General features: G+C 36.6%; 3 protein-coding genes and 1 long non-coding RNA gene across 4 annotated transcripts; all 4 read right to left on the bottom strand.

Moving 5' to 3' along the window:
- Nucleotides 1–29312: 29312 nt before the first annotated feature.
- Nucleotides 29313–49058, bottom strand: LOC131026939 (uncharacterized). Its single transcript, XM_057956934.2, has 4 exons — nucleotides 48878–49058; nucleotides 29953–30029; nucleotides 29765–29833; nucleotides 29313–29686 (listed from the first exon to the last, which is right to left on the bottom strand). Exons 1-4 carry the CDS (start codon nucleotides 48909–48911, stop codon nucleotides 29582–29584), a joined length of 285 nt encoding a protein of 94 aa, XP_057812917.2. The 5' UTR covers nucleotides 48912–49058; the 3' UTR covers nucleotides 29313–29581.
- On the bottom strand, nucleotides 34657–45211 carry LOC131026940 (uncharacterized). Its single transcript, XR_009102414.2, has 2 exons — nucleotides 43315–45211; nucleotides 34657–37217 (listed from the first exon to the last, which is right to left on the bottom strand). It is a non-coding gene; the product is annotated as an uncharacterized LOC131026940 (long non-coding RNA).
- A 9542-nt stretch (nucleotides 49059–58600) lies between the features above and the next one.
- LOC131026941 (disease resistance protein RUN1) lies at nucleotides 58601–62771 on the bottom strand. The gene is made up of 2 exons (XM_057956937.2): nucleotides 61894–62771; nucleotides 58601–60918 (listed from the first exon to the last, which is right to left on the bottom strand). Exons 1-2 carry the CDS (start codon nucleotides 62106–62108, stop codon nucleotides 59940–59942), a joined length of 1194 nt encoding a protein of 397 aa, XP_057812920.2. The 5' UTR covers nucleotides 62109–62771; the 3' UTR covers nucleotides 58601–59939.
- Nucleotides 58747–59934, bottom strand: LOC131855911 (disease resistance protein TAO1-like). The gene has a single exon (XM_059208636.1). It carries the CDS (start codon nucleotides 59932–59934, stop codon nucleotides 58747–58749), a length of 1188 nt encoding a protein of 395 aa, XP_059064619.1.
- Nucleotides 62772–72089: the final 9318 nt, after the last annotated feature.

The raw sequence follows: 72089 nt of genomic DNA, 5'->3' as shown, positions 1-72089 counted from the left end.
AAAGAGAGAGAGAAGATTTTGAATTTTAGAGGTAGCAAATTTCAATAAAATCAGCCAATCTCCTAGATTTAAGCTGTTAAATACAATCAGGACAATCTCCCGAAATTTCGGAAAAAATGTCTGGGACCGTGGCGAACGGAGTGCACACGGTCCTCGTAAATTTTTTTGAAATTTTCAGGGATGAAAGTTATGATGATTTTAAAGCTAATCTGAAAAAATTGAGTGATTTTATGATCTGTAGATAGGCCAAATTAAAGTTGCAATCTCGAAATTGAACCCTACAAGATTGTTGAAAAATGTAAAATTTGAATTTTGAAAAAGAGAGGGAAACTGAAATTTTGAATTTTATGATTTTAGAGGGAATACTGAAAGCAATGCAGGCTTTGAAATTTAAAAGTTGACTCGATTTCATGCAAAATTCAAATTTGAAAGTGGAAATCAAGGTTGTTGCAATTAAACACTTAATTTCAAAAGTCACAAACTGCAAAAATTTGAATAAAGCACTGAAATTTCGGATGAATGCTAACACACTTTTCAGATTTAGGACTGTAAGAAACACAATTTTGACATGAATTTTAATTTCAATGATTTTTGAATGATTATAAGCCTTAATCCAAACAATCACTAGACCAACTTTGACTTTAGTTTTGAAAGTGTTAGAATTGATAAAATCAGCCAAAATTCTGGATTTTAGCAGAAAAATACAGTAAGATCTAGCTCCCGAAATTTCAGAAAAAATGTCGGGGACGATGGCGCTCGGGGTGCACACGGTCCTCGCAACTTTTTTCCAAATTTTCAGGGATGAAAGATATTGTGATTTTATTGCGGAATCCAAAGTTATAGCCGATTTGGAGGTGTTTTGATCAGTGAAATTATCAGTCAAAGGTTGAATCAAGAAGGTTTTTTAAAAATTAGGGTTTTGACATTTAACCACTTAATTTTCAGAATTAAAGCACAAATATGAATTGACAATTTACAATAGAAGGGTAGATCTGAAACAAGCATTAACAATTAAACATTTCACAAGCTCAATTACTAAAAAGAAAATTTTAGGGTTTTTATGCAATTAGCCTCTAAAATTTGCAAAAGATCAAACATGGAAATGTAATTAAGGAAGCAAATTTTTTAGATCTAACCATGAATAATCAGAATGAGGATGTTCACGTCGGGTTCACCAAAATGTAAAGCGGAAAAATCGAACCCTAGTTTTTCTCCCCTCCCCAACTCCAAGGAGAGAGAAGGGAGAGTCACTAGGGTTGATGGTTTTCACTTGGGAGGGACTTTACATTCAAAAGAGGGGTCGAAACCCACAAGATCCAATCCCACACAATGCAAGATTGGATTCTAAATGAGTTTCAAGGGTTGTGATAGCAAGGATACCCTCTTTTGTAAAGAATGTGTAGATAGAAATATTGAACTAGGAATGCATGTAAAGTGGGAAATATTCGCTTATAAACAGAGATAGGGATATGGTATGAAGCTACGGACCTGGAATTAGCAGTAAAATGTCAAAACGGTGTTGTTCTGCAAATTTGAGCGAAAGTTGATGGGACGATGGCGCCCGGCGTGCACACGGTCCTTCGAAAAATCTGCGAAACGAAGGGGGATCTGTTCGTCTCTGCACAAGGATTCCAGATCTTCAATTACAGCCGCGTACCTGCAACCTTGTTGTAAGAATGTTTGTATTCTTACATGCGAAGGTGTAATGTATGTAGTATGTTGTATGTTGTATGTGATCTCCTCTTCAATGGTTGAATCCTTGTCTTGAATGCAACACCTAGCCTTGAATGGAGACTTAGAATACTCAATTGCTTGAAGGAATGCTTGAATGCTTGAATGCTTGAATGTTTGAATATCACTTTCGTGCCTTTGCACACATATGTCCTCCTCCCTTTTTGAGAGAGGAAATGTAGTTTATATACTTGTCAATTAGGGTTGATAGACTGATTTTCCCGACCTTAGGCCGACCAGGAAACAATATTTTCCAATTTGCAAACTTAAAGACCCGAAGCCCCATAAGAGACTGGGCCTAAAATAGGGCCAGGGACCAGGGCGCTGGGCACCATGGTCCTGGGGGACCAGGGCGCTGGGCGCCCTAGTCCTGAAGGACTAGGGCACTGGGCGCCATGGTCCCACCTCCCGGGACAATAGGGTGCAAGGAGGATCAAGCCAGGGTGCTGAGAAATGCAGTTTTTGGTGTCATGAACAAGTTTCGGGGTCTCCATTCAGGTTCTGTGTTGCATCGCCATCGTGAAGACCCAAATGCAGTCGAAATTGCAAGTGTCACAATTTTAGGATGCTACAGGTGTCATTAGGGTTCATATGGTGTCCTAAACAATCATATGGTGTTCTATGACCCCTTAGGACACCATATGACCCCTTAGGTTTCCTAGGGGGTCATATGGTGTTCTATGACCCCTTAGGATACCATACAACCCGTTATGACACCTTTTGACCCCTTTTAATAGCCTAGTTCATGACATCACCCCTTGTGACACCATACAACCCCTTAGGACACCATATGGCATCCTTAGGTGTCTGATGGTGTCCTAAGGTGTCATATGGTGTCCTATGACCCCTTTGGACACCATATGACCCGTTTTAACATCCTAGTGCATGACATGACCCCTGATGACACCATATGACCCCTTAGGACAATATGATGTCTGAAGCAAGGGAAAACCAATGTAAGGTTAGATGGTTATTTTAAACCCAAATAAACGTAAAAAACCAAATAAAGCATAAACCAAACTTCTTATACCTTTCAAGAGAGAATTCTCTCTTGTTCCTTTGATTGAGCTGTTGGTGAAGCTAAGGATGCACCCCTCCTTAATTTATTTGGATTATCTCCTTGATTGGGATGTGAATTTCTCTCCACACACAATAAGATTGGTTGGATTTGGATTGGATTTGAATGATGATGGATATGGATTAGATGAGAGAAGATTTTGGCATTTATGATGGTGTGATGGATGATTTTAGATTTCAAATTAACAACATAAGATTAGATGAGAGGTGGATGATTTGTGAGGAGAGGAGACTCCAATTTATAGATTGGAGGAGGCCAAAATGAAGGGCCAAAATTGATTTTGGGATGAAGGGTTGAGATCAATTTTAGAGGGAACACATGGATTGAGATATCAAGGTATGGGATTCAAGAGATATGCCATAAAGGCATTTCTTATCTCCACACCTCCCAAGGTTCATGGGGAAGATATCCCAAGTACATTGGGAAGAGAAAAAGGAATATAAAATTCCTTGGTGGGAGGGAGGAGGAATTAAAAATTCCAAAATAAGAGGATGTGGGAAGACTAAATGGATAAAGGAATTAAAAATTCCTTTGGAAGAGGATGCATGGGGAGATTAAAAGAATTTGAATTTCTTTGAAAGGATCAAGGTGATTAGGTATGTGCAAATGATTATGAAGATTGATTAGGTGGGTTAATGAGGGATTAGAGTGCAAGTGGGAAATTCAAGAGGATGTGACATGAGGAGAGAGAATGAGTAGATGAATATGCAATTGGAGAATAATGATAAGTATGATTAAGGAATAATTAATTAGGCTAAGTGGAGATTAGGGAAAGTGATTTCTAGGAATCACTTTAGTTTGGTTAATTAATTAAAATTAATTAACTAAGTGGGTTTTAGAAGAAATAATGGTTGAGGTGACTTTAGAAGAATGGGGAAATAATTAATTTATTAATAAATTAATTATTAGACTATATTGATAAGATTGATTAGATTTGATTTAATTAATCTTAAGAAGAAGGGAATTAACAAAATTAAACTGGTTAATTACATTGACAAGCTTAAATTAATTAAATATTAATTAAATTAATTTTAGGTGTCTACATTTTGCCCCTCTTTGATATAGCGTCATGAAGTGATGTTATATCACAGCAGAATAAAACATAGTTGATGGAAAGAATAAGGACTACTAGCATGATGCCCTAGTCATAGGTGAAATGAGGTGGGATGACAAGGAGGTAGTAGTATGCCTCCTTGAGAGGACATGCAGGTTCTAAGAACACGGGTATGCTCTCAAAATGGATAGGAGGACTAGATAATGAAAAGATGAAGATGATGAAGGGGGAGTGAATGAATAAATTGGAGTCTCCAAGATGAATGAGTGAAATGGGATGAATGAATGAAATGGAGTGGATGCGATTTCTTGTTGTGTAGATGTGAAGAACAAACCTAGTTTTGATATTGCCACAGATTATCCACACCGTTGATTATAGGAATCAAGATGTTTTGAATAGCTGAGGCATGGACTAGACTCTCAAACAATAGGTATCTCTATGTACACATGTTCGCAAACATTGATGATGATGTAAATGCGAGACTATAGGATCATACAAGAGAAACCATCAAACATGCCATACCATAGAAATAATGCCCTATTATACACCAACCAAGACATGTCGAGATATAGGATGATCAGGGCAGCCCTGAACAGGTATAGTCCTGGGACACAAGATAAAAAATTTAGAGCGTAAAACTCAATCATGACATCTCTTTCCAAGAGTGGGACATGGATTTGGTTAGGCTGCCAGACATGGGAAGGATACATCTTGATGGGAAGGAAGATGGATTTGGATAAACTACTAGACATGGGAAGGATGCATCCTGATCGGCAGGGTATGGATAGATTGATAGATGAAAGAGATAAGATGGTGCGAGATCTCTAGGTGAGAGGATTTCTACTTGTATTTGATTAATATAGTATGGATGGGTGTTTGGATTACGTGTGAGTCAATATAAGCTTAGATAGATGGGAAAAGATCAATGTGATGGGGGTCATAAATGGATTGGATAAAATGGGAGGGGGATTGAATAGGATTGGATGGGATGGGGAATATGATATGATACGATGGGATTGGTTTATGAATATAGGATAAATGGAGGGGGACCAATGACAAGGGAGAACCAAGGCTTGGTAAGAGGATGGATGGATGGGGAGATTGCTTGGATAGGAGATGGAGGGATTGAGGAGATGGATGGTGATAGGATATGAAGGACTAAAGGATGGAGGATAGGTGGAATGGGGATCCAAGAACTATGTTGCAAAGGAGGAAAATGCCCCACTAAAGGTAGTGCAATTTAGGATAGATGGATGGTGGATACAGATGTATGATATGGAAGAATATTGTGCAAGGGATATGGATGGCAGAGGAATTTACGCTTGCATTTTCCCAAAGCATGCATGGATATTATTTTTCCTCTAGCATGATCAAGACCAAAGATAGGAATGAGGGATTAATTTGGATAAGATGAGGGATATGAGATGAAGGATATGGATAGGATAGTCAAGATCAAAGATAGGGAAGGAGGATGGGCTTAGATAGGATGTGGGTAGAGGATAATGGATATGGATAATGCAGATGGTAGGGTAGCATGGATGAAGCTTTCCCCCAAGTGTAGAGTGAAAGAAGATGGGGGAACTACACATGATGCTTGTTTCAGGCATCTAGTTCCATGGATAGTATATATGCTATAATAGAGTGAGAAGGATAAGAGATGCAAGATGAACTGGGATTGAGTTGGTAAATGGGATGTGATGGGAGACATGGATAGGGTGATCCATGAACTTCCATGAGCATTTTCTCATACCAAGACTTGAAGTTTGGATGTGGATTTTGGGTAGCCATGTGACCTCAAAATGCTAAGAATGGGGGGATAAGTTAGGATTGGATAGACTTGATCAAAAAAAAGTAATGAGATGATGTTAAATAAAGATGAGGATTAGGAATTAGGAACTTTGGATTGGATTGATGGATTGATCTGATTTGATTTTCTTGGATCGGGTTGAATTTGATTAGATTTTATTTGTCCTTGGGTTAGGACAAAATTGATTTGGATTAAAATAAAACCTTAGCCCTTGAATTAGGAATTAAGTGAGGCATGAAAGGATCCAGATGATTAAACCTTCTTCTACTTAGGGTGGACTTATGTGCCTAAGAAAAATAGGGTAAAGGATCCAAATTATTAAGCCTTGTTCTACCTTGGGTGGACTTGCGTACCTAAGAAAAATACGGAAAAGGATCTAAATGATTAAGCCTTCTTCTACTTAGGGTGGACTTGTGTGCCTAAGAAAAATAGGGCAAATGATCCAAATGATTAAGCCTTCTTCTACTTAGGGTGGACTTTTGTGCCTAAGAAAAATAGGGCAAAATGATCCAAATGATTAAGCCTTCTTCTACTTAGGGTGGACTTACGTGCCTAAGAAAAATAGGGCAAAAGGATTAAGGGTTTTGATCAACCCCAATGATTAAGAAAAGGTACTTGGGGGATATTCTTTCCCAAGCACAAAAAGCCAATTGATGATTGATTAAAGATAAAGGTCTAAATCAAACTTTCACAAAGTGTTGACTTTGGACTAGGATTGATGATTGATGATTGGATTAAAGGAATTTTTGATTGATTGATTGGGATTTTTGGAGATTTGATTAGGTTGATGTGCTAAGTCCTTAAAGGTGAGATGAAAATGATTATGGATTGACGAAAGGAAGAAGTTCAAGGAAAGTATACCTGGGAATGGAATGATGATGGGATAAAGATATTGGTTAGGGATTGATGATCATTTGGATGGATGAAAATTGATCAGGGGTTTAGTGCAAATGAAGATGAAATAGAGGTTTGATAGTGACAAAGTGGAGATTGAAGGGTTTGGTCAAATTTTGGAATGTTTTGGATGTTATCTACTCTTGGCAAGAAAAATCAAACAATAACAAGCACATTGGCCAAAGAAATGCTTTATGACAAGCGTGAAAGTAAAGAGGGCCTAGATTAACCCAAACAAAGTTTCATTGGTTTTTTACAAGATGAAGACACACATTAGACATACAACTTAGGTTCGAAGATGAAAACCATTCAATAGGCCTCTTGCACAAGCGATACCTCAAACAAGTGGACAAATAGAGATTCTGGTAGCATTGGCTCCCCTTAAAACACACTCACTTCTTAGGCATACCACATTCTCTTACCCCATAGATCCCAAAACTATTATATGGGGAATTCCTATCTCATCTTGAGTGGGTGCATGAGAGGTAACTTCAAGGTACGATCTGCATCCCCTGCACTATGAATGTGAGATTTTGGGCTACTAAAATAAGGTTCTTAGTGAAAGTTTTGAGGGATCACCAATCCAACAATGGATTCTTGAAGAAAGCCACTTAAGGCTCTATTTGAGCTTATCGGTGTAGGGAAGGTCCCCACATACGTTGAATTCACTCAGCACCTCAGCCGTCTGACCAACATATTTATATAGAGACTCAAAAAACCTGCTCGAGATTGCATCGAGAGAGTTGATATCCCCGACATGTCCCAATTCGAGATACCCTTGTGAGGTGATGAAATCCCTATCAAGAATACCCCTGACTACAAAAAGAAAAAGACGAGTGTTGTTAATCGCTTTTGTCTTACACCCAAGATCCACAAAGGCAAAGGGAGAAGATATTAAGCATAACGGTGGGTCCACCCTACACACGTCCAAGTGCACAAGACACAAAAAACAAAAGTTCTTTTTAATCCCAAAAACATGTTTGCTAAACTAAGACATGAAATAGAAATCTAATTTAGTGGAAAAACATGATTTTCTTCGACAAAACGTCTTGCAACAATGATTAATAGTTTATGATAATTGATCTTGGACATTCGAAAAAAAAGAAGTTGCAAACATAATATGATTATCCCAAAAAAGATTGCAAAATCAATTTCCTTATGATTTTCTATGTAATTTTAAAAAAAGGTTTGATAAAAAATGATTTCATATGCTTAAATTATGTGCATTTAATGTTCAAAAATAAGGGTTGACTTTGAACGTGTTAAGATAATTTTTGAAAAATGATGTGCAAAATATAACAACAACCCATTTTAGATCTCTGAGCCCTCTTTTCGACGTATTTTTAATTCCAAAAATCTGACACTCGAGGGAAAAGTTATGCTTGTTTTACGAAAACTATTTTTCATTAAGCGTATGAGTTGATTCCTAGGCGCGCACGCATTGATTCACATGCATAGGCGTTGATTCACAGTTTTTAATGAAAAATTCAAGAAAAATCTAAGTGCGAAGATTTTTTCATTAAGAGAATGCATTTGACACTTGCACAAGCATTGATTTATAGATTTTTAATGAAAATTTTGAAAAGAAAGTTAGGTGGGAATATTTTTCAAATGAAGGCGTGAAAACAGTGAGGCAGATGCACTGATTCATAGGAGGACGTGTTGATTGACAAAAAAAACTGCAAAATGGCGGTCAAAAAATTTAAATTTCAAATTTCTCTTGCTATTTGATAGCAGACGCATTGAACCAGTGAGGCGAACATGCTAAAGCGGAAAATTGTGAGCTAAAAACACCAAAAACTCACACAAATGTCAGAAATTAGGATGTGGGTCCCACCGGGCATGCCAAAATGAAGCAAGGGAAAACCGGTGCAAGCAAAAACCAATGCAAAGTTAGATGGTTAGTTTAAACCCAAATAAATGTAAAAAACCAAATAAAGATAAACCAAGCTTCTTATATCTTGCAAGAGAGAGTTCTCTCTTGTTCCTCTAATTGAGCTATTGGTGAAGCTAAGGATGCACCCCTCTTTAACTTTTTTGGATTATCTCTTTGATTGAGATGTAGATTTCTCTCCACACACAACAAGATTGGTTGGATTTAGATTGGATTTGAATGATGATGGCTATTGATTAGTTGAGAGAAGATTTGGACATTATAATAGTGTGGTGGATGATTTTGAATTTAAAATTAATAGCATAAGATTATATGAGAGGTGGATGATTTGTGAGGAGAGGAGGCTCCAATTTATAGATTGGAGGAGGCCAAAATGAAGGGCCAAGATTGATTTTGGGATGAAGGGTTGAGATTGATTTTAGAGGGAGCACATGAATTGAGAGGACAAGGTGTGGGATTCAAGAGATATGCCATAAAGACATTTCTTGTCTCCACACCTCCCAAGGTTCATGGGGAAGATCTCCCAAGTACATTGGGAAGAGAAAAAGGAATATAAAATTCCTTGGGGGAGGGAGGAGGAATTAAAAATTCTAAAATAAGAGGATGTGGGAAGACTAAATGGATAAAAGAATTAAAAATTCCTTAGGAAGAGGATGCATGGGGAGATTCAAAGAATTTGAATTTCTTTGAAAGGGTCAAGGTGATTAGTGATGTACATATGATTATGGGGATTGATTAGGTGGGTTAATGAGGGATTAGAGTGCAAGTGGGAAAGTTAGGAGGATGTGACATGAGGAGAGAGAATGAGTGGATGCATATGAAATTAGAGAATAATGATAAGTATGATTAAAGAAGAATTTATTAGGCTAAGTGGAGATTAGGAAAAGTGATTTGTAGGAATCACTTTAGTTTGGTTAAATAATTAAAGTGGGTTTTAGAAGAAATAATGGTTGAGGTGACTTTAGAAGAATGAGGAAATAATTAATTATTGGACTATAGTGATAAGAAATTGATTTAATTTGATTTAATTAACCTTAAGAAGAAGATAATTAACACAATTAAACTAGTTAATTACGTTGACAGGCTTAAATTAATTAAATATTAGTTTAATTAATTTTAGGTGTCTACAATGTCCTAATTACCCCTTAGGACACCATATGACCCCTTTTAACATCCTAGTACACGACATGACCACTTATGACACCATATGACCCCTTAGGACAATATGATGTCCTAATGGGTCATATGGTGTCCAAGGGGTCAAATGGTGTTCTAAGGGGTCATATGTTTCTCTAACACATGTGTGGGCCCTTAGGACCCCATATGACCCCTAATGACCCCTTAGGACACCATATGACCACTTTTAATATCCTAGTACATGACATGACCCCTTATGACAACTTATGACCCCTTAGGACAATATGATGTCCTAATGGGTCATATGGTGTCTTAACACATGTGTGGGCCCTTAGGACACCATATGACCCCTTTTAACATCCTACTACACAAGATGACCCCAATCATATGGTGTGCTAAGGCGTCATATGAATTGTTCTAACATATGTGTAGGCCCTTAGGACATCATATGATTCATAACGACACCATATGACCCCTCGGGATACCATATGACTCTTTAGGACCACATGATGTCCATATGGTACATCCTAAGGGGTCATATGCTATTATAACACATGTGTTGCCCCATACAACCCCATATGACACCTAACAACACCATGTGACCCCTTAGAATACCATATGACCCTTGGAACACCATATGACCCCTAATGACACCATATGACCCCTAACTAATATATTAATAATATATTTTAATAAATAGATTATATATTATAGTATTAATATATAACATGTTTATTATATATTAATATATTGAATATTATTATATTAATATATTGTATATTAATATATAAATATAATGTATATTAATATATTAATATAATATATATTAATATATCATATATTATATTGATATATAATATATCATATATTATATTGATATATAATATATAATTTATTAATATATTCATAATAAAAACTTATTAGAATCAGATATCTAATTATTACCGGATATCCAATTTCTCTGACAAAAAATTGAAAATTTGAAATTTGGCTCGGGATTGCTTTGGGATTTGACTTGGAAATGCCAAGCTTGGAAAGACAACATAAAAAATGTTTTTTTCAGTGTTCCTTGTTTTTCTAGACTTCGCCCCGGTGGTTGACGACTTTTTTTTAGCCGAAGTTGATAAAATGAAAAGGGTTTTTTAAGGGCATTCTCAACTTTCCAATAATATAAGGTTTTCCTTATTTTGACTTTAATAAATAATTATTATGTATTTTCTAATTGAATTTTGACTAAAGTCCTAATTGATAGGTTGATTAAAAACACCCATAACTTTCAAACAACATCACATTTTTTGAATCTGAAACATGTGTCACATTCTATGCTTCATCTACTATAGGATAATTTTTTTTTTGAATTTCATAAGGTTTAGACCAAGTTAAGGTGATCAGACGTACAAGTTTTTGAATTTATGAAAAGTTGTAGTAAAAAATTCATAATTAATTATTTACTTAAAAAAAATACAAAAAAGCATGTCACATTCAGACATGAGTCTACTACTTATATTATAAATCTTAGAAAAAAATATTAAGATTTGATTGTGGTTAGGGTGGTCAGACATACACCTACTTCCTATCTTTTTCTTGAAATTTTTAGTACTACTATATTGAAATTTTAAATTTTCATCAAATAGATTTTTTTTTCAAAAAACAACTAGTAGCTTAGAAACTACATTCAATTTTCTACAGATTCTCTTCTTACATATTTTTAAAATAATGTTCATAACTTATTCAAATTTTCATGTCAAGTTGCATAACTCTGATTTTCTGAAATTTCATTGCCACTTAAGGCCCTATTTTGGACCACCATGATCCTGCACATACCCTTCAATTAATATTATCTATACCCTTTGATTGAAGGACTAAGGAGCTTCAAAAACCAACAACTCAGCCTTAACTAAATTCTAATCCCCATCCCTGAATGCCTGAGTATTAAGGACAACTCCATCCCTAGGATGCCTACATACCTATTTCGACATGAGATCAAGGCGTAAAATTTGAAGTTTTGGTTTCTATATATGTTTAAAGTAAACTATTTGGTGGGTACACAACCCTTTCTAGGGTCAATGTCCCTAACATATTCTCTATGGTTGTTACCCACGATGGTACCTCTATAGCAAAAAGGCTCAAGGTTTCCATCTTCTTGTGGCCTAAAATAACTAAGCCCTATTTCCTATGATTTACGTCACCCTTGACCCATTATCATCTATGAAATTTCATCACGATAAATAATTTTTTAAAATGATCACACACAACCAAAACCCATTGGGGTTTTCTAACGTTTAACTAAATGGATTTTAAATTTTTTTTTAAGTTATCAATCCAAGGGGGATTACCTGCCCCTTGGATTTTAACTTCCAAATGACCCTTATTCCTCCCCAACAATTTATAGGGACGATGCCACAGATGCTGTTGTTGCAACTTTATTAGGGGTTAAGTGTAATAGTTCAACACGATGACATTACTCGTAAGCGTGACCCAAAGGCACCATAGATATCGAACGCTGAGTTAAGGATTTTGGTTTCAACTCCTTTAGTTTAGTTGTCTAACTAAGAATTCATATATAAATTCATGAAAGCTTAAGTAAAGCATTATTCTAAAACATCTATAAAAATGACTTATTATTTGAATATAAAACTGTAAAATAATTCTAATTACTTGTAAGTACTAATTTCTTTGAAAAAGGAAACCATAAATCTTGTAAAAGAATTAAAATATTTAATTTTTTGAAGGGAAGACTATCTAATGATCAGCTTGAAAATGAATCTAGTCATTTCCAACACTTAATTTCCTTGATAGTAACACTAATTATTTGTAAGTACTATTTTCTTAAACTAAAAAAAAAATTAATAATAGAACTTGAAAATGAATCTAATTATAGGTATACTAAACAAATTACTTGCAATGAAATCAATTAATTAAATAAAAAAACTTGAAAGTAAAACCCATAGTACTATTTGCTTCAAAAGGAATTGAGTCTATTTACTTGAGCGACACTAATTGCACCAAGAATGAATCTCTAGTAGTAAATCTAATACTTATAAAATACTGAATATTTTGAAGTAAAAATTATAGTGGTAGAGTACTAATTCTTTGAAATAAGATCTATTTAATATTAAAGTTGAAATGAATCTAATTTCTATAAAGAACACTACTTATTTGAGATAAGACTTTAAAACAAGTCTAACAAGGAATTGTGTTGATACAATTAGTACCATTGTTTAAAAGGGAAACCAACTATTAATAAGCTACCACCCATGAAAAGTATTACTAAAAGCTTGAAGGTTTATCAAGAGAATTAGTTAATTTCAATTATATCTTATTTTCTTAGAGAGATAAATATTATTTGATCTAATAGAATATCCTAGTCCTTTAAAGTAGATTAACTAGTCTTATAATAATTAAACTACTATGAACATTGTAGGACTAATAATAATTTAACCATAAAAAAAACTTATGAAAATAAATGATCTCTTTCCTTCTATTTATTAGACATTCTTAGAATACTTTTGAATATAATGAATAGATCAATATTATTTGTTTGAAGAATAAAACCCATTTCCAAAGTAATTACCTATATAATCCTGGCCATTTTGGTATTGGTGGGATTGGTCATAATAGCTCTGGAGATATTCAATTTATTTTTTCTATTTTCAAGGGTTACCATACCAATAATCTCTTGGAGGCCCTTGTCATTTTGCATGTGGTGGAGTGTAGAACTTGTGTTCTTGGTTGGAATCGATTATTTGTGATTCAGATTCTCAAGTGTCGGTGACTTTGGTAAATGAGCGTCGATTAGATGAGGTTAGTTGGCATTTAGCTATGGTGATTAGGAAAATTATTTGGTTGTGCAATTCCATGAAATATGTTACTTTTTGTCATATTCCTAGGGAGTGGAATGGGGTTGTTGATTGTTTGGCCAAATGGGCTTCTGATCATAGGCAGGTTGTGGTGAGAAATCTAAAAATAATATCATATAAAAACTCTAAATAAAATATCTAAGTTATCGGGTTCTTCATAATTGTGTTATAATTGGGGACAGGTATGGTTTTGGGCCCGCTACGAGTTGGGTTCGTCTCAAGCGAAGTTGTAACCATAGAGAACCTGGCCATTTAAGGCACACCTAGCATGAACCCAAGGGCAAACTTGAATGTACTTGGGGGACCCTAGGTCCATGGGTGCCCAAAAATGGGGCCCATGGATTAAAAAGCATGTTTTTAACCTTAAAAATATTTTTTTTAACATTTTAGTTTTTTCAAAACCCTCATTTTTCCCTAAAGATGCCTCTAAAGATGCCTCTATTTGCTCTGTTCACTCATTAATCTCATTATACCTGCATTTTTCATATTTTTATCTCTCCAATAAGGTTTTGAAGGTGATTTATTTTTTCTTCAAAGGTGAAAGCTATGGAGGTGTGAGACATAGATCAAAGGTGTAGGAATTGTTGGAGAAGAAAGATTTATCCAAGAAAAGTGAGTGAAACTTCATTTTTTTCAAGTTTTCAAGATTTTTTCAAGTTATTTTAATTCTTTTAAAAAGAAGTTTCGAATATTTTTTTACACTTTGTATGCATAATAGGGGGTTATAATGCCAATTTTTTTTTAATTTTTTTCAATAATGTTGAGTTTTCCAATTTTGATTTTAGGTTCATTATTCATACATAATGTCTAGAAGTGGAAGAGCAAGTGCAAGCTCTAGTTTAGTTGCCTCGACCCACACTCAACAATCCTTTTAAAATTGACGTCGGTTCATCACTTTGGTATTATACAACAATGATCAAGCACATGATTGGTGGTGGGATTTTTTTGGTGGTGTAACCATTGTGGCATAGACTAGGTCATACTATTGAGTGAAAAGTCATTTTTGCACCATCCTTGGAGGTGGAATAAAATTTTGTAAGGGGTTAGATGGAAAAGGGATGCTAAACCCTATAATTATATAATATATTAGAGAACAAGAGGAAGCCGACAAGAGAAGTAACAAACCAAAGACTGATCATCCTCTTGCTTAGGGAAGCTCGAAGAGGCCTCCTAGTAGTAGTGGCTCTACAAGACCGATTGACCCACATCATTTCATGCCAACCACCACCTTTTGAACTAGAGAATGTTGTGCTTACACAAAAAAGAGGCCCATTAGATACCGCCTTCAAAACTGAAATTAGAGAGGTTGCAGATGATAGCATTGCTTGTTGCATTTATGGCAATGGGCTTCCTTTCAAAATTATTGCATCACCTTATTTTTGGGACATGGTGCATACCCTTTGCAATACACCTCCTATTTACATTTGTCTCGGGTATGAAAGGGTGAAAACCACTTGATTGGAAAAGGAGAAAGCCTTCGTAGAGACACAATTGAGACTCATCAAAGATACATTGCCAAAAATAGGTGTGTCCATCATTTTCAATGGATGGAAAGATTGCAAAATTTGACCATTGATCAATGTTATAGCAGTGTCATTTAAAGGTATGGTGTTTTAAAAAGTAATGGATAGTGAGGGGAAAGTGAAAGATGCAAGTTTCATTGCCAATATCCTCATAGAATCCATTATCCAAGTCATAACGAACAATGCTAAAAGTTGTAGGGTAGCTGGGTCTATAGTGGAGGTTACATGTGGTCACATTTTTTGGACATGTGTAGTCCACTCAATTTAATCATGCAAAAGATTGGCACACAAATTTATTGGGTGAAACAAGTTTACATGGAAGGTGATGAGATTCAAATGTTTGTGACTAATTATCACATGTTACAAGCCATATTCAAGACCTTCTCCAAGTTGGGGTTGTTGAAATTAATTTAAATTTTATTTTTTATTTTTTATAGTTGATATATGACGTGCAATTTTGTATGCCATGTTAGGTTGTCAAAACATGATTTGCATCTCATACACTCATCTTAAGATGAATTTTGAAGGTGCGAGAGGCCTTGAGTTCTACAGTCACCAACACCTTGTAGAGTGTATGGAATCAATCAAACATAGAAAGAGCCCAAAAAGTAAGTATTGATCCTTGATGATGATTGGTTGGATAATTTGGAATATGTTTTGAGTTTCATCGAGCCCATCATGAGCATGATTAGGTATGTCGATATTGATTGCCCATGTTTGGGTGAAATTTATGATGGCATGGACTGCATGGTGGAGAAAATAAGAGCAATAATAGAGGCCAAGGAACATGACCCAACATAAACATTTTCCAAATTGGTGCAAAAAATGACGTTGACCGTTAGAACAAGATGAACACCCCCTTACATCTCGTAGCCTTTGACACCAAAATTTTATAGTATAGTGCCACCATATAGAGATGGTGAGGTTGCTATTGGATATAGGGCTACATTTAAAAAGATATATTCAGATGAGGAGACTAGAAATACTATCTTGAGGAATTTTAATGGCTGGAATTTGTATCTACAAAATAACATGATGTTGTACCTCTTCAAGACAAATATGGGATGAACGTTGATGAGTGGTGGTATGCACACAACCAAGGCTCCATATTCTCTTAGCCTCTCAATTAAAATTCTCTCCTAGGTATGCATATTTTTATTTTTAATTTTTATTATTTTGCAATTTCATTCATGTTGCTATAATTATTAAAATATTTTTATTTTATAATTATGTTTTAATAGGTTGCAAGTTCTTCTTTAGTTGAGCAGAATTGGAGTACGTACTCTATTCAAGCGTAGCCGTTTGGGTGCAAAAAAAGCAGAGGATTTGGTATACATACACTCCAACCTTCATCTATTGTCACATAAGAAACCTAAATATAATGTGAGTGCGACTAGGAATTGGGATCTAGCCTTTGAGTCTACTAATTTAGATGCTACAGTTTCATAGCTTCCCAAGTCTTTATAGATGAGGCATTTGTGGAACTTGATAGAGGCGTAGCTAGTGGGAGTGGCAATCCAATGGATTGTGGTTCAAATGATGTTGAATTTGAACAAAATGATGACCTTGGGCTCGAGTTTGGTGCTTTAGATGAAGATGAATATTAAATCCCATATGGCTTGTAATTTGAACTTTCATTGTGTCTATGACATTTTGAAACTTGAATATTATCATTTTTGCAAATTCTGAATATGATATTAAATTTATGATATTATGAATATTATTGGCAATTATGGATTTATGCATGGAATGTTACATTGTAAGGATCGTATCATTTTAATAATGGGAGTGACAATTTATATTTATAATTTTTTATGTTTGAACATAAATAATATATGTATGTACGTACTTGTAACCATACCTAAGGAATTTTTTGTTGTACCCACAAAAATGTACCCATACCCAAACACGAACCAGTAACTTAGTAAAATATTATTGCCAAATAGCCACACTAAATTATATATAGATTTAAAAATATCATTGAATCACATATACATTTCCTTGTGTAGTATTATTAGAATCTTCTTGTACAATAGTAAGCATACTATTATGTCATATTTAAACAAACTCTTGATTCACAAGGTTAGGAGAAATTAAACTACAAATTGGACACCCCTGTCGTAAATCATGAGAAGAAGAAGCCCCTTGAGGATCATCTATGAAAGCGCTTTCATCCAAAATTATCTAAGGGTTAAGGTAGATATCTTCACCACAAAGGAAATCATCATTTGTGGTCTCCAAACATCAACTCAAAATATAAACATCATGGGAGAGAAAATCATTTCCAACTTTATTAGATTTAACTCTTTGTTGGTGTAAATAATTATTTATTACACTTTACTTAAGTTTACTTAGGTACATGCATTTCATAGTAGTTTAGGTATGAGACACTTGGGTGTTTGTGCCACATTGGGATAGTGTGTGTAGGAGAATTTCCACATTTAATGGTGTTGATCTTGTTGTTTCATTCCACATTCAGTGGGTGATCCACCTCATGTGGAATATTTTATTGTTTCTCATACCTAGCCACATCTATTTCCTACCTACCCTTGTTTGTTATTGAGCCACATGTCATGTTTGTGTGCTCACATATCCATATTGCCTTGCCTATATAAGCAGGCTCATGTACATTGTTTGTACGAACAATCACAGGCAATCATTGAACATCTTGTAATGATCTAGTTGATCATATTTTGCATCTTGATAGAATACAGTTTATTCCTATCATATATTTTGTCTCTCTTATTTGTGCTTTCCATTGCCTCTTGATCTTGGCAAAATCTCACACTCTTAGGTATCCAATTTTCATTTCTTCCATTATTATTACATATTGCACATAATTTATCAATGTTATAGGAAGAAAGAGGTTGAATTGAAGGAATTTGAGATTGCACAATGAAATTGCCAAAATGAAAAGATTCAAGTGTGTAATGTGTTGTGATGTTTTTCACACATCACCTGATTGTAAATGGGGACCCCACTTTTTTTTTCTTTCTTGGTTAGTTGTATTGTCTTTGGCTATTAACCTTTCACTTGTAGGAGGTGTGATGCCCTAGGTTACCAGGAATGGATTAGGTTATGTTTGCCTCTTTAGGATGAATTAGGGTTAGATAGCTCTCAAGGCTTGGCAATGAATGATTTTGTGATGCTCTTTCCATTTGATCATCATCATCTTAAGCCTTTTGAGTGAAGAGTCTAAGTGTTGAGTCACGAGGATTGAGATTATTGATGCAAGATGAAGGCTTAAATTGTATGAGAACACTTAAATAGTTACTAAGGACCCTTTGAGTTGGCAAGGTGAGTGCTTCTGTTAAAAAAATTGACTAAGCTAAGTCACAGTCAACTACCCCTTGAATCCCCTATTGTGCCTTGGTTGACAGTTAGTGACCCCTTGAATCCCTTAATGTGCCTTGGCTAATAGTTAGTGACCCCTTGAACTCCCCGATGTGCCTTGGCTAATAGTCAATGACCCCTTGCCATGCCTTAGTTGACAATCAGTGACCTCTCCAAGGTCTGATCCAAGATGAAGATGCTTTTGTTGAGCAAGATGAACGTTTTGAAGATGAATGTTTGATATTTGATGAAGTAAAATTGATTGACGAAGCAAGACAAGCAACTTTTGAGCACAATCAATGCCCTACCAAAAACCTAACATGCTCAGGCTAATTGTCAATGGGTGTTGAAAAGTCTAAACTTCCTGAGAGGTTAACTCCCATACCAATGCAAATAAGGTATGTCTTAGACCTAAAACCTATCAAATCGAACATGAAAACAATGAAAATTAGACTTGCAAAATCAAAATCAGACTTTAATAATGAGAATTAGAGATCAAACAAAGGGAAACCATTTACAAATTTAAAGAATGAAGTTGTTCTCTTCTATATCTTGATCAAGGTTTGTTTGGTTTTCAAGTTATGAAGGTTAGATAAGGAGGGATTCAAACTATGGAAAACTTAGAAACAAGTGATGAGGATCAACTCTAAGATGAAGGCTCATCATCTCACCTACAACATCAAGATCACACCATTTGAAACTTCTGCATATGGAGGAAGGTCTAAGCCATTGCAACACTCTAAGTCTCAAGCTTATACAAGGTAGCAGATAAAATGACTTCCATCACAAAGGCTAGAAACTATAAACTTGTTTCATGGAGAGATAAAGACTTCCCATCTTAAAGAAAAATATATCAACATCTCCAAAGCACATGTAGAGATCAACATTAAAAGGAAGAATATTTTCACAATCTTGAATTCATTTGCAAATGCAAGAATCATTGCCAGTATAGAAAGAAAGTAATCTAAGATGGAAGCTTCAAGGAGAAGGTGACCAAGTAAAAAAGATGATGCGATTTAGGAATATCTCTCACTATCATCTCATTCCCTCCATCTTCACTGTAGGTGCTTGCAAATGTTGAGTATCTATAAATATGCCTCAATCACCTACAACTTGCGATGAGTTACAAGGAGCAAGTAGTTGAGGTGGAACTTAATCATCACCAACTCACCTTTCACACATCATTTCAAGTCAAGACATCTAGTTTCAATGCACTTGATTCATCCAATGAGGCAGATAACTACCATATGTAAGCACAAAATTTGATGTACCTACCATCATCGTCTATTGGTCAAACATTCAAGGAAGGACATGTGTCCTATTTTTGTAATTTTTTCACTAGTCGAGCATTAAATGCTATGTAATGGATGTAACAAATCCTAATCAGGGTTTTCATCTTGTAATCCCAGCCATTGATTGTGAATCCATCCAAGCCATTCATTTTAAAGAGATATCTATATAAGGCGCAGTTTCTCATTTGTAAGGGCTAATAGTTCACCAATAGCTAATAGTCAATAGTTAAATAACAACTAGAGTAGGATAAAAGGAGATTGTTGCCAAGAATTTGTTGCAAGAAGCACGCTAATTTCATTGAAGATATGGTGAACTTTATATGTTGATTCAACAATTTGCATGGTCTCTACTTCTCATTCAATTTTCATGTTGTTTAGATGAATGGAAGAACTTTATGCATGATCAATGGTGAAATTCGTACATCCATACTAATAACACCTTGTTGATTGTAAAGTGTCTTGCATAGTCAATTGGATATGTCCTAGCCAAGCTTAACTTCAATTATCACTCCTTCATTGATATGCTTCACCTTGAGGGTGTCTACGCTTGTAGTGGTGATTTGAAAATCATTAGCTATCCCTAGAAGATTGCACTAGCCTTGTGGAGATGTTCGTTGCATGTCAAAGAAAAGCTTAGTTGAGTTTCACCAAAGATTGTCGATCGCTCTTACATTCCTAGGATTAGAGTAGCTTCTTAAACCCTATCATTTTTTCCTTTTTTCAAATCAAGTTAAATTTCACATTCCAACGACATTCGAGCATTGAAGATTCAACGTAAGTCCCCTTGTGATTCCAACAATATCACATCAAACACACTGAGTCTATCCAAGAGCACATCAAGACTTGACATTTGGAACATTGGAGTCATCCCATTTGATCACATAGTTTAGAACTTGGGAGGATTTTGTTCAAGAGAGGATATAATACTTAGTATTTTATTCTATGTTGCATTGTGCATGAAAAACACATCAACATGATGATGTATTACCTCTTTATGAGAAATTCCCTTTTCATAATATTTGTCAATAAATTTGAATGCTTAATATTTTGTTTTCATCCATGAAAAAGTATTGTTGGTTGATGGTTCATGTTAGAGCATTCTACCTTCAATCTGTTCTCTAATGTCTTTACAACTTTCCATGTGCTTTTGTTGCAATAATTCTTCTTCATTATGTTCTTCAATAAATTTGAAAGATGTGTACTTAGTTTGTGTACAATTTAAGGAAGACTAATTGATGATTCATTTTTATGTTCTCTCTGTCCAAGTTGACCTCCAACCTTTGTTTTCACAAAATTATTCATCAAATATGTATCAATACTTTCTAAGATGAAGGCTTCTATCTTTGGAGAAGAAAAAGGCATTGATGAGTAATCATTTTTATTTGCCTCCTGATTGTTCACATTAGCAAAAGACCCAATAGTCATTATAGCTAAAGTAGAACTAAACACTATATCCCTTGGTTGAACACAATGCTTGTCTACATTTTCCCAGGGAATAGAATAGTTATTATCATTTTAATCTTCAAGGGAAACTTTCTGAGTCATCATCACCACCCTCAATATATAAATGGTACATTGTAATAATATTTGAAGAAATTGAATTACCTTTGAGCAATTCCTCTTCACCTAGAATTGTGAGGTTCAAACAATTATATGTGAGAGGCATCAACTTTACTCTTTTTGCATTGGGCTTAAGCTATGTATAAGCTTGCTCTTCAGATTGATAACTCTGATTTTATATTGAAGATTCCTTTATCAATTCAAACTTTGAAACCTCTGAAATACATCTTTTAATGCATTTTTCTTTTAGTATTCCGGATAAAATTAAGTCATCTTAAATTTCAATAGCTTCTTTTTAGGTAGTTTCCAAGGGTATATGTACCAAGTTGTGGTACCAAAAGAGGGTCTTAAGATGCCACTTTTTTTTTTTTTTTTGAAATTAGCAAAGTCTGAACTTCAACGACAAATTGAAGATAGTTACACTCCAAATTTGAAGATGAAACAAGAACAAGAGTCAGAGTGCTTCGAGTCTACTTTCTAAACTACTATTTTTTTTGAAAATGGTGGAGATTAAGGGCTTCAAAAAGGGGGCCCACAAAAAGTGGTCCTATTTTTATGCAAAAAACATAACATAGCATTTGTTGTGGCCCCCCTAAGATGTTAACTTTTTTTTTGAATTTTTAAAATTACTTCGGTGAGAAATTAGCTAACACCTCGTAGTTTATGCCATAATTTTCAGCTAATTTTTTATTGAGTATATGATTTTTTACTAATTTTCGAAGTGGACACAACCTAAAAAATGGAAATTTGAGTGTGCTCCCCCTTAAAATCATTGAAAACAAATAAAAAATCAATTTTTTTTAAAAAATTGTGTAGAATGGAGTCTATTTTCTAAAAATGTAATTTTTTTCAAAATTTGATGAATGTGTAAAAATCTATATACAAAATAGTGCATGCTAGTTTTTGACAAAAAACAGACAGACTAACAAAAGAAATTATAGATGAAAGACTTAACGAAATCAAAATCTGAAATAAATTACATTTTTGGATAGCTAAGAGGGAGCTAAAGTTTACCACAGTATTTTTTTTAACTTCATTGAGACACGTGCAAACCTAACGGAGAGCACGACCAAAAATATGTCAAAATTTTCAATGTTCTAATAAAAACATGTCTCTAGCCTAAAATGGTCGTCCAAACCTTTGGGTTGGATGCCCAAGGCAAATCCAAACCATAGGTTTGGTGTTTCCCAAAGCGGGCCATTTGGCGCACACCAAATATGGCGCTCCTCCTATTTGGCATGCGCCAAATATGATGCTCGCCCTATTTGGCATGCACCAAATGTGATGAATGGATATTCCATTTGGTGCGTGCCAAATGTGGTCCATATTCCACATTTGGCGCGCGCCAAATAAGGACGAAGAGGGAGATTGCTCGAGGAATAGGAGAATAAGGGAATTGTGAGAGCTAGAGAGGGGAGGGACAAAGAAGAGTATGTATTTATAAGAATGAAGAGCCCGAGAAGAGGTAAGGGGAGAGAGAGAATATGAGATCTAGTTCATAGAGAGAGATGGAACTACGAGGGAAGGGAGATAAAGAAGGGAGAGGTGAGATTGATGTTTCTATGTACACATTTGACACTCTCCCTATTTGGTACACGCCAAATGTGGAATAGAAACATACTCTTCTTTGTCCCTCCCCTCTCTAGCTCTCACAATTTCCTTATTCTCCTATCCCTCAAGCTATCTCCCTCTTCATCCTTACACCCATCTAACTCCCTCTCTCACCTCTTTCCCTCAGTTTCTTCCTCACTCCCTCCTCTCTCTAGGTCCTAAGGGGTCATAGGACACCATATGACCTCTTAGGACACAATATGACCCCTAACGACACCTAAGGGGTCATATGGTGTCCTAAGGGTTCATAAGACACCAGATGACCTCTTAGGTTACCATAGGACCCATAACGACACCATATTTTGTTCTAAGTGGTCATAGGACACCATATGACCCCTTAGGACACCATACAACCAATAATGACACCATATGGTGTCTTAATAGGTCATAGGTCACCATATGATCCCTTAGGTGTGGTTAGGGGTCATATTGTGTCCTAAGGGGTTATATGGTGTCTTATGACCCCTTAGGACACCATATGACCCCTTAGTACACCATATGGTGTCAGTATGGTTATTATAGTGTCCTATGACCCCTTAGGACACCATATGAGCCCTTAGTACACCATATGGGGTCAGTATGGTCTTATGGTGTGCGATGATCTCTTAGGACACCATATGACCCCTTAGGACACCATACGACCCATAATAACAACATAAGGTGTCCTAAGGGGTCATATGGTGTCTTAAGGGGTCATAACACACCATATGACTTGTTAAGACACAATATGATCCCTAACGTCACCTAAGGGGTCATATGGTGTCCTAAGGGGTCATAGGACACCATCTGACCCCTTAGGTATCCATACGACCCATAACGACACCATATTGTGTCCTAAGGGGTCATATGGTGTCCTAAGGGGTCATAGGACACCATATGACCCCTTAGGACACCATACGACCCATAACGACACCATATTGTGTCTTAAGGGGTCATATGGTGTCCTAAGGGGTCATAGGATACCATATGGCCCCTTACGACACCATACGACCCATAACAACTCCTAAGGGGTCATATGGTGTCTTAAGGGTTCATAACACACCATATGACCCGTTAAGACACAATATGATCCCTAACGACACCTAAGGGGTCATATGGTGTCCTTTGGCCCCATAGGACAACATATGACCCCTTAGGTGTCTATACGACCCATAATGACACCATATTGTCTCGTTATGGGTCATATGGTGTCCTACAGGGTCATAGGATACCATATGACCCCTTAGGACACCATACAACCCATAACAACACCATATTGTGTCCTAAGGGGTCATATGGTGTCATAAGGGGTCATATGGTGTCATAGGGGTCCATATGACCCCTTAGGACACCATATGACCCATAACAACACCATATTGTGTCCTAAGGGGTCATAGGACACCATATGACCCCTTACGACACCAAAGGACCCATAACGACATCATATTGTGTCCTAAGGGGTCATAGGATACCATATGACCCCTTACGACACCATACGACCCATAACAACACCATATTGTGTCCTCAGGGGTCATATGGTGTTTTAAGGGATCATAACACACCATATGACCCGTTAAGACAAAATATGATTCCTAACAACACCTAAGGGGTCATATGGTGTCCTATGGCCCCATAGGACACCATATGACCCCTTAAGTGTCCATACAACCCATAACAACACCATATTGTGTCCTAAGGGGTCATATGGTGTCCTAAGGGGTCATAGGACACCATATGACCCATTAGGACACCATACGACCCATAACGACACCATATTGTGTCCTAAGGGGTCATATGGTGTCTTAAGAGGTCATAACACACCATATGACCCGTTAAGACACAATATGATCCCTAACGACACCTAAGGGTTCATATGGTGTCCTATGGCCCCATAGGACACCATATGACCCCTTAGGCATCCATACAACCCATAACGACACCATATTGTGTCCTAAGGGGTCATATGGTGTCCTAAGGGGTTATAGGACACCATACGACCCATAACGACACCATATTGTGTCCTAAGGGGTCATATGGTATCCTAAGGTCATAGGACACCATATGACCCCTTAGGACACCATACGACCCATAAAAACACCATATTGTGTCTTAAGGGGTCATATGGTGTCCTAAGGGGTCATAGGATACCATGTGACCCCTTACGACACCATACAACCCATAACGACACCATATTGTGTCCTAAGAGGTCATATGGTGTCTTAAAGGGTCATAACACACCATATGACCCATTAAGACATAATATGATCCCTAATGACACCTAAGGGGTCATATGGTGTCCTATGGCCCCATAGTACACCATATGACCACTTAGGTGTCCATACAACCCATAATGACACCATATTATGTCCGAAGGGGTCATATGGTGTCTTAAGGGGTCATAGGACACCATACGACCCATAATGACACAATATTGTGTCCTAAGGGGTCATAGAACACCATACAACCCATAATGACACCATATTGTGTCCTAAGGGGTCATATGGTGTCTTAAGGGGTCATAACAAACCATATGACCAGTTAAGACACAATATGATCCCTAACGACACCTAAGGGGTCATATGGTGTCGTATGGCCCCATAGGACACCATATGACCCCTTAGGTGTCCATACAACCCATAACCACACCATATTGTGTTGTAAGGGGTCATATGGTGTCCTAAGTGGTCATAGGACACCATATGACCCTTTAGGACACCATACAACCCATAATGACACCATATTGTGTCCTAAGGGGTCATAGGATACCATATGATCCCTTATGACACCATACGACCCATAACGACACCATATTGTGTCCTAAGGGGTCATATGGTGTCTTAAGGGGTCATAACACACCATATGACCTGTTAAGATACAATATGATCCCTAACGACACCTAAGGGGTTATATGGTGTCCTATGGTCCCATAGGACACCATATGACCCCTTAGGTGTCCATACGACCCATAACCACACCATATTGTGTCCTAAGGAGTCATATGGTGTCCTAAGGGGTCATAGGACACCATATGACCCCTTAGGACACCATATGACCCATAACGACATATGACCCCTTAGGACACCATACGACCCATAATGACACCATATTGTGTCCTAAGGGGTCATATGGTGTCCTAAGGGGTCATAGGACACCATATGACCCCTTAGAACACCATATTATGTCCTAAGGGGTCATATGGTGTCTTAAGGGGTCATAACAAACCATATGACCCGTTAAGACACAATATGTTCCCTCACGACACCTAAGGGGTCATATGCTATCCTATGGCCCCATAGGACACCATATGACCCCTCAGGTGTCCATACGACCCATAATCACACCATATTGTGTTCTAAGGGGTCATATGGTGTCTTAAGGGGTCATAGGACACCATATGATCCCTTAGGACACCATACAACCCATAACAACACCATATTGTGTCCGAAGGGGTCATATGGTGTCTTAAGGGGTCATAACACACCATATGACTTGTTAAGACACAATATGATCCCTAACGACACCTAAGGGGTCATATGGTGTCCTATGGCCCCATAGGACACCATATGACCCCTTAGGTGTCCATACGACCCATAACGACACCATATTGTGTCCTAAGGGGTCATATGGTGTCCTAAGGGGTCATAAGACACCATATGACCCCTTAGGACACCATACGACCCATAACGACACCATATTGTGTCCTAAGGGGTCATATGGTGTCCTAAGTGGTTATAGGACCCCTTAGGACACCATACAACCCATAACGACACCATATTGTATCCTAAGGGGTCATATGGTGTCTTAAGGGGTCATAACTAGCCATATGACTCGTTAAGACACAATATGATCCCTAACAACACCTAAGGGGTCATATGGTGTCCTATGGCCCCATAGGACACCATATGACCCCTTAGGTGTCCATACAACCCATAACCACACCATATTGTGTCCTAAGGGGTCATATGGTATCCTAAGGGGTCATAGGACACCATATGACCCCTTAGGACACCATACGACCCATAACGACACCATAATGTGTCCTAAGGGGTCATATGGTGTCTTAAGGGCTCATAACAAACCATATGACCTGTTAAGACACAATATGATCCCTAATGACACCTAAGGGGTTATATGGTGCCCTATGGCCCCATAGGACACCATATGCCCCTTAGGTGTCCATACGACCCATAACCACACCATATGATGCCCTAAGGGGTCATAGGACACCATATGACCCCTTAGGACACCATACGACCCATAACGACACCATATTGTGTCCTAACAACACCATATTGTGTCCTAATGTGTCATATGGTTTAATTTTTATGGTTGTGGCTATCAAACTATAGGGTATATAGTATAGATTATAGGGTATAGAGTAGAAATTTATAAAAGGTTAAAAAATTTCAATAGCGCCAAATGAGTTGCACTAAAAAACGGTTATAGGGTATAGAGTAGAAATTTATCAAAGGTTAAAAATTTCAATGGAAGTCATTTGGCTAGCGCCATATTTGGTGCTAGGCAAATGAGCTGCAATAAAAAATGGTTATATGGGACCCTTGACCCATGATCCAAGCCCACATTCTCTCATTTTGTCTTCTTTGTGCGCATGATCAAACAAAAAAATGCTTTTTGCATGGTGTTGACATTTTATGCAAGGTTATTTTATACATTCCATTAGCTCTCCACCACCTTTTTTTTCATTTGGCAACGCCAAAGAGGAAGAACATAGTTTTTTTTATCAAATTTGAATAATTGAGGTAATATTTTCTTGTTTTTAGAATTCAAATACTTATTAATTGTTATTTTGTTTAAATGTTAGAATAAAAGTGTGAGTCAAAATTGATTATAATCCTATTAGATTTACATTAGATTTAACAATGCATTTGAAGGAAGTTGCATAAGAAAATTATTTGTTTAGTAGTTTAAAACAAAATTTGCAATTTCACACATACTTTTTAAGATCTTATGAATGCCTTCTTTTTGCTCTCCAACTCGCCCGATCATTGCGGGCCACACCCTACCAGCAAAATCGCCTAAGTGCTTAAGTTGCTCAAAGTTGTCAATATTCGACATCACGTTTCTTGACACCCGTTAATCATAAGAACAAGCCATCTGATCCTGCGGGGTCATGTTATGGCACTCTAAAAAAGCCTCTCTCAGTTTCAGTAGACTCGGATCCAGTTGCTCGTGGCAACACTTTCTCGGTTGTGACAAAAAGTGTCAGATGAGTTCAATGAAAAGTTGCACAATGCCTTATCTTTCAATCCGCTCATCATGACACCGAACCATCAGCTCGTATGCATTGAGGTGGTTGGGTTTATGCTAGGAATACCTTCTTTTTTCTCTCCAACTCGCCCGATCATTGTGGGCCACACCCTACCAGCGAAATCGCCTGAGTGCTCAAGTTGCTCAAAGTTGTCAATATTCGGCATCGCTTTTCTCGACACTCGTTAATCATAAGAACGAGCCATCTGATCTTGCGGGGTCATGTTATGATGCTCTAAAAAAGCCTCTCTCAGTTTCGGTAGACTCGGATCCAGTTGCTCGTGGTGACACTTTCTCGGTTGTGACAAAAAGTGTCAGATGAGTTCAATGAAAAGTTGCACAATGCCCCATCTTTCAATCTGCTCATCATGACACCGAACCGTCAGATCGTATGCATTGAGGTGGCCGGGTTTATGCTAGGAATACCTTCTTTTTGCTCTCCAACTCGCCCAATCGTTGCGGGCCACACCCTACCAGCGAAATCGCCTAAGTGCTCAAGTTGCTCAAAATTGTCAATATTCGGCATCGCGTTTCTCGGTGCCCGTTAATCATAAGAACGAGTTGTCTAATCCTACGGGGTCATGTTATGGCACTCTAAAAAATCCTCTCTCGATTTTGGTAGACTCAGATCCAGTTGCTCGTGGCGACACTTTCTCAGTTGCGACAAAAAACGTTAGATGAGTTCAATGAAAAGTTGCATAATGCCCCATCTTTCACTCCACTCATCGCGACACCAAACCGTCAGCTTGTACGCATCGGGGTGGCCAGGTTTATGCTAGGAATGCCTTCTTTTTGCTCTCCAACTCGCCCGATCGTTGCGGGCCACACCCTACCAGTGAAATCGCCTAAGTGCATGCATTAGATGAATATAAGTTTATGGGCTATGCAATTTTTTGTCAAATGGGTATTGGTACAATGGTGTCTTACATTGTCTAATTTTGGTTCTTTCTATGTTTCCTTTATATATAGTCTTATTTCGACTATAACTATTGAATTTGTGTTGATCTCCATAAGCTTGTGTCTTGGATTACAAACACATATTTAGGTTCAAAGCTTAAGTAACAATAAATTTTGTGCAATTATTCATTTAATCATTTGTATTGCAATTATGGATAACCATGACAAATGATTTGCATTAACCAAAAAGCTACAAATCCATGCAACATTGTATACCGTTAAAACTATCAAATATATCCAATACAAACAAATAGGCTTGCCAAAAGCCATATGGACTTAGAGTTTCACATATTCATAAAACAAAACATATGTTCAAAATTGCTATAAAGGCATACAACATGATATCCAATAAAGTCAAATAGGGGCTTGCCAAAAGCCATATGGACATAGAATGTCACATATTCGTAATACAAAACATATGTTCAAATTTGCCATATAGGCATACAACATGGTATCCAACAAAGTCAACTAGGAGCTTGCCAAAAGCCATATGGAGATAGAATGTCACATATTCGTAATACAAAACATATGTTCAAAATTGCCATATAGGCATACAACATAGGACCCTATTCTATTCATTTCCCTCTAGGGGAAGGAAACAGTTCACGAGATATCTTTGCCTGCCGAGGGGATGGAGATGTATATGATGCAGGTGTCTTTCGAGTACGTCCACTCGACCTCCTCTCCAGACTTTTTTTGTAACTCCACCTAATACAATGAAAATAATGATGTTAGCATATACAAAACTTGAATTTTAGAATGACATATAATAGAATAGTCACTTACCGCATACAAATAATCATGATGTTCATCCACAACAAGTGCACATTCATGATTTGGAGTGACAAGCCCCTCCTGTAAGCATCACAATATAAATTAAACTAAATACAAGTGTCGTTAAAATTTTCAATAACATATTATTAAGATAACAAATGTAATGCTAAATTTACTAAATTTACAAATATGTCTCATACTTCTGTTAAAGCAGTTGAATTTGCTACTGCTGCAGCAACACCTCGCTCCATTGATGCACAGACAACAGGAGGAATCTCTGATGTCAACATTTGAAAATTAAACAAAGTATATTGATTAATCGCCAAAACCATCTATATTATTTAATAACAACATTAAAGATAAATTGTTTACTTGAGTGAAAGATTGTCGATGAAATACACTACGAGGTGTTGATGTTGAAGCTCTAGCATCAAACTATTTGACATCCAAAATGAGTATTTAGAAAATCATTCACATAAGGTTCAATTATCTACATATAATAATTATATTTCTTCACTCGTTGTATACCTGTGGAGTCGTGAAAAAGGGTGCTGCAGGAATGTTGCTAGTATTGTGAACACTTTGACCCTAATTTTTTATCATAATAATTTACTAATTTAGATATATTCTCAAATTTACATATAAGATTTAATAAAAATAATGAAATGAACTTGTAATGAAATTCACCTAGGTATCAATGCCAAATGTTTCATTCAACAAAGATTCTGTCATGACAATGTTCTCTGTAGCAAACTTCGCTCGTGCATGTGCATTCTTAGAACTATTACAATCATAAGTGCAAAGAGAACCACAAGATCGACAAAAATGAGCTGGAACTCAATGCCTAGAAGAATCAACATCATCACTTGCATCACCCTCTACTAGAGGCCTAACATATTGTATAAGGGTCTGAGTGAGTGAGCTAATCGAGTCTCGAGTTTCGACCTCAATACTCTCCTTCACAATGGAAGGAATAATAACATGCTCCGCCATAGGTCTGGCCAAGGGTCTTGGTGGGAGATTTGGATCACGCTGTGCACCCTCTCTATCATGCGAGGAACCCCCACCTCTACCTTGGAAATCTAGAAAATCAAAATAGTTTGGGATCTCATTAAGGACAAACTCATAGTACAGTTTTCTCAAAAAGTATTGGGGTATCTCATGATTATTGCATGGGGGCTGATCAAATACCATCCACCACCTATCCCAAAAATTGTTCTTAATCCCTTCATCATGACACCAATGAATAGGGAATCTCCTACATCCAGGGTGTAAAGGTTGATTCGTTTGGGGGTCAGTAAAAAGAGCACACAAGTCAAATTTATTAATTTTCTTTTTCTTCGCTGCCACATATGATAATTTGTCAGCATAAAATTGCTTTTGTTCTTCCTTGTTACTGGACCAAAAATTTATTTGCCCACTCACAAATTGTATGTGAGATACAATAGATTGCAAAGAATTGGCAAGGTTTGTCCTATGGGAGTTTGTTCCAGTGGGATCTTTTAGCCTTGTGATTAAACCATCAAGCTCTTTTTGGCTATTTTCTATTTGACCTAATAGGTTTTCTTGTGTACCTATGGGATGTCTAGGAATTGTAGGAGGTTCTTGATGTGCTTCTTCTTCAATATGGTCTTCATGAGGAGGTGATTGAGTGTTTTCAACATTTTCTTGTCTAATCTCATTTCCTGATAATGAAAATAAATTTAAATCAATAAACCTAGTTTAATCTTCAAACTAATAAAAAAATGACAATAAGAAAATAAAAATACACACCTCTTCGAGCTCTTCGATGGCGTGGCGGCATTTTGATGAGAGATGGACAACTTAGTGCCCAATATCAAGCTTTTACAAAGGGCGAGTGCAAGAAAATGGCACCCGAAATCGCCAAAACGCGGGTTTGGGAATGCAGAATGCATCAAAAATGTAGAGCAGGGTTTTTTTAAAGTTTTAAATGCGCATAAGGCGTGCGCTTTATGAGAATTTTTCATTTTTTTGAAGTGTTGCACCTTTTTGGTACCACAACTTCGTGCATATATCCCCAAGGAAAGTACCTTATTTTGTTGCAAGAGGAATCTGACTCTAAAGTGTAATGTGATAATGAAGGTACATTACTGACTGTCTTTAGTTGGTTGATTTACTTGAGGAATGTTCTTCAAAGAGAGATTGAACCATTGAGCAAACTCTCTTATAGGTTCATTGTCCTTCTATATTTGAAAAAAATGAGATAATAGTGCACATATATCAATCGTAGATTTAAATCTTGCAAGAAAGTTTCCTATCAAATTGTTTATGATTGTTTTGCAAGCTTTGAAATCATTTTGCAGCATGTCCAAATAGGCCTTTCGACAAACAATCACACACACACATCTTCTTCATGGACTCCTAGAATTCCATAAGCGATAGTGAATGCTTCAATATGACTATCGAGATAGATTGTGAGTTTTCCATAGTGAAGTTTGAGAAAAATTCCTTGATCCTAAAGGTAGGGTTGTGTATTAAGCCAATGCAAATACTCCAAAGTGAATTGTTTGTGGCTAAGATGAAACTAATTTCATGATGCAATTTTGAAAATAGTGACAGTAGATATATTACTTTTATAGACTCACCAACCTCAATCTAAGGGGAGGTGCCTTCAAATTTCTAAAGGATAAGGATGTATTCGTATTTTGTATCCCCAACAAAGTCCTTAAAAATCTATTTTTAACATATTTGTCATTGTAGTTTGCCTTGAAAAATGACCCTAAGGTGCTCAATGAGCAGCAACAAATGCTCCAATATAGTTGGAAAGATCACTATTGGATTAGCGATCTTCCTCTGAATTTTTGAGGTACAACTCCCTCATTTGATAAGATTTTCATTTTGAATAGTATGCTTTTAACTAGAAAGCAAGAAAAGCAACTGATCTAAAACAAGAAAGATATTACAAAGAAAGAAGAATGAACACAAAGATTCATTCTATAAGAAAAAGATTATTGAAACAAAAAAGTATACAACTAGGTTTTAAAAATGGAATGCAATCTAACACCAAAACGATACATACACATAAGCTCAAGCAACTCACAAATCAAATGACAACCAGCAATTCCATCCCAAGTGGATGAAGAAAACATATACATGAAAGAGGAAAGCAATTGTAGTTCATCACATGACAAAAATATTCAAAGAAATGGCTGTGAATTGAACACTATAAAGAAATATATTCTTACTCACAAAAGAAATATATTCTTACTCACAAACCAGCCATATCATTCTTCATTTCTTTCTCCAAACTTGACAAGTTCACAAACTCTTTCTTTCCTGTTAAGATCAGAAACTTCCTTCTTTTGGTCCCCCTAGAGCACCCTTATTGTCTTACATTTCAAAGCATTTATAGCTTTTCAGTCGTGTAACCAATTCTTTAAAATGCAATTATTAATAATAAATTATAATTGGTTAGACTGCTTCTAACTTTTTCTTGAAAACAAAGTAACTTTCTAAACTCAATTATAGTTTTTCACCTATCAACACAACTATCTCTCTCTGCTGAATTATTAACCATATATTCTCAAACGCTCATACCAGTGGTTTTGACATATCAATCTCCATGAAATTGATTAAACTCTTTCTTTTGGTTTGCTTTTTCCCCAAGATCAAATTCCTCTCTTCTGCATGAAGATGGAGTATAACCATTTCACTATCTTTATGTGACCCAAACTTTTAAATCAATTATTTCAACACCTTATAAATGATGGCTCTTTACAACCATTCCAAGTAATTCTTCCTTTTGTTTGTCAACAAGCATCTCATTATACGCAAAATGGTTCTCACCATTATCAGTGATATTAGCTTCAATGTAAATGGCTGGCAAACTTTGTAGAACTTGGCTCTATTTCCTTTCATTACATTTCCTTCAAAATTCTTAAAACCTTTCCAACAAAACCGTTGTGTGTAACCTGCAAAAAATTCATGTTTTGTGCCTGTGCTTCCACATTTTGCATATCTATTAGCATCTAAACACTGTTCTATAGCGACTGCCTACCCCACTCCCCCCTTTATTTGTTGTCAATGGTAAGAAAGGGTTTCAAAACATTCTTCGGCCCCGACAGGTGGTTTCAAAACTTCTAGAAAGTGCCGACGACCTTTTAAAGCTTCTGCTTTCAACAACCTTCTTTTATAATACACAAAATTTTTAAAATTTGGCACAATCAAATATGTGGCTAGCAATTTTATACATAAGTTAACCCTAAACCAACATCAATCAATCTGAACATCATTACTTTTCATCATACAATATCAAATATACAAATTCCAAACTTTTCCACCTTCCTAGACCAGACTGCAAGTGTGTATCTGTCCCTTGTACTGATTTGCACTGTTGTCCTGTCACCCTAATTCAAATTCCATTATCCCATTCTCAGGGCCAACACCTGGAGAAATTGATAATTGCTCGTCAACTTGTGCACCAAAACATTTTGGATTGAACATCTATAATTTATTGTATTAAGGATAGTCCTAGCACATTAATTTTCATCATAGATATCATTTAACACATATAAGTTTACTGGCTAGCTTTTGTTCTGCCGTATGCCTAACAGAAATTGCTGGCATAATTTTGTGTTAAATGAGAATAAATCAATCAGCCACAAATTCATAGTAGTGGCTGGTAAGAGAAACTAACCTTGCCTAAAAATAGTAAGGTACTTACCTTTCCTCTGCATTGTATTTGTTGCGCAGGAAGAAAGGTAAAACTAATATGCAAAATGGTCTTTACTTCAGTCATACACAAAACGTTCACACGTTTTGCTCCATGAATACAAAACGCTAGCTAATGTCACCCAATGTATAATTCAACTCTTAGTAAAGATCCTGTTAAAACAAATAGAGTAATCAAAGTAGTATATCCAAATTTATATATACCAGTTCCATGGATGAAGACTTCCAATTGTGTTAAAACTAATGCTGTATGCAGCATTGGATGTTTACATAATTTACATAATTTACATCTATGCAGTATGCAGCATTGGATGTTTACATGATTTACATCTATGATTGAATGATGCTTTTATATAAACTTAAATTTGTGACTTCTAAAAAGAGTTGTGTTCTAAATTAAATTCTGTCATTGACTACAGAATAAAACACAAAAGTAAGAGCTCAAACATGGTACAGAGTAGATACCATCTATAAGTTATCCCTCCCTAGCTGCACACAGCTTTTGTGCAATTCCTTTGGCCCTAAAGACCTGGGACTTCATTGAAGGTGATAGAGAAGGATCGGCTAAATATGCATCATAAGCATCCAAGCCTTCTGCTTGCTTGGTCAAATATCCATTTAGGCTGGTTTCAATGTTTGAAGTCTTCCTTACACCTTCCAAGAGATGCTCTGAGAATTCATCAGAACTTATGTGAGGCAAACTCGATAACTGACTCAAATGTTTTTCAAACTTCAAATTGCCATCCTTAGTGTTTTTGTTTAGCCTTGTCAAATGTTTGCAGTAGGGCAGTTTGTCTGTTTAGCTGCTCCCCTAAATCTGCACCTTTGTGAGGATCATCGTGCTCATTGGTTGCAAAGTTTGAACAGTTGACCGTGTCTTGAGAATCATTAGTAGACAGTGTATCACATTCCATCCCACCTGAACTTGATGAATGAGTTCCAAATGAATCAGATTTTGAGTTTTCTAAACCATTATTAATATTGTCCATACTGCCAACTTCAGGCTGTTGTGTGACTTGCACTACCAACCTCTTGCCATCCTCCAACACATCACTCGTGCATTTGTTCATATCCTTATCACTAGCACGAAAGACTTCATCAACAGGGGTCTGAAAGCTCGGATTTTCAATATTCTGATTCATGATGGAAAGATCAGCATCAAGTTTTAAAGATGCTTCTTTACTTTTGTGATGCCCTGATTCTGAAGGCTGTTGGTGAAGATGGTGAGCCAAACCCGGATAAACTTGAAGACTCAGTATTAGCATTAGACATCTTGTCAAATCCACCCGCCGGGCTATTCTGACCTTGTAGGTCCTCCAACAGATAATTAGTGTGCGGAGTGATAGTATCATTTAAAGAGGAAATCCCTCCTCCTGATAAATGTTCATCCACTTCATTACAAGCGACATGTTCAACGTTGGATGTTTCTGTCAGAGAGCCTCCTGAGCTCGGAATATGAATGTTGCTAAGGAAAACTTGTTCCTCCACGGCTTGAAAGACTCTGCAGATATTCCATAATCAGGTTCCTCGATCCCAATGGCACAAGAAGTCTTCAATGACTCATCTAAGGGATTTAGTGTCTCTAGCTCAAGTCTCTCGCTTGGTGCTAAACCTTCAACTCCCTTATTTGTGCTGATATCAAATTCTCCCTGTAAATTAATCTCGAAAGGATAGGGCTTTTTAAAATCTCCAACATCAAATTAATGATGATGCCCATTCCCTGATGACTGCCCTGATAACCCACCTCCATCACTCATTTCACATAATTCGGTCCCAAGGACTTTAGGATTCATATCCATATTCTTAATGCTACTGTTAGGGCTATCAAATTCAAAGTCTGTACTAGCCTGCCTGTCTGATTCCTTCTGTGAGTCAGATGAAAAAATCGAATCCCCTTCTGATAGATCCTGCATGGATAATTCGTCGAAACTGACATCTCTAGAATTACAAATTTCAGTCACAAAAACTTCGGAATTCATACCTTGATTCCTACCGCAGTAAAACTGAAGCTGTTGCTTTCCAAACTGACTTGTCAAAGAATGGGACCTTCTTCATCTGTCTCATTACTAATGAAGCAAGACTCAAACCCATCTGAGAATGAAGATAAACAATTATGTCCCGCTTCTTCCTTCCCCACAAGACCCAATATCAAATTACTTTCTTCCTTATCATTTCTCGCGCAGACCTCTTTAGTGGGTTTGTGAGAATCCTCGCAATCCAATGAATTGTTTTGCTCTCTACAAGTACTCGTCCATGTTTTCCAGCAACAGTCTCCTCAAATTCCTCAACTCACTCCATTGTTGGGTTCGTGATATTCCTGATAATCCAACGATTTCTTTACACCCTCTACAAGTACTGCTCCATATTTTTCTGCAATAAACGCCTCAAATTCTTCAAGCCTAAATCCACTATCTTCTTCTGCAGTGCCCTTTACCTTGGCCAGCTTTTCCTCATTACTTTTCATCAAATTCTCATCCCCATCCTCACCACAAGGTTCATCCTCATCTGGGTCAGGGTCGTATGATCTGAAAGCTTTCCAAATAAAGTAAAACGCCAATGCTGATGCTGATGCTGCTCAGCTGCAGCTGCAGCTGCTGTAGCCATGATAAGCCTTTTCCTGTTTCTTTTGGAAGTCATTTTGGTTCAATTAAATGGCGAAATTGAAGGGTTTTTTCACTACCCATTTCTTTATAATCTAATTTGTGGGTCTTGCGGGCATGGTCTCTCAACTATATCATATAAGACATTTTGGATCATAGCATCTAACATATCCCTGTGATCCAAAAGAGAAAGAGAAATTAACAACAATTAAAAAAAACTAACACTTTAAGCTTGAAACCACTTGATGCATAGAGGAGAAACCTACATGGTGATTTAGAGAATCCATTACTCTAACTCATCTTGCTATTCCATAGATGTAGTTTCATTTCTCTTATTGCTATTCAATTAGGGTCAACATTCATATCCATTGTTCCAATGTTTCAACCTTAGATTTATATTCTTATGTAACATCAGTTGGTCTTGTGCATCTAGTGCCTTTTTATGTTGCATCCTATAATTTGAAGTTCCATTTCCCCTTCGGTTGAGAGTGCTAAAAGTCATCATCTATTAATATGCCTCTCACCACCTATACAATAAGTAGTAAGTGGATTTGATTCTCATTTTCAAATTAAAATTGTTATTGTCTTGGTGACTCCTTGTACCTACAATCATTAAGTGCATCCTCAATCAATGACTAACTATATGTCCGGAGATTAACTGAGTCCACTTTGCCTCTACTTCTCTACCATAAGCAATAATTGTCACATATAAAATAACTCATTTATTGATTATGAAGGGCTGCTTTGCACCTATTAGTCAAAAGGTGGAATATAGGATGACATAGAGTTATACCAAACCACTGCTCCTCATCAACAAGGAAATCAAAATTAAACACAATATTGAACAAGAAAAACACCAAACTAGAACTAAAATGGCAACAACACTACAACTAAAATTCCTTCTTATGAATATGTTCAATCTTCAAGTGAGAAGTTAATTAAAGATGGGAATATTCTTCCAACCTCTTAATGAATCTTTTAACATCCATTTGGTTCCTAAGATCTAGCATCTAGATGCAATTGGTATAATTCTCAATGATTTTAATAAAACAAATTTACAATATGTAACTATATTCATTTGAGAAAATTAAATGTAAATTTAAACCAATAAATCATATTTATAATAAATTAAAATATATATCATCTAACCTTTTCACTCCAAAATACATACATTTATCTTCTTAAAATAAATCTTAATTCATAAAAGATATTATTTGAAAGATGGAATTTAAAAAAAACAAACTATTAAACATAGAAAAACATAAACCTCCATACAAACTATTCATCAAACAATAGCTTTCCCATAATTTTTTTGAAATGTCTTCTCCCGCTCAGGTTTTGACCGTTGTTGGGGTGTGGCATCTTTGCTTCGTTTGGGTGCGGCGTCCCTCCTTCCTTCTTGCTGGCTTTTCTCCCTCTCCCCTTGGGTGTTGGCTTCTCTAGAGACCCGACCATCGCTTCCTATGCGCTGCCTCTTCCCCGCGACTCCCCTGTTCTTGCGGTGGTCTTCCCGCTTGCTGGTGGTGGTTTTGGTGCTCCCCGAGTGGGAGATTTCTTTTCGAAAGATGGTCCCCCTCTCGTGGATGCCCTCCCAGAGAGTGCTGTTGATATTGGTTCTCAACCTCCTGCTACTAGTGCTAGGGTTCCGCCCAGACCTTCTTTTTCTGGCAAGCGTAGCTTTGCTCATGTGACCAGATCTACTACCCAACCCTCCAAGGGTGTTCGCCCTCTTCCCTATGCCAAATCCTCCCCTGTGGTGGTTTGTGGGCAGGATGTTGTGGACAACATTGGGTTCTACCAATGTTGTGCATTAGTTTGTAGATTCTCTGGGCTCTGGCCTTCACTTCCTAATCTCCATCATTGGGTGAGTAACTCTTGGAGGCCTTTGGTAGCTCATAATGTTGAGCTTTTTCCTTGTGCTAAGGGTTTTTTTATAGCTTCTTTTACTTCTTCGACTGATAGGGATCTGGTTTTGGGCAAGCTATGGGCTTGGGGACTTCACCCCCTCTCTATTAAGCCTTGGACAACTTCGTTCAACCCTCTCACTGAACCCTCTCATTGATATTGACATCTCTTTGCCTCTCTCGGGAGATGTGGTTCTTATGGTTGGTGATCAACCTTAGACACAACTGTTAGACTTTGAGGGTCTTCCCTTCTGCTATCGAAAGTGTTTCTCTACGAGCCATCTTGCTTTGGACTGTTGTATCTCAAGCCACAAAGGTGCTGATACTTGGTGGAAGGATGCTACTGTTGATCACTTGACCATCTATGTTGTTGAATCTGATTTGGATGGTTCCTCTCAGGAGGTTGAGGTGCCTTCTACTACTGTTGATGCTGCTGTTGATTCCACCATTTTGGCTCCTCCTGCCCCAATGGACCCTGTTGCCTCTGATTTGCAGCTTCTCTCTACACCTGTTGGTCCTTGTTTTGATGCTCTACAACAACCTTCTGTTCTACAATCTCCTGTTCTACAACAGTTGTCTGTTGTCTTGCAGCAGCCTGCCGCTTGTTGCACTGATGGTTTACAAGCGAGTTCCTTACCTCTTGGTCATTCTCTTGATGGGCCCAATAACAGTATCACTTGGACTGTTGTTTGTCGCACGCGGAAGGGGAAATCCTCCCCGCCCCCCCTTGGATCGGGTCTGCACACCCCTTCTTGAGGTGGGTCTTTCTTGTTGAAGGTTGGACAAGTTTCCTTTGTTCAAACTTGTTAATACCAGACTTGCTCTGATATGCTATCTTTTTGCCTACGGGATTTTCTTTCTTTTTTATAGTCTATGACTATGTTAAGGGTCAATGCCCTTGTTAACACTTCTTTTTAAATAAAAAACAATAGCTTTCCCAATGTTGTAGACATTTATGGTAAAATAAACAAGAGAGAGCCATAAATTTTTTCTTTCATCTACATCCAGGGTCTTCTTTTCTGAGCAACAATTGATAAGTTCCATACAAAAAAAATAATGAATAATAACTCGCATATTGATCATTTTGACAAATACATTCTATTCCATTTGATCGCCTAGCATTCAAGAATAATGGTTGATTCGATAAACAAAATCTATTTTATTTGACCACCTATCATTCAAGCACAAAACTATTAAAATGCTACTGGTATTTAAGAATCACACCACTACAAGTGATAAAGTATGTTAAGCAGTTGCTAATCCTTGATATTGTGATACAAATTACAAAATTTAAAAATTCTAAATTTGACCGATTATGGTCTTTATTTCATCACAATTTTTCACACTTCAAACAAACGTGAACAGAAAAACAAATATACATAATGTTTCTAAAGAAAATAAGATATCTATGTTTTAAGACAACATTTTTTTTTTGGTCGATAAAAGGCATAGCTAGAATAATATATTGATTTTAAGGAAAATTTATAGCATGAAACCCAGATTTCGAAAATAGCTAAGTGGGCCTAAAAACTGTGAAGATGAAACTATGTCCATGAGTATGCACAAGAAAAGAAAACCAACTCCAAAGCCCTAAAAAATCTCTAGACTCGGAGTGGAAATTGAGTTTGATTACATTTCATTTATCCTTATCAAAAAATCTCATAAAGCATTCAAAATTTTAAAAGTCTAGAGCTTCATTAAAGCATGCATGAAAGTTTTAAAATTAACAAAGAAATTAAAAGAAGCCAACTAAGGGCTCTGTAACGGCCTCAAAAAAGAAAAGACCAACTGGACACCTATCTGATTAAATCTCCCCTTCAGGCATAGCCGGAGGCATTGGAGTTCGGCATCTTCCAAGACCTCTGCGTGGAGGACGACCCCTTCCTCGACCAAAAGCACAACTAGAACTTCGGCTACCACCTCACCTACTTTGCTCCACTTGGGGATCCTCTGCTTCTGTTTTAGGAGGCATGACACCATTGAGTCTGGTGAAGTCTAAAAATTCTTCTTCCCTGTCTGTGTCCTCCGAATTGTCCCCCAGAAACCTCCATTTTAGGAATCTAAGGCCCACGCCTGCAAAGGTTTTGTGCTTTTGTAAGTCCTTACCAGTCAAGTAGAAATGGGTAGAATTTGATCAGCTCTCTCGAGACGTTGAAGAGGATTCTCTCGCTCGGTCGGGAAGCACCAGAGTCATGTCGCACCTTGTTGAGGACCTCTTGCAATTCAAGCAAGATGTCATCTGGAAAGAGTCTTTTAGTGAGGGTCTAGACTGCTTGTTTGTCAAGCTTTAGATCCACGAGGGAGGCGAAAAACTAAGATGAGATGCTCATGTTGTCTCGGGGGTATTCTTCCCCATTGATATGCCCACTGCCAAGAATGAGCTTAACAGCCAGGATGACCGTTGGCTCAAGAAATAGGGGAGCCTCTTCAATCTTAGGTCCGTGATTTTCCTGAAAGAGACTTGATGGGTAGAGGCCGAGAGAGAGATGGGAGTGTCCACTCCAAAACAAGAGATTGGTCTCGGGTAGACACTCATTATAAATCCAAACGACTTCTCATTAGACATTGCTTAGAAAACCTGTAGCAGCTTGAGCTTGCGTGTGAGTGGTTGCAAAGAGAAACCAGTTGATAATCTTGTGAAGGAAGTCTAATAAAAGCTAAAAGGCGCTGTCTTCAACATGCATTAATGAGAAACACCTTGCAATGAATTCACCTGCAAAGGTGGCGTGGCGAGGGATATCTGTCTAACATCATGCTAAATCTCTTGGCTAAAAGATTAAGCTCTATCTAACGAACAATGCATGCCTCGTACTTGGAATGATGGTGGACCGCAGCTTGTCTTTTTGGGATGAGAGTGGGAGAATTCACTAATAGAAAAGCCAAAATTAGATGATGTCAGGGATGACATGATAGTTTCAATGCTTTAAGATGGCGAAAAAGTTTAAATTTGAAGAAATAGTCGTTTGTCCACACTTGGTGGAAAAGTTAATGCTCGACGAATGAAAACAAGAAACCTCTGCTGATCAAATTTGATAAACACTCTGAAGGTTGACCCTAGGAACTGTTGTCCTTCTCCCACCAATGTAAAGGAAGGCCATCTGCCGCAGTTTTAGAAAGAAAGTCTGCCTTTGTGTTAGCCTCTTTGGCAAAATTGAAGAAAACTCTGTAGTTTAACCATGGCGACTGTTGTCCTTCTCCCACCAATGTAAAGAAATGCCTTCTGTTGTAGTTTTTGAAAGAGCATCTACCTCTGTATTAGCCTCATATTGCTCTAACCAAATTGTCAATTATGCTGTCTAGAATTTCCTGTAGCCGCCAGTTTGGGGTTCTTTTCAATTTAATTGCATTGATTGCTATCTCTGAGTCTCCCTCTACTATGAGGTTTCTTATCCCATGATTGAGGCAATCAAGTAAGCCTAGAAGCAAAGCTTTGAATTCTGCTATATTATTGGTATCCGGTGGTAATGGCATGGCCATCTTTCCAATAACTGATCCTGAATAATCTCTAACCACATATCCTATACCCGAGGGACCTGGGTTACCTTTTTGATGGAGAGATTTCCAGAATCTGACTTAAAGTGTTTTCCTTAGAAGTAAGAGGCCAACATTGAAAAAGAGAGACTATATCATTAGGGAGGGCTGATATCCACCCCAATTTTGCACAAAGCCATCGCCAACATTTTCAAGCAACTCTGATGTAACATTCTTAAAAGATAAAATCCACTTAACTCCAACTTTGAGGAAATAACTAATGCTAGCCAACAGCCTGTATTTAACTGCTATCGGTTTCATCTGTGTTGCTATTGGGATGGTCCACTCCATTTCCTACACTCAATAGACTTTGGATAGATGAATGCTCTTCTAATTTGCCGTATGACTTTCCATACACCATCTTTTCGAGCATGCCCTCCACATCTCTCATTGTTGGTCTATTCTCTGGATTTTCCCTTGTGCATTGCAGTCCTAATCCAATTAAACTAAGCAGGCAACTGCCATGGTTAGAGGATTCCAGTTCTTCACCGATGGTTTGAGGTGTAGCACTACTGGAACCGCCTACAGTTGGTTGATCAATTAGTAGCTCTCTGTCTACAACTCCCTTCAGTGCCTCAGGGAATGCTCTTCTCACCCATTTGGGCAAAGTGTTATCTCTAGAGAACAAACTATCAGTAGGCCTCTTTCTAGTCACCATTTCAAGGGTGAGCATCCCGAAGCTATAAACATCTCCCTTAGTATTCACTCGTCCTCCCAATCTGTATTCTTGCAACATTAAAAAGTGATTTCATTGTTGAGAAAAAAACTAATATATAGGGAAAAAAAGGCAAGACAAACACATAAAATTGAAAAATTGTTGGGCATGGATCTTTACCTGGAGCAAGGTAGCCTACTGTTCCTTTCAGTCTGGATGTGCTGGTACTTGTTGAAACAGAGGACGTCAATAGAGTCAAAATTCCAAAATCAGCCACATGGGCTGTCATGCTTTCATCCATTAACACATTTGAGGGTTTCAAGTCGCAGTGAACAATAGGGGGAGAACAATCATGGTGCAAATAAGCCATCCCATGCAACATCAAATGTTCACTCTGATATTCAAACTCAACCTACATCGTGTTTCATCCAAATGCAGGTGTTGTTCTAGGCTCCCCTTTGACATAAACTCGAGTACCAGAGCCCTGAAATCTCCAGTGGAGGAAGAAGACAAGACTTTTATAAGATTCCGGTGCCTGATTTTTCTGATTACTCTACATTCCCTAATGAAATGCTTGTATGAATTTTGAGGGTCCTGATCAAACAACTTAATAGCCACCAACTTGTTATTAGACAAGAGCCCTTTGAAACTGACCCAAAGTTGCCATTCCCTAGCAAATTAGCGGCACTAAATCCTTGGGTTGCTGTGTAAAGTTCCTGGGTAGAATTTTGCATGAATCCTTGCCCCAACAAACTATAAGTAATTGGTGCCCTTTTGATTTTGGTGTAGAAAAAGTAAAACGCTCTCAAAATGAAACACGATGCGAAGAATGTGCCAATTGAAGCCACCAAGACAATGTTCCTGTTCAACGCATCATGTTTTTTGACAGAGCTTGTACAGTTCGGTAAATTCAACCAACCTGAGGCTGCACATAATCCCAGATTTGCCAAAAAGAATGTTGCGCCTAGGTTTCTGAAAGCTCCTTGATTCGGGACTGATCCATTCAAGTTGTTGTGTGAGAAATTTAATTGCCCAAGCATGGTGAGATTTGTAATAGAGCGTGGCATTGGTCCAGACAACTCATTGAAAGACATGCCAATGCTTTCCAGGCTCTTAAGTTGCCCAATCAATGTTGGTATCATTCCCTCCAATTTGTTTTTGGAAAGGTTCAGGTATCTCAATCCCGAGCAACTGCTAATATCGCTAGGGATAAGTCCTGACAGTTTATTAGCTGAGATATCTATGGCTTCAACCTGCTGCATTCCTCCCAGAGAAGGCAGTCTCCCTGTCAATATATTGAATGAAAAATTGAGATAAAATGCCAGCGAATGGAGGTTTGAGATCTCCATAGGGATATTTCCTGTGAGATGGTTGTATGAGAGATCAATCATCTCGAGGCGAAAACACTGCCCAATGGTATTCGTAATCCATCCTGTGAGTTCGTTATGACTGAAGTCAAGTTGCCTCAACTGTTTCAGACTACCCAATTATGAAGGAATGCCTCCAGATATACGATTTAGCTGAAGATATAGATATTCCAAATTTACCAGCATTTTGAACTCTGATGGGATGCTGTGTTGAAATTTGTTGGAGCTCAAATCCAACCATTGTAGATTCTTCAGATAGCCTAGTGCACTCGGAACTTGCCCAATCACTTTTTTATTACTCTGAGAGAAAATTATCAGCTCAGTAAGGTTGCCAATCTCTTCTAGTACATTGCCAGTGATGTTGTTGTCATTCAAGCACAGTTTTGATAGCCCAGGCGAGAGGTTTCCAATGCCCCTTGACAATTTTCCAATGAAATTGTTTCCTGCTAGATCTAGCTCTTGGAGAATGGAGCAGTTAGAAAGTGTTGGTGTTATTACATTAGTTTAGATTTAATTAATAAAACTACCGGTGGTTGTGTTTTCAGTTGTGCAGTTACACAACCATTTGCTGTTTTGTATTGCTTATTTAAAGGCACACATTTAGAATGAATATGAGTATCTAATAATATATTTTATCCTACAAAATCAAATCAATAATATTTTTCATTTGTGCCGTTCTCTGCAATCATGGTTTAGTTTTTTCTGTTCTATGTTGGCTCTACCATTTCAACATGGTATCAGAGTGAAAGCTTGTTTCTATGATATGTGGCTAATGGAGGAATAAGATTGGGGCTGACTTCGGGCTGACTTCTGCATTTACTGTGTTGCAGAGGAGACAAAGCGGCTACTGGGCGTGACTTAGAAGAACTGTAGATGGCAGTGATCTGATTTCAGTGTTTGTAATGGTGAGAGAGGAATAATAAAAGTAAGGTGGAAGTGAAAATAGAGATATGATTCAAGTCCAAACGCCAAACTAGAATCTTGCAATCATGTTTCAAGAAAAGAGGTATGAAATGGACTATCTCTTTATAGGGTGACATTACAAATCTTTTGTTATCATTTTATTTGTCTTTGAGTGATAAAGATTATGGATAAAGTAGTTACAATTCCTAAATTCGAAGGGCATGAATTCCACACACGGCAAATTAAAGTGCATCTGTCATTAATTGAGAAAGATTTGTAGGAGATTGTGGATGGGACTGTAACAAAGCCACAAGATGCAGACGCAACAACGAAGTGGACGACAAAAGATCGTAGGGCCACGACATTGATTGGTCTTGGTTTATCAGATGCATACTTGCATCATATTGATTTATCAAAGACGTAAAAAACAATATGGGACGGGCTCAATGTCTTGTTTGGTTCTCAGGCTTCCAGTGCCAAGATGTCTATTAAGAAGAAATTGTTTGGGTTAAAGATGAATGGAGGTGATAATATTATTCAGCATATAACCATTTTTCATTCTCTCCTTAATCAACTTGCAAGTATAAATGCTAATGTCGCTAATGATGATGCCAAGGCAATATTACTCAACAGTTTGCCTTCTATTTTTGACCATATTGTCTTTACTCTAAACAAAATAAATCTTAGCCTGGAAACAATAATCTCTTCTCTAATTGATAAAGGAAATAGAACTAATAAGAACTATCAACTTCCTAAAGAATGTGCTTTGGTTGCTAGGAATAAATCTAATGTTTCCAGTACAAGAGAATTCAAATGCTTTTATTGTCAAAAAAATGGGCATGTGCAGATGAACTGTTTTCAACAGGCCAAAGATCTACTCAATGGAAAGTTAAAGAAAGATACATCTTTTGTTGCAACAGAAGGTGAGGCCAACTTTTGTGGATTTGCAGTACATAAAAATGACTCATCTGATGGTGACAGTCCATCAGATGATATAGGGGTTGATACAAGATTTCTACTTTAGAGAATAGTGAATATTGACAGGAGGTCGGAGGCAACAAAGGCAGGAGGATATTTTATCATCTCGAGTTAGCTTCTTGCTCAGAGATGATCATTGCATGAGAAGCAACCTATCTGTGTCCCTATAAAGCTGGGGCTTGGCAGATTTGTCCCTAAAAAGGGGGCGCGATTTATCTGTGTTCCTGAAGAGAAGAGGGAGCTTGGTAGTGTGATTGTCCCTTCTAGGAGCAAGGGGAGGGACAAGATTGTGTAGGCATAGCGGCAGTGATCAAGTTTCCATAGCACTTGAGGAGGCGTTAGACACACTCGAAGGAGATGTGGACTGGACTTTCAGGGGAAAGACGTCTTATGTGCAGCACTGGAGGAGGCATTAAACACACTCAGAGGAGATGCGGAATTTCAGAGGAAATGTGTCTCATTGTGCAGGGGAGGTGGGAACTTTTGTTCTTGTGTAGACAGTTCCAGGTTTTGCGGTCAGGAGATCCACTGATGCAGTCAATTCGGTGTTTCTTGGACGAGTGAGGAGGATTGGTGAAGGCGCTTCATCAAAGTCACTCGAGGGTTGGATTAAAACCCTTGCAACTTCCACTCTTGTTCAGATTAATGTAATAAGGGGGGGAATGTTGGTTTATTACATTAGTTTAGATTTAATTAATAAAACTACCGACAATTGTGTTTTCAGTTGTGCAGTTACACAACCATTTGCTGTTTTGTATTGCCTATTTAAAGACACACATTTAGAATGAATATGAGTATCTGATAATATATTTTATCCTACAAAATCAAATCAATAATATTTTTCATTTGTACCATTCTCTGCAATCATGGTTTTTTTTTCTGTTGTGTTGGCTCTACCATTTCAACAGAAAGTATGTCTAATACAAATACTGTAGCACTGTGTCTATTTGACAGGCCGTTAAAATTAAGGTTCAGTGTCTGCAGAGCTGTTAGCATTCCCAATTCTTGAGGCACCTCACCACTTAGTAGATTATCTGCGAGATCAACAATTGAGAGCTGAGAACAATTTCCCAGAGACTTTGGAATACTCCCACCAAATTGATTAGCTCCCGCAGTAAGAGATTGTAGGTTGGGGAGCTTCAGGCCAATATCTTCAGGAATGGAGTCCACGAACCTGTTCTCTACCAAGTCAAGCACGTACAATTCTGTACAGTTAAACAGAAATGGAAAAATTTGTCCCTCGAAGCTGTTACCACTAAGAGCAAGAAATTGGAGACGAGTCAGCATGCCCAATTCTCGGGGTATTGCTCGTTTCAACTTGTTTTCTGACATTGAAATAATAAAAAGAGCAGAACAATTTCCTAGAGATTTCGGCAAGCTGCCGCTTAACTGATTCAACAACAACTCGATACCTTGCAATTTGGGTAGCTTATAGCCTATAACTTCTGGAATTGTACTTTCAAACTTGTTGTCCCCAAGCGATACTATCTCCAATTGAGTACAATTCATGAGAGAATAAATTGATCCTCCAAGGCTATTATTACTGAACCACAGTTCCCGCAGATGGGTAACTGAACAAAATTCTGTTGGAATGGTACCATACAAAGTATTGGAAGACAAATCCAGCCTCTGTAGAGACGAACAGTTCGCCAGGGCCATGGGAATGCTACCTGTAAGACTATTTTTGTGAAGATTAATATTCTTCAGTCTCCATAATTTGCCAATCTCAATGGGGATCCCACCGCTGAGTTTGTTGGAATCCAGATCCAGCAATTGCAATCTCCTCAATTTTGCGAATATCTCAGATGGAATTGGTCCTTCAAGCGCATTCTCGTACAGAGCTAAGACACGCAATTTTGTGCAGTTACTAATCGATTGGGGGATAGTGCCTGTTAAAAGATTATGGCTAAAATCAAGGGTTTTAAGAGAAGTGCAATTTTCCTAGCCTTGAGGGATGATGCCAGTCAAATTATTGAAGGAGATATTGAGCTTCTTCAAGTTATACAAGGAACTGAAGTCTGGTGGAGTGCTTCCGCTCAACAAATTATTGTTTAATCGGAGTTCTATAAGACATGTGCATGCACATAGACTAACTGGAATCGAACCTTGCAAGCTGTTTTCATACAGCTTAATGTACTGCAGCCTTTCTAATTTGCCAAGCTCCTGGGGAATGACGGCAGAGAAACTATTATGAGACAAGTCAAGCATTGTAAGGAAGGACATATTGCCTATGTGAGAGGGTATTATGCCAGCCAATCCCTTGTATTTGAGAACCACACTCACAACCCTGTGATTGTGATTGCAAGTTATTCCCGTCCAGTTGCAAATACTATTTCCATTTACCCAATTGAACAAAGAAAGACTTAGATCAATTTTTACAGACTTTTTTAATTCAAGCAAAGCTCCTGTATCTATCTGATTCTGGTCTTGCAACTCATTGGATGAAAATACAACAAAGATAAAATTAGTGAAGATGGGTAGTAGAATGAACAGACCTTTACAATTCAGAGAATCTTCCAAACTATTCATTTTTGAAAGCAGAATTAATCCACCTGCTATTGCAATTGTGTACCCTTTCTTCTTTAAAAGATGGATAACAGATCTATTGCTTCTCTTACTAAATATTTTGTTATTGTAAATATTTTAAAGAAATGTTTTATACATGTGTTCGGTGCAGGGATTATTGTGCCAAGACGATTTGTCTCAGTCCAAATGAGATGGATACAATTGACCGCTTCAAAGTATATGGCTTTCCTAATAGTTATTTTATCTATTTATTTTTAATATATATATATATATATATATATTTTGATAAAAGTGGATAGAACCACTGAACTATATTAAATTTTAAAAGTTTTTAATAGTGTCTGGTTCAAAAAGCACTGAAGGGAAAGAACCAATAAGAAAACCCTTTAGTATTGCTTAAGTAACACAAGCCTATTCTACCTAATACCAAATGCCCATTGGCATAGTACATCAAAAAACCCATCCCAATTACATAAGCAGCATTGGATATAAAGGAAGCGGCCAACAGAAGCATATAGAAGGATGCATAATATAATAAATAACGATTTATAATATTAATTATTTATTTATTTATGGACCACTTAGTGGAGCATGATAGGGCTATATAAAGCCCTTTCTTTGTATTTCTTTTGCTTTGAATAAATTTTTACCCTTCTTTTAGTTAAATTTCAAATCGAAATCTCTAATTTTATGTTGCAAAAATATTTAAAAAAAGATTTTGCAAAATTATTATCTAATAACAATGCTTTGTTTTAACCTTATCAAGTACAGAGGCTATTGGTGTTTGTTTCAGGAAGGTAACATATTTTGCCACTGATAGATGTACCCTCCATTTTCCCCTTTCTAAGTGATGATGTGCTGTCCATTTATCCAGTTCTAATAGATGATGTTAGTCTCCATTTCAAACATTTCTGGATGATAAACTAGGTTTTATTTCTCCATCTTCCAATGACAGATTTATCATCCACCTTTTCAGAAACATTTATTGCTAGTCTATTACACTTGATCAGACATTCCTCAAGTGCCCCATTGTGTGCACGCCCTGTATTCATTGCATTCCATGAGCCACACCTGCAATCTGCATTTAGTCAAATAATTTCCATGCATCTTATATCCTTTCAAAATCTGAGTCTACAAATAAATCCAATCTTATGTTTGAGTCAAATAAACCATGGAACAAATAGAGTGATTTGTGTTTGAACTTTGGCCATTGTTTATGATACTAGTTCTTTTTGTAATTTTTCTCATAAGTTTTCCCTTATCCAAAAAAAAATTCACTTTTAAGTCTTTTGATTACCAGATTAATTTGAAATTGTCAATGTGGAGTCACTCAGAATACGAATTGACCTTATATAATTTCTAACATGGCTATCAATCAGATATAAAAATACTAATAAATTTAATTAAAATATTTAAATGATAGTTATAATTTTATCTCATATAGCCTACTTTTTGAATCAATTATAATACCAACCATAGAAAAATGTTTTCTATATCTTTCTTTGCTCATAATCTTGTCATATTACTGCCAGTTGCTGCACACAACTTGACAAATATTTACATATATTCTCTCAGTCCATTTGCTGAAAGACACATAAGTCTGGGACCACACACTCTATATCTTAAACAAATAATTTAAATTAAACATCAACACTAACTTATCTGTTCTGTTTTCATGGTAGTCTATATCAATGGTGAATTGTTTATTAAGAATGTATAGATTTAAAAATATGAATGGAAGTTGTTTTTAGTGTTGGCTATTGGTAGTTTGACTTTGTTGCAGATCTCATGTATGGGAGTTTGACAGAATTCTGTTCAGGATAGAAAAAGTTAAGATGATATAATACAGGGGAAAAAGTGATTTATATTGATTGTATTTCCAAGGTGTGTAAACAAATATGGTAGTTGTAAAAATAAAACAGATTTATTACTATTATTATCATCAAATTAATTGATTATTTTATTCATTGAGATTCGTTGATTAATCATTTGTCTTCTTAAGGTTTGCTCTACATGTTTATTCTATAAGTCAACCTTTGTTGATATCATTATCAGTATTTGTAACTTCACTCTATGTTGGATCTAGATGGCAACAAGCATCAATATTATTTTTAGGTTTTACATCTTTTTGTCGTTGTTGGATTTCAGACATTATCTTTTGTAACTGTTATTTTTTCATAGTTTTTCCTTTAAAATAGTATCTAATTTTAATTTTTTTTAGAAAACTATTTTCTTTTAAGGGAGGTAAATATCACTAACTTTTCTTGTTATCTTATTGGAATGAAAATAATTATTGTAGTCTTTTGAAATGAAATTCTTGAAAAAAATTGAAAATTTCCAAAGATTACTAGACATGTCTCCAGTTATTTCAATTCATAATCTACACTTGCACACTCAGCATACATATGAAATGCAATAAAAATGAATTTTTTTTTGTTTCACCCTTGATGTCTATTGTTGAATTCGTTTATCTTGTTGAATTCGTTGATCTTGAACATAAAGACTGTGAATTGCAAATTATAGATTATACAAAATTTTGATCCTTTATCTTCTTTGTCTATTATTTACTTTGCATCTAGTAACTAAATTATATCCTTAAATATGTTTCTTAAAGGAATAACCAGTTTCAGATGCATGATAAGCTAAAATGTAGTGTTGTTGTTACACTTGTTGGTTAGGGGATTATAGTTTATAGAAGAAACAACCTGTTGATGTGTCTTTTGTACATGGCCAAACACATAATAAAATACCTAAAGGTACCTTATCCTCTCTTGAACAAAGTTTCCCGACTGCTAAAGATCTTGCCGAAGGATCAATCGAGGCAACTCCAAGGTTCTTGTATGTAGGTTCTCTACGTGTGGATAAGCTTCTCATGGTATGATGTGATTTTGCTGGAATCACAAGGGGACTTATGTTTGACTGCTTGAACATCTGATATGCTTTGGATATTGCTGGAACGTGAGATTTTACTGGTCCTAGATTTTAAAAAAAAAAAGGAAAAAGGAGAAAGGTTGAAACGGGATCTATTTATAATACTTAGAATGTAAGAGCAATGAATGGCCTTTGATGAAATTCTAACTAAGTATTGCTTTGACATCCCAGGACCATCTCCACAAGGTTAGTGTGATCTTCTTAGGAAAGCTTTATGATGTTCAGATCACTGCTACAAGCATGGACACCATCAGGCTGATGCATATCAATGAAGAAGTGACAATTGAAGTTAAGCTTAAGCTGAATGATTCCAGTTGACTACACAAGGCAAGTCTGCAATCAACAAACTGCTAGTAGTATGGATATACATATTTCACCATCGATCACACAAATTTCTTCCACTCATCTAATAACATGAAATCAAATTTGAGAATTATAGAGACCATGCAAATTGTTGAATCGACCCATAGAATTCACCATTTCTTCAATGAAGTTTACAAGTCCTTTACAACAACATCTTGGCAACAATCTTTGCCTTCTCTTTCTACTCTACTCTAGCTATTTCCTATTCTCTATTAATCAATCTCTAATTACTATCTATTAACCAACTATTAACCTTTACAAATGAGGAGCCAAGGATTTATATAGGGAAACCCTTTACAAATAGACGGCTCTGATTGATTTAGAATCAATGGCTAGGATTACAAGATAGAAACCCTAATTAGGGTTTGTTACAACAAACTTCCTCTAGCCAATTAGAAAATTAAATTCCAAGGGTGAGGACCAATAGGAAGCAGGGGTAGGTGCCTCGAAGTTTGTGTCATCCCTGATGAGCCAGGTACCTTGAATCTGGACATGCTAAGGTGGACCAATCCAACTGGAGGAATGATGATTGGGATGCCACCTTGTCTGACACTTGTAACTTGGTTGATGTTCAATTTGATGAGGTTGAGAAGCTAACTTTGATTAACTCTTCTGAGACTATCTGCTTCTTCAACAGACCCTTCCACTGACCTTATTTGATTCTCCTCTGTCTTTGACGTGATGGATGGGTGGTGTACCTTTCCTTGAAATGCTAGCAACGCCTTTCATTGTCATCTTGTAGTTCCTTAGTGTGGCAAAGTGAAGGTTCTGGAGGTAGCTGGCAATTCCTTGAACACCTTGAGTCTTCCCTTTTGCTTGTGGAACGTCCTTGACGATGATGGAATGGAATTGGTCGTCCTTGATGATGCTGGATTGGAAGGGGTCGTCCTTGCCCTGGCCTGGTTTTCTCCATCTGCAAAAATAAACCAAAAGGTGATTTAAGTACATATGACATGTTCATTTCAACAAAGCATTTTCCACCTTAAATCATCAACAAGAAGACTTCAAAATAAAGTTCACTCAAAATCCTTCCCAGGGACAGGCCTTATAAGAATTTCGCCTTGGACCCTTTGGAAGGGTCAGGAGTGTTTTTTGCATTCCTGGCCAATTTAGACCTCATTTCATCATTATCTCACAACTAGCCCTTTTGCCTAGGTCAAACAGGGTGAAAAATAGGAGCTTCAAAGGATTTCGCTCTGGACCCTCTCGAAGGGTCAAGAGCGAAATTCTAGTTTAGGATCAAGTTCAATCACTCCTCCACTTTGAAATGTCTTCCAAGACAAGAATACACTAATCTTCTCTCCACCAAGGCCTGGGAATCCATCTCCTGATCTTCATCATGAGCAATTTAGGTGAAATTGGGAATTTTGCTATGGACCCTTTGGAAGGGTCAGGGCGCGAAATTCATGATTTGGCTCAATTCCTTCAAATTTGATAATCATTTTAGGTAGGAGAGAAGGTCAAATGGAAGATTTCGCTCTGGACCCTTTGGAAGGATCAGGAGCAAAATTCCTCCTCTAGGCTAATTTCCATCACTTTGTAGTCTTAAACCTCCTCTCCAAGGCAAACATGCATCCAAGTCTCCTCAACTATGCCTCAAAAATCCAAAACTTGGCCATATGAAAGAGCAAAATAGAGGAAAAGGTGAATTTCGCTCTGGACCCTTTGGAAGGGTCAGGAGTGAAATTCATGCTTTAGACAAAATCCACACTTTCAAACATCTCAAATCACTTCCTAAGGCAGGAATATGTCAATTTTCCCTTACCATGCCCAAGGAATCAAGGTTTCCAGTGCAAACAAGGAGAAAAAAGGTGTCTAGGGAGAATTTCACTCTGGACCCTTTGGAAGGGTCAGGAGCAAAATTCACATTTAGGCTCAAATCTTGCTTTTATTTCTCACATTTCTTCATCCAAACAAGTGTTTTGCCCTCAATAATGCCTGGGAATGAGTTAGTCCTAAGTTTGGGTCAAACTAGAATGTCTTGTGGAGAATTCCGCTTTGGACCCTTTGGAAGGGTGAAGAGTGAAACTTGCTTTGGACCCTTTGGAAGGGTTAGGAGCGAAATTTGACATTTTGGTCTCTTCGTCAGGATTCATGTATGGAATATAACGTTTAAGTATAAGTGACATTTCATTATATCTTTCTTCTTTCTTATGCTTAAAGTTATATTCCATATATACTGTCAGGATGTTTGAGAGTGGTTTCAGACCTCCAGGAGTTATAATGCAAAATCTAGTTTTTGGAGGATTCTTCAGTTTTCCAGACTTAGTCAAATTTCAGGATCAGGAAGACATTCCAGACAGCTAAATTTCAGGGTATTTGAAGATCAAGATGACATTCCAGACTTCATCACTCACCAATTTGACCTAACTCTGACCTTCAAGGATGATACTCACTCACTAAGCAAGACACAATTAGCAACAAGAGAAAAACCAGGCCCTAAGGAAGACTCTCAAAGAAACCCTAATTCTTGGGCCCTGTGGACTCACCCTGGCTCAAGAAGAGCCCGCCATCCTAGTGATCCCCCTGGCGACACTCAAAATGCAAAGGTTAATAGACAAAACCCTAAAAAACCTAGAAAAACAAACCCCAGAAAGCAAAAAAAAGGGGGTCCCCATTTATAATGGGGCGATGTGTGAATACGTCACAAAACAACCTTATCTTGTAAGGAGAACAAGTGCTGTTTTGTAAATGTCTTTGATTACTTAAGAACTAGGAGCTTAATGAAAACACTATTACTTTGATGTTCTGCAAACATTGCTAATTTTAAAGTAAAATGTGTCATAGAAAGACTTTTTCCTAAAATTTGGCAATGAGGAAAACTTCTTGAAAGTTTGGAATTCAGATTAATCTGAGATGGGTAATAGAATTGAAAACATAATCAGGCTATTGAAGTGGCATTGGTTGCTTGGTAAAGTTGCTTATTGTCTAGATATTAGAGTTCATTGAGCTTTCATTTTGTTGGGAAAATTAGGTCCAAACATTTTTACTATCAAAGAGAATAAGAGATGAGGATGGTTGAGAGTTTTGAAGAATGCATTTCCTACCTCGGTAGTTCAACCACAGTCTTCATGGAGCCTTAAAAGCTAACTAGGTACATTCTCATCTCTAGAAAACAACTAAAAGATCTCTCATGTTATTTGAATTGCTTTAGCTTGCTAGGAATAAAGATTGACACAAAGGGGTTACAAAATAAATAAATGTCATTATTCTGTAGATATCGCCCACAAATTTCTATTTAGTATATGCAAGATTACAAGCATTGAGTGAGATTATCAGAACAATTCAACAATGTTGCATGTTCGCTATGTGTATAATCAACCTTTCTAAAATTCAACCATGATAGAAATTAAGAGAACAACTAGAAAATATCAAGGAACAGGAACAAAGCTCCAAATTGTCTTCTAAGTTTGATTTTAAGAGAGAAGATATGCTTGCCTCTAAACCTCATGTATTTAATTTTCATTGGTTCATACATACTAGTAGCTTAACTTTCTAACTAGGTGAATTACAGATTGGCCGGGGAATAAATTATGAGCACTCAACTATAGTCGTAAGTCAAGTCTCATTGGGTAAAACCTATAGTGTTTCAATAAAAGGTTTAAAAAATCATAATCTTGCTTGCCCTCAAAAGAATAATCACTCGAAGATCAACAACTGGTAGACTGCTTGTATATTACTACCCTGTGATTTTATAAATGGTGATTAAAAAGGTGTTCAAACGTCCCAACCTTTGAATAAGAACACAAAATTCTTGCTTACAAAAAAAAATTGATGTCTATAAAACTTAAAAGTGAGAACACCGAGTACCAAATTTAACGAAAGCATAGGGTTTTACCATAGTTTCAATTTGAGAGTGAATTTTTAAACTCATTTTTAAGATCCTCCAGATATGGAAAAACAATCTTCTTTTGGTTATGATCTCTCAAACATGGTTAAGTAACAAACTCGACCTTCAATGGTGTAACTGAAAGCATCGAGTCAAGGTATACATTGAACATGAAATTAAATCCATTCAACATGAATGAAAAGCCAGTCGTAAACTTATCAATGCACAAAACTTGAATCACAAAAGACAAGCATAGTACTTCATAATTAAGGCTGCATAAGAAGATACAACAAAATGAAAATTGACAATTCAGTAGGAGACAATGCCTTGTTATCTTAAACACTAAACTCAAAATGAAACAATACAAAATACAAAATACACCTACATCATCCACCATGAATGCGTTTAGACTCCACAAAATATACTTCATGTGAACCCATTGGAGAAGAATGTGCATCTAATTTGCAATATCATGTGCACAAGACCTGAACATAATGACCCATGCCACACGCACCCCAATATGCTTCAAGACGAATGCAAGCATTGTATATAATTGAAACTATCATAAGGCATAGTATATGATGTATTAATACTATATTTTATTTTGAATGTAAACATTTTTAATTTAACTCTACCAAGGAGTACACTACATAACTTCATCACATTTGTACAAAATGTAGAATTCATGGTCAATATGTTGTTGTTGTCATATTAAAGCATCTAATGAAGTTGTTCCAGTAATTGAATCCCTAGTATAAATGGGATCCCCCCAGCTCCATCAACAATGGATACTCCCGATATGTAAAGCACTTGTCGGGGTTTGCCAAAACCCATTGTTGCACTGAAAGAGAATCACTACTATAAAATATGTATCTTAATGTCTTAATTTTGCGATCAATCTTTGCATTACCATCCATGGTGATAAATTCATCCCTAGAAGATTGACCCTTAAATATGGTCATTTTCTCATGCACCATTTGCTTACGTTTTTTATGCACTGCATCTATGGGCATGCCAAGCAAAAGCAATAAATCCACACATTAATGCAATTTATTACTAATAAATGGTACAAAAATGAATGTTGTTCCAAAAAACTCATTGTTCATTTGACCATGACAAGGTATGCCTTCCTTGTCCACATGTTGAACCTATTGGTACCATATTAACACATGGCCTAGCTTACGAACCATGATTCGTGTGCTAAAATGATAAGTACAACTAGGTTGTGTACGTTTGCAGCTAGGTCTACTACCTTCCCCCAATTTAGGATCTAAAAAAGGATTTGCATCTTTTTTCCTGTAGTCCTTTGGTCCATGCATGCACTGATACCTAGAGACATTCTTTACTACACAATCACAAGTATAAACATTTTTAGTTATCATATTACTCTTACATATTGTATTCCAAACAACTATTAATATTAACTTTTTATCAAAACAAAAAGGGGTTTTTCTTGTAAGACTCTTGTGAAAGCAAGTTAGTTATAAGGCCCTTAAACTTTCTCCTTTGATAAAATAGTTCAATCTATCAGCCTCAATCCAAGTTGAAAATGATTTTGAACCTTTTAGGACATACTTGTTCCCTGAAGGATCTTCATACAAAAAGTTTCAACTATATGGGTGTTGAACTGCTTCATCTGTGATGCAAATCGGTTTGACTCTTCTTAAGAAGATGATTCAAATCATTAATCTATTTTGAATAACATTGATGCTCATTATTTCCTAATTTATGGTAAGATGCCCATTTAGGTTTCTCTTTCTTAGAAGATTTCACTTTGGAACAAGAATCTTTATGTTCTTTTGTGAAAGTGGAAGTGGATTGTGTGTTCTTGTTAGGATTGTTATATTTACTCTTTTAAACCAGTTTTTTTTTTTTCATCACTAGTTGGCTCACCATCAAGCTCACAAACTACCCTATACAACCTCTAAAAAACTATAATTTGTTCATTTCATATTTTCATCTAGGATAGTTATAAGTGTTAAAATTGGAACAAAAGATTGATCCATGATGAAACAAATCAATGGTACAAACAATTATTTAAGATAATGTATAAGCACACAACAATGTCTAAGATGTCTATGCATGTAGCAATACCTTATTTTTTAAAGAGATATCACACGACTCTTTTCCTAATATAGTGAAACTAAATAGTTCACAAAGAGTCCACGAAGAATTAAATCTTATTAAATCAAAGACAACCCATTAAAATTATGAGAAAGAACTAGATTTTATTTGCGATTAGAATAATAAAATTGGTATTATTAATTGATAGAACCTATAAACTCCAAAAAAAAATTATCCTATAAAAATGTAAGAAACTCTTTTCATCATATTTTTTAAAATATAAATTATTAAACAATTGAATTTAAGAAAATAAATTAATATCATTAGATTTTCATTCTAACTTTAAAATATAACTAAAAATATCTAAAATCTAAACTTTATTAATAAAGATTTAAATATCATATATTTTTTCCCATAAAACACAAGTAGACAGAAAACCCTAGAAAATCATTTTTGTAATGAAAAGGGCGATTAGCTTGTTGACGTAGAAGAAGTACCAAAAATCTTCACCGTAGCAAAACAACATTTTCTTTTGAAGTCACGAAGTTAGACTAACAATTTTGTTCAGAACGGAAATGAAATAACAGTGCTATAGCAAATCTATTTTTTTTTAGGGTAGAGAAGATGTCATTTTCAATTTCCAAAGAAACATTAAGTAATGAGATCTAAATTCTGTAGCTGTGACAGGTCACGAATAGTATCTGCGAGTCTTGTCAACCTCCAACACCCTTTCAAGTTTAAGTATTGCAACTGTGAGAGGTTGCCAATGTCATAAGGGAGTTCATTTAACTTGCTACATCCTTCCAAGCTTAAGTGTCGCAACCGTGAGAGGTTGCCAATGCTATAAGGGAGTTCATTTAATTTGCAGCATCCTCCCAAGTTTAAGTGTTGCAACTGTACCAGGTTGCCAATGGTATAAGGGAGTTCATTTAATTGGCAACACCCTTCCAAGTTTAAGTGTTGCAGCTGTGACAGGTTCTCAATTGTTCGAGGGAATGAAATTAAAATCTCACATTTTTTCAAATTTAATAGCTGCAACTGTGACAGATTACCAATTATATAAGGGAGTTCACTTAAACGTTCACACCCTTCCAAATTTAAATACTGCAGCTGTGACAGGTTGCCAATTGTATCAGAGAGTTTATTTAAGTTGCAACACCATTGCAAATTAAAGCTCTTTAGCCTTGAAAGATTGCCAATTGTACCAGGGAGTTCATTCAACTGTCCACAACATCCTAAGTTTAAGTCCTGCAGCTGTGATAGGTTGCCAATTGAGCCAGGTAGTTTATTTAAACTTACACAGCCTTCCAAATTTAACTCCTGCAGCTCTGACAGGTTGCCAATTGTTTTAGGGAGTTTACTTAACTGCCTACAGCATTGCAAGTTTAAGAGCTGCAGATGTGGCAGACTCCAAATCGTAGCAGGAATTTTTTTTAATCTTTCAGAGTAGCTCAAGTCCAAATTCTGCAGCTTTGACTCTTCGCCAATGTGTTTCTTCAATTGCCCGATGTTGCCTACAAACTTCCCTATTGCTCTAAACATCTTAGTTACTGTTCTTTTCTTTTTTATTTTAATGTCACAATTTGTCAACCTTAACCATATCAATCTTGGAGGAAGCCTCGCTAGCGTACCTTCTGTCATGCCTTCAATAGGCAGATCCTGCAAATGAAGAAATTGAAGATTAGGTCTGCACAGCATTTTGAGGCTTTGTGGACTAGTGTATTCATTTCCATCGATCCGAAGGCGAGAGAAATTGTTGTCGTTGGATACGGTGCTTGAAGAGGCAACGACCCTTTCTCGGGTACCCTGTTTTTCTGTTTCAGCAATGGTCCGCCCCATTTCTTTCAAATTGTCATGCATCTGAAATACAGCTTCATCATCAATTTTATCAATAACTTCATTGAAAGATTAAGTAGAGCAGTGTCTACCGTCGTATACAAGGATTTCCAGAAGACAATGGGAAATTTTTTGTGTTCTCCAATGAAAAAGCAAGCAATGTCGACAAATATTTCTTTTTCAACATTAGTGAGACCATTATAACTGATGTAGAGTTTTTTGTGGATGTTTGCGTTGTGAGGAATGTTGTGAGGAGCTTCTTTCCAGTAACTGCGATTCTTCTCATCTTGTAAGAAAGATCCGATCTCTTCCAATGAAAGTGGATGCCCCTTACAAGCATCCACTATTCTATCGGACAGATCTTTGTGTGTGGGATCTGGAGATGTTCCTTGAAAAGCATGCCAATTAAATAATTGGAGACTCTCACTTTTCTCCAATCCAGTCATCTCATGGATGCATTCAGCAACAGCAACATTGAAAATGTGTTGGTCTCTAGAAGTTATAACAACTCTACTACCAGGGGCCAGCCAATCCCCAACTAAAGCATTCAATTGTTCAGGAGAATCCACATCATCCAAAATAAGAAGCACACGTTTTCCTCCCCACCGATCTCTAAACAAGGATTTGCCTTTTTCAATACTGTCCACTTTTTCACTGTAATTGAATAAGTCTTGCAGAACTTTTTTCTGCAAATTTATAAGGCCCTTGAGGTCCACAGCAGCCTGCACATTAAATACAAAGCAGGGAGCTTCAAAATCAATGTATAAATGATTGTACACAGCCTTGGCAATTGTGGTCTTGCCAATTCCACCAATACCCCATATTCCAACTTTGATCACCTCCTCCACTGAGCTGAGCTTTAATTTCTCAACGACAGAATTCATTGCACTCTCTAATCCCACAGGATGCTTGGCAACTTCTAACGGCACTCTGTCCAATGTCTTAACAAGGTCAGTCACCACCATCTTTACTAGCTTAGTTTCGTAGCTGCAACAACAAAGGTACTACTAATTATTGTAGCTCTACTCCTTTCCAAATACTAGAAAGAAAGTTAGAACATAGACATATTTGAAATTTGAACATTATTTTATTTCATTTATTCAATAGATGGCACAAAGGAAAAATAGGCAATGTTAGAAATTGTTTACTTTCTTAATTTTTTTTATAAATAGAAATTTATCTTTAAATATTAAAGAAATGAATGAAAACAGAACTCTTTCAATGAAAATATTTTAGATAATAGTTAGTCAAATAAAACAGATTAAAAAATAGACAGAAACAAAGTTTAATTTTTTAGTTTGTTATATTTATGTTAATTATGTTGAGAGGCATCTACAATGACATACAAGTATTCTTAAATAAAAAAAATATTTTGAATAAATTTGACATGTAGATGATAGGTAAATGCATGCATGTTTCAGTTTCTCTATAAGTATTATTTTATTATTCTGAATAAAATAGAATCATTGCCACTTGTCTTTAAGTATATGAAACTGTTACATCTTTAATGAAAGTGAAAGAGTGCAGCATTATTGAGCTCCATGTCCTTCTTGACAACTAATAAACATGCAAGACAATTATGTGATATCTCTCGGCATTATTTTACCCATCATTTGCATGTCAAATTGTTTCAGAATTGAATATTTGTTTACAAACATTTTGATGTCATTGTAGATGCGCCTTTCCCCATAATTACTCTAAATAAAATAAAATCAATGCCATTTGTCTCTAAATATATGAAACTGTTACATGTTCAATGAAAGTGAAAGAGTGTAGCATTATTACAACTAATAAACATGCAAGACAATTATATGATATCTCTCAACATTATTTTACTTATATTTTTTTAGAATATAAATATATTAAAAAACCAAACAAACTCTAACCCTATTCCCCTAAAACCCTATCGTGAGATAATTATATTCTAATGGAAACGAGCGGAAGTTGAGGTTTATTACTTACCCTTGAGTAAGATCTGTGGACCAGCCTGAGCGAGAACAGATCTGTTCAAGAGCATTCTTCCACCCGTCAATCTCTACTTTTGGGTATCGATCTAAATGGCGATAATGTCTGTCAAATGCTTGCCTGTACGGACTGCGCTCCTTCAAAGGATATCTAACATGAGTTGGATCCACATGGTAAAACAGGGGAATAATCAAGCCAGGGGTCTTCAACATGGCAGCAGCATCCTTGAGACAACAAGCTGAGTCTGCGTAGCCTTTGGAAAATATAGGAATGCGTATGGCACTGCTCTCGATCGCTATTTCCAAGCTCAAGTCAATGATTCCCCCCCTTTCCAGTTTGTCAGTGTCTATGAAAACATTTAGTCCTGCTGCAGAGAGAGCTTGATAGAGATTATCGACCAGAGTCTTTCTGACATCTGGTCCCCTGAAACTCAGAAACACATGATACCTCTTATTGTTGTGGAAGGCCTGTATGTAGCAAAGGCAGGCACTGAGGATCCAGCAGAAGTAGAAGCAGATGTAGATGGTGCTGATCTTTCAAGCTGTGGATACATGCTAGTGTTTAAAATTGGATCTAACTGAGCACGGAATAGAGCTATGGGAAAAGGCCTTGTGACAGAGCAATAACGACACAGAGCAATTGGAATAGTCCAAGAGGCCGTGACAAAGAGAAAAAGCGACCAAATAAGTGAAGGAGAGGTGGAGTCCACTCCCACAGTGAAAGCATGTGATCTGAGAAAGGAAGGAATCCTGTGTCCATCACCATGTGATATGGTTTAGTCAAGTACAATAAAGACTTAGATTTCTGTTGGGCAAAAGCTATTTTCTAAAGATGTGGTTGTGAGACACAGAATCGTGTTAGACCGAAATGCCTCACAGTCCATCCCACGCTAGAGTACAATATTAGGCAATTTACAATCCTTACAGACCTGATTTTTAATTGGCAAATAAATTCTCTAAAGATGTGGTTTGGTGAGACAAAGAGTCTGAGAGAGTTGAGGCTCGTAAAAGAGTTGTGTTAAACTGAAATATCCCAATCCATCCTATAAGATATAAATTCAAAATTAATTGTTCATTTTAATTTAAAATAGTATTCTTTTTATTATAGTTTATTTTGGTCAAATGGGTTTTTGAAGATTTACTACATTTTTATACTAAAAAATACTCAATGGTTTAAAAAAATTCTATCTAATTTTTTTATTAAGTTTAATATAATATTTACTTTATATTTGCTAGTTTTAAATTGAATTGTGAGATTAATATTGTTTTGGGTATTTTGTTTAATTTTATATAATATAGATGCTTATTAATAAACCAAGTAATATAAATTTATTTGTTGTGCATTAATTCTTATGTGAAATTGTCATTTAATTTTAATGTTAAGCAATAAAGTTCTATAATGTTTATTTTGCAATCTTTATTATTTGAATATTTGAAATTTTTTATTATATAATTTGAGAGGTATCCATTCCATCAAAAACATATGGTGCATGATCTTAATCTCCTTACTATTAGTATTGAAGGTTGTATGATTATTTAAATCTGCCCACCTCAAAAAAAGATATATGAATTAGAACAACAATGCACCCTTTCCAATGGCATGAATTGAATTATTTTTGTTCACATGGGAAAAGCCAATTAAACAAGGGATGTTGAACTAGTTTAATGTTTATATATTGCCTTGTATCTTTTTGAAGCATCATTGTTGTGATTATAATGTCAACAAGTTTGATGAGCCCTTCCAAAAGGAGATCTCCATTTTAAGGGGCTCTTCTTTAATTTTATTTTATTTGTGTTTTTTACTTATTTTTCTTATAATTTACACATCTTGTTAGATTTCATCCAAGATTTGGTCCAATATTGATCATAAGTGTTTGGACAAAGCATCTGTTTGGGTTGACTATCGACAAGTAGATTTGAAGTAGAAACCTACCCTCCTCTATTGCCCCATATACAACGCCCATCCAACACCAACTAAAGTTCAAGCATAATAAGCTTAGAAAAGCATACAAGCATATACCATGCATTCTAAAAGAGCACATATCACAATTTAATCACAAAATATTTCATCAACTGATACATAACTAATAGTACATGAATAAAAAATAGATGTCAATGTGTTATGATAATGGATAACAATCATCTCACCAAATACATCCAAGAATTTAAAAATATTAATCACTACTAGGCTACTAATTGTTTTTAATTAAGGATAAATAGGTTTTGAGGGGACTCGAAACCCCATACAACAGGTTTTGAAGGGACCCGAAACCCTTAGATTTTACCAGGATCTGGAACCCACAATACAATGCTACCTAGAGGAAAAATCATCAGAAAACCAATAGCCCAACCACAACTGAGACTGAAAAGACTAGCCTCTAAAACACGTACAAGGGTTTTACTAAGGCTCCCTTAACCTTTGACTGACACCATGGGTTTCTAGACACCCATAACCTTCAAAGACACCAGACTACAACAGGTAGCCATACATTCACAATCTAGACTCAGAGGGTTTGGAAAGGCTCCCCTAACCATTAGCCTAGGTTTTGAACTAGCCCCCAAAATCAGCAGAGAAGGGTTTTCCCAAGCTCCCTTAACCTGCAACATAGACCTCAGATTGCTAAAAGAAAAACCCATCCTTAACCAAAAACCAAAGCAATAAGTGGCCAGGATGGGCCCTTGAAAACTAATAGCATCCAACCTGGCCGTGGGTTTCACAAGGCTCCCACAACCTGAGCCAAACATCAAAACAATAAACATAAAGCAACAACCAAAAGGGGGATTTTGAAAGGCATCCTGAACCTTCAAAATGGGTTTTAATGTGGATCCCATAACCAGCAGGAGGACACGCGTCAGCACCCAACATTTGATCAGAGTCCGCCTTCTAGTACAACACCTCTCCACCTCAATAAGAAAGGGAACCACCTCAATAGGAGCAGGAAGGAAACATACCATCCACATAGATAACAAAGAAAATAAACCCAAAACATAGACCAACAACCAACAAATAATCACATGATGCTTAGCTAGAAGGCAGGCTTTTGAAAAGGCTCCCAAAACCTTGAACAAAAAAAGAGGCCAACACTAGAAAGACACTATGCCAAAAAGATTCACCAGAATCTCCACCTCTATAGGAGAAGAGGGAAAGTAAACCAACAACAAAGAGACAATCTCAAGAGCACATCCAACCTCAAAAAGAAAGGTATCCAATACCCCCAACAAGAGCCATCCCACCAAACTCTGCCCACAACTCTTCCCCTCTCTAGAAGAGTGGTCCACCTCAATAAGATAGAATGGGAGAAATGGAAAGAAGACAACTTGTGAAACACCAGATAATATCTTGAAATGAATAGATCCATAAAAGAACTCACAACTTGCAAGAGAAAAATTAGAAAAAACACACCAAAAAGATGCAGGGACCTCCTAGACAGAGTCCCCCATCCACACCAGATCATTCCCAAAGGGAAAAACACAACCCAAGGGGAGAAAGGACTCTAAAAAAATATAACCTCCACTCAGATCCCAAACAACCCCCTCACACCAAGGCATAACCAGTAAAGAAAAAACTATGGACAAAGCATATATTACCGTAGCCACCACAAAAACCTTATTGCACAACAAAACGAATGAAATTAGCATCTCCACCTCACGGGGGCCCACCAGGTCCAGAATAAATCCCAACCTAGATCGAGATCCAAGCAACCACAAATCCAATGAATGCCATTGACAACACATAAAGGAAGAGAAGCTGCAAGGTAAGGGAAAAGAGCCCCATAACCATGCACAGCCTCAACCGCACCCACACCACCCACCACAAAAATCACCAATGGGAGAAACAATCTACCATCTACCAAATAGGGCAATGGGGAACAAAGTCAGGATGCAACCCCCCCAAAGACCAGAGAAGACACCATCGACGCATCCCCAACACTGCTACAAATTGTTAATGACCATATAACTATGATTAAGAAGATAAAAAAAGATAATATGACTCACCTTTACCTTCTAATCCCAAGGTTTTCCTACTCTTTACATTTCCTAATCCTAGATAAATCTTCTACCATGATTTGGTTCTAGAAACTTAAATGATACATTGAACACTAACATTCAATGAAATTTTTATCCTTAAACAATAAAACCAATATTTAGGCTCTCATATAGATAAACAATAAGTTGTCTAGATGAAAATTCTTGGCCGAAATGCTTCATGCATAGTATTTTTTTTTTTTTTGATAGATCATAATTTATATTAGACAATAATGTACAAAGATGCACAAACTGACTTTTAATTATGAATGATTCAAAGTAGTCAAGACTTCCTATCAATATATATACTGTTTATAGGACAGTCACTTATGCTTAAATGCTTGTTGATAATTCTACTCTCAAGAGATTTTAAGAATTTTTATGATTTGCATGGTAGAAGAAGACAACTCACCATTGCTTATAGACCTCAACAGAATGGTATAGTTGAGAAAAAAATTGTACAGTGGTGGAAATGGCAAGGAGTATGTTACAAACTAAAGGTTTGAACAATTCTTTAATGGGGTGACACAACTGCTAAAATAGTGTATACTCTTAATTGGAGTTCAAATAAAGAACTTAACATGATGAATCTTTATGAATCCTAGTATGCAAAGAAGCCTATTTTTACTCATTTTAGAGTTTGGTTGTTTAGCTTATGTACATGTTGTTGATCAAAACCAAAAAAAGGTTGGAATCCAAAAGAGAGTCTTGTATTTTTGTTGGGTATAGTGAGCATTGTAACGCTTACAAATCGTATAACCCTTGCACTAACAACATTATTATCTCAAGAGATGTGATTTCTTATGAAAGAGGAGTTTATGATCATCAAAAAGACCATGTTGAGAAGTCTAAATCTGTTTCAAATGGTGGTATCATTCCTAATACTGATCATGGGCAACAAACTAATACTTTACTTCCAAGTGCTACACATCCACCAAACAACCCATCTTTTAGTTCTTAATTTTTATGCACAACCCCAACACAAAGATAAGTCCCTAACACGAAGGTTAGAAGCTTAGTTGTATTTATGAAAGAAGTGCAATTCAAGCTCATGAAATAAATCCTAGAGGTGAGATAATACATTTTGCATTATTCTCAAAAATCCGATTTTGAAGCATAATGTTATGAGGATGCATGCACTAATGAATTTTTGATGCACACAATGCAATAAGAGATAGATTATATTAAAAAAATAGTGCTTGTGATCTTATAGAGCTTCAACATGATAAGAAAAAGATTGACACTAAATGGATCTACAAGGCTAAGTACCATAATAATGGAAGTGTTGAAAGACACAAAGCAAGGTTAGTTGCTAAAGATTCACTCAAAGACATGGCATAGATTATGCAAAAATATTTGCACCTGCAAGACGACAAGTGACTATTAGAATGTTGATCTCATTTGTAGAAATGGAGCATCAATCACATGGATGTGAAAAGTGCCTTCTTGAATGGGTACTTAGAAGAAGAAATTTAAGTGGAACAACCACAAGGTTTTAAGGTGCAAGATAAAGAGCATCAAGCGTACAAGTTGAGGAAGGCCTTATATGGCCTCAAGAAAGCACCAAGAGCTTGGTATGCAAGGATTGATGGATATTTTCAATAGAATGTCTTCACTGGAAATAAGAGTGAGAACACCAGCTAAATAACTGGAGATCCTCACCTTTCTCCAATCTAGTCATCATATGGATGTATTCGTATTTGGCAACGTTGGAAATGTGTTGATCTATAGAAGTTATAACAACTCTATTGGCGAGGGATATCCAATCCACAAGTAAAGCATTCAATTGATCAATAACATCCATATCATAAAAAATAAGAAGCATGCATTTTCCTCCGAACCCAACTCTAAACAAAGATATGCCTTCACCAACACTGTCCACTTCTTTATAGTACTTGGATAAATATTTGATAATGTTTTTCTAGAAATTCATAAGGGCTTTGCTATGGACATTAAACACAAAGCAAGTAGCTTCAAAATTAGTGTATACTTGATTGTACATAGCCTTGACAATTGTGGTCTTGACAATACCACCAATACCCCATATTCCAACTTTAATTACTTCTTGCACCGAGTTGAGCTTTAATTTCTAAATGAGATTTTTTTTTGCGATGTCCAATCCCATTGCATGCTTGGCAACTTCTAATGGTACTCTATCCAATGTCTTAACTAGGTCAATCCACCACCATCTTTACTAGCCCAACTTTGTAGTTGTAAAAACAAAGGTATTACTAGTTATTGTAGCTCTACTCCTTTCTAAAGAGTAAAAAGAAAGTTAGAATATAGATCAAATTTCGAACATTCTTTCATTTGTTCAATACATGACACCAAATAAAAAATTGACATACAAATTGTTTACTTATTTAAGAATTCTTTTGATAAATAAAAAGTTATGTTTAAAAATTACGTAAATGAATGAAAATAGAACTCTTAAATGAAAATACTATTAAAAATAGTCAATTAAATTAAAAAATGTAAAAAGATAGGTTAAAAAGCCAGTAGCCATGAGGTTATTACTTAAATTTAAGTGGAGTCGCGATAAATTAAGGATATGGAAAGCAAGTAGAAAAGTCAAGGAGATGATCTTTACCTGGAAAAAGAAAACGAAGCTCTAACCCTATAACCTTAAAACCCTATTGTTAGATAATTATCTTCTAGCATAAACGAGCAGAAGTTGACGTTAATTATTTACCCGAGTTATACCCGTGGACCAGTCTGAGCATTTACAGATCTCTAGAAGGGCATTCTTCCACCCTTTAATCTCTACTCTTGGGTGTCGATCTGAATGGCCATAATGTCTCAGAAATGACTGCTCGTAGGGGCTGGACTCCTTTTAAGGAAATCTAACATCAGTCGGATTCACATCAGAAAAGAGGGGAATAATCAGGCCAGGGATATTCAACATGGCAACAGCTTCCTTGAGACACCAAGCTGAGCATGGCACTGCTCTCGACTGCTCTTCCCAAGTTTGTCACTGTCTATGAAGACATTTAGTCCTGCTGCGGAGAGAGCTTGACAGAGATTATCGACCAGAGTCTTTCTGACATCTGGTCCTCTGAAACTCAGAAACACATGATACCTCTTATTGTTGTGGAGGGTAAGTTTAGTTGTGGGAGGCCTGTATGTAGCAATGTCAGGCATTGAGGGTGCACCAGAAGTAGGCGCAGATGTAGATGGTGCTGATCTTTCAAGCTGTGGATACATGCTAGTGTTAGAAATTGGATCTAACTGAACACGGAGAAATCAAGGAATAGAGAAATGGAAAAAGGCTTGTGACAGAGCAATAGCGACACAGAGACGAATGAGCCTCAAGAGGCCGTAACAAAGAGAAAAAGCGACCAAATGAGTGAAGATGAGGTCGAGTCCACTCCCACGGTGAGAGCATGTGATCTGATCAAGGAAGGAATCTTGTGTAAATTGCAACCATCTCCATCTGATGTAGTTTAGTCAAGTACAATCATTAAAGACTTAGATTTCTATAAGGCAAAGCGATTCTGTAAAGATGTGGTTGGTGAGACACAGAATCGTGTTAGACTGATATGCCTCACAGTCCATCCCACGCTAGAGTACAATATTAGTGAATTTATAATCCTTCCAGACCTGATTCTTAATGGGCAAATAGTTTCTCTAAAGATGTGGTTTGGTGAGACAAAGAGTTTGAGAGAGTTGAGATAAACTGAAATATCCTAGTCCATCCTCTAAGATATAAATTCAAAATTATTTTTTCAGGATAATTTCAAATTGTTAAACTGAAATATCCCGGTCCATACATAAATTCAAAATTATTTTTTCATGTTAATTTAAAATATTATGTTTTGTAGTATTTATTTATAAAATGATCATGTCACAACATTTGTCGAAGATTTTTTACATTTTTATATTAAAAACTATTCAATATATATATATATATAAAATTATGAGAATAATTTTGTTTTGGGTATTTTGTTTTATAAGGACATCTTAAGGAATCTTCCCAGGCAATTTGACTTTGTAGACTTGGTTGGACATTCAAGAAAAAATGGTTGATGCTTTGCCCTAGTGCTTTGCCATAGTCATCTAGTGCCTTTTTGATGTTTCTAGTGTCAACCCTACAAGCTTTCCCAAATAGAATAGTATCATCTACAAACTGTTGGTGGGTGACAAAATCTATAATAAGTGTCACTTCAATGCCTTTCTATTGGCCTTCCCTCTTGACAAAGGAGATATATCTCCCTAATGCTTCTGCCATTATTATGAACAGAAAAGGGGACAATGGGTCCCCTTGTCTAATGCCTTGGGTTGAATAGAAAAACCCTTGTGCCACCCCATTCATTAGAACATAAAACTTTGGAGTGCCATGCAATTTCCTATCCATTCAATTTATTTACTTTCAAACCCAAACCCCAAACCTTCTTAAAACACATAGCAAAAATTGTCTATCCTCTAGGTCATATGCCTTAAGTATATCTAGCTTGATCACCATACTAGGAGCTCTTGTTTTCCTTGCTATATGGATTGATTCACTAGCCATAATTATACCACCACCATGGATCTTCTAGTGAAAAACCACCTTGTTCTTCAAAGATAACTTTGTGTAGAACCTTCTTTAATATATTAGCAATCACTTTTGTTATCACTTTGTAGATAGTATTACATAATGAGATGGGCCTATACTCATTCATTCTTATAACATCCTTCTTCTTTGGAATTAGTGCTAGGAAGGTATGGTTTAACACTCCCAACATGGTGGTTTTTTTCTTGGATTCCTCTATAACCTTATGCACATAATCCTTAATAATATCTGCAAAATAATAGCAAAATTTGGTCGAGAATCCATCTAGGCCAGGAGCTTTGTTTGGATCAAGTTGAAAGGTGGCATTTACACATCTTACTTGGCTATGCTTAGGTATAATTCCACATTATCATCTTCCCCAATTATTGGTAGAATCGTATCCAAGACTTGATCCCTAATTCAAACATGGACTAGAGTATCCTCGTTCAAAAATGTATGAAAGTATCTCACTACTTCTTGATTGGCTTCCTCAATTGTCTATGTCATGGATCCATCCTCTCTCCTTATCCCTACCATTATGTGCTTGCACCTATGTGCAATTTTTGTTTTATGAAAAAACTTTGTGTTTTTGTCTCCTTCTTTGAGTCATATTTCTCTTGATTTCTATCTCCAATGACACTCTTCCTAAGTTAATATCTCACTTAATTCCTAATTCAACTTTTTCTCTAGTTTAAATTTTGCCAACCCCATCTCTTTCTCAATCATGACTTCATTCAAATCCCAAATCTCTCATGTTATCCTATCCTTTTGTACAGAAATATTGTTAAAATGATCCTTATTTCATTCCTTGAGTTTTCTTTTGACATGAGTGAGATTCTTACTGAATATATATAATTTACATTGATTACTGACCATAGTTTCCATCCACCATTTCTGAACCAACTCCTTCAAAGATGGACCCCTTAGCCACATCATTTCAAATCTGAAAGGACTTCCTCCTTTAGGATCCTCTAGCTTTTTCTTCATAAGAACGTGGTAGTGATCTGAACTGGTCAATATATGGAAGAATTTCAACCTCATAGGTGAATATATCATTGTTCCGATTTCTAAAGAGAAATAAATGTTCTAGCTTCTTTGCAATGCTTGTGTAGTCCTTCCTTCAATTTGTCTAGGTGAATTTCCCATTTCTCACTGGAATGTTGATGCAGAGGGTTTGGGATGTTATATTTGTTCCTTGGTTTTTACTCAAAAAGGGTCTCCACTTGGTACCACCCAAAAGACCAATGTATTTAACTTTCTCAAGGTTTCAAGTGCTTTCCCTAGATATTTCCCAAGGATCTCTTCACTTAGGAAAACTCACAATTGACAAGGAGTCTCCTACCCCTAAGGTTGCAACCCTTCAACCAAGGACACCTAGCAACCCCCAAACCCCAAGCAACATGATCTTTACTCAAAAAGTGGAAATTGACCTATGTGAGTGTTTACACATATGTTATATGGAACTTTTACTGATCTTGACCCCTTAGATGGGTGTTTACTAGCCCTTTGTATCTTTTTCCCCTTTGAACCTAGGAAATAGAGCTACAAGCAATTAGCCCTCCATTCAGACTTTTCTTGATTCATCTCACAACCTACCCAAACAAACCCCTAAATAAATTTAATATTCTAGTACCCTT

The sequence above is a fragment of the Cryptomeria japonica genome, chromosome 7 (assembly GCF_030272615.1).
Source record: "Cryptomeria japonica chromosome 7, Sugi_1.0, whole genome shotgun sequence".
Taxonomy (NCBI): domain Eukaryota; kingdom Viridiplantae; phylum Streptophyta; class Pinopsida; order Cupressales; family Cupressaceae; genus Cryptomeria; species Cryptomeria japonica.
This window is presented reverse-complemented; position numbering and strand designations above follow the sequence as displayed.

Excerpts from the sequence above, each read along its gene's own strand:
- LOC131026939 (XM_057956934.2), bottom strand. The coding sequence starts at position 48,911 with ATGAATAGTTTGGAAGATTCTCTGAATTGTAAAG. Across the intron at positions 30,030-48,877 it reads AGATTCTCTGAATTGTAAAG|AGATTCCTCCTGTTGTCTGT; the intron begins GTCTGTTCATTC and ends TGTTGACATCAG. Across the intron at positions 29,687-29,764 it reads ATCATGATTATTTGTATGCG|GTGGAGTTACAAAAAAAGTC; the intron begins GTAAGTGACTAT and ends TCATTGTATTAG.
- LOC131026941 (XM_057956937.2), bottom strand. The coding sequence starts at position 62,108 with ATGTTGAAGACCCCTGGCTTGATTATTCCCCTGTTTTACCATGTGGAT. Across the intron at positions 60,919-61,893 it reads TCCACAGATCTTACTCAAGG|CTACGAAACTAAGCTAGTAA; the intron begins GTAAGTAATAAA and ends TTGTTGTTGCAG.
- LOC131855911 (XM_059208636.1), bottom strand. The coding sequence starts at position 59,934 with ATGGGGCGGACCATTGCTGAAACAGAAAAACAGGGTACCCGAGAAAGG.